General features: G+C 40.3%; 3 protein-coding genes and 1 pseudogene across 5 annotated transcripts in view; 3 read left to right on the top strand and 1 right to left on the bottom strand.

The window, feature by feature from the left end:
• BCO2 (beta-carotene oxygenase 2) overlaps positions 1-15,827 on the top strand; it is a 48,923-nt gene extending 33,096 nt beyond the window's left edge. For 2 of the 3 annotated variants that reach the window (XM_024754272.1, XM_024754273.1), the window contains exons 7-12: positions 1,111-1,271; positions 2,411-2,578; positions 11,962-12,099; positions 12,695-12,877; positions 13,359-13,469; positions 14,970-15,827. In XM_024754272.1, coding sequence (XP_024610040.1) covers positions 1,111-1,271; positions 2,411-2,578; positions 11,962-12,099; positions 12,695-12,877; positions 13,359-13,469; positions 14,970-15,083 — 875 coding nt within the window. In that variant the 3' untranslated portion in view covers positions 15,084-15,827. The remainder of the gene's footprint in view (positions 1-1,110; positions 1,272-2,410; positions 2,579-11,961; positions 12,100-12,694; positions 12,878-13,358; positions 13,470-14,969) is intronic. The other variant, XM_024754271.1, reaches the window with a different exon arrangement.
• A 3,501-nt stretch (positions 15,828-19,328) lies between these two features.
• PTS (6-pyruvoyltetrahydropterin synthase) lies at positions 19,329-26,728 on the top strand. The gene is made up of 6 exons (XM_024754217.1): positions 19,329-19,465; positions 20,893-20,972; positions 22,152-22,174; positions 22,555-22,611; positions 25,460-25,530; positions 25,720-26,728. The coding sequence occupies exons 1-6, from the start codon at positions 19,383-19,385 to the stop codon at positions 25,841-25,843; spliced, it is 438 nt and encodes a 145-aa protein (XP_024609985.1). The 5' UTR covers positions 19,329-19,382; the 3' UTR covers positions 25,844-26,728.
• Positions 26,729-44,001: 17,273 nt separating this feature from the next.
• Positions 44,002-54,365, bottom strand: PLET1 (placenta expressed transcript 1). Its single transcript, XM_024754268.1, has 4 exons — positions 53,971-54,365; positions 50,026-50,227; positions 46,531-46,592; positions 44,002-44,534 (listed from the first exon to the last, which is right to left on the bottom strand). Exons 1-4 carry the CDS (start codon positions 54,152-54,154, stop codon positions 44,002-44,004), a joined length of 981 nt encoding a protein of 326 aa, XP_024610036.1. The 5' UTR covers positions 54,155-54,365.
• Positions 54,366-67,922: 13,557 nt separating this feature from the next.
• LOC112405746 (protein PRRC2C pseudogene) overlaps positions 67,923-71,512 on the top strand; it is a 4,867-nt pseudogene continuing 1,277 nt past the window's right edge.

Below are 71,512 nucleotides of genomic sequence, written 5' to 3' on the forward strand. Positions count from 1 at the left end.
TCACGTACTTCTTATCCTAGCCAACTGACTGATTGAAAAGATATTTTAATACAAGCAATTACTAAAAATTTAATTGGAAACACCAATTAATTTTAAAGTTTTTAATTAATTGACTGCTCTAGGAAATAGTTGTCAGTTTAAGAAATCATTGGTCCCTTCCCAGCGCATTGAGTCAAGCTGAGATTTAGTCACCCAGCGCTAACTCCACTTCAGTTCTCTATGGAGAACAGCCTCTCCCTTCAGCCCCCTGCTCCAGGATTACACAATGAGTAACCCCTAGTCATAGAAATCAGTCTCTTTGGTTTGTTTTGTATTATGTTGTATGTCATTGAATATCTAAATACAAAGGAAAGAAATACATTTATATATGTTTCCACAACAGAGACTATGGACTTTGGGTGATCGTGATGTGTCAGTGTAGGTTCATCAGTTGTAACAAATGGACCACTCTGGTGGAGGAAATTGATAATGTGGAGGCTGTGCGTGTTTGGGGACAGGTGGTATATGGGGAATCTCTGTACCTTCCCCTGCTCCAAAATATAAAGTCTTAATTAAAAAAATATGACCATAAAAAATTGACAGAATTCAATATTTTAGGTAACTTTAAAGACCACAAATAATAATCATACAGGAAAGACTTTGATTATATTTTGGGGGAGGCAATTCATATTCCATGTAGATTGCTTCAGCTTTTTCTCAGAATATTTATCTTCTGCATCCTAAACCTTTATAGCCAATCTGCTCCTGGATTTTTACCTCCAGTGTAAATAGCAAAAGGATTAAGGAATACAGGTCCAGACCATAAATGACACTTTAATATAATGCTTCTTTGTTCCTAAACCAAAACAATTTGAAAAGAAAGAAAGAAAGAAAAAGACAAAAAGCAAGTTGGGGGCATTCAACCCAAGCTATTCTAAGCAGTTCCTGTTTTTATGTAGGAACAGAAAATAAAGATAGCAAAGCTGGGAAATGATGAAGAATTATTTCTGACTGGCATTTGTTTAGGTCAGCAGTAATGTGTCCAAGCCTTCAGACAAGTCCCCAAACTGTCACATTTCAGACAACTCTAGTTTGCCAAATAACATTTTATTGTTTGCTTGAACCTTTTAGGAATGACAAGGAACTACATTGTCTTCATTGAACAGCCTCTAAAGATGAATCTGTGGAAAATCATCACTTCTAAAATTCGGGGAAAGGCATTTTCAGATGGAATAAGCTGGGAACCCCAGTATGATGCACGGTTTCATGTGGTGGATAAGCACACTGGTCAGGTGGAGAATTTTGAGTGTACTTACTGTGAAAATGATTGGACATGAAGGCAAATTTTCATGTGATTGACTTTTGCCTTCACTGGGCATTACTTACATAAGACACTCAATCAAGGATATTACCTTCTTCCATAAGTAGGGCTAGTTATTTATTAGTTAGTACAGTGGATTTTGCATATTAGAAAATTGTAGGAAATGGTTTTATCCTTTAAATTATCTGATTCAATTAAAATGACATCTAGGAAATCCTTTTAGCATTTTAGCATGGATTTTTCCATATAATATTTGCTAAAGAGGATATTGTTCATGCAGAGGTCTTCTGTAACTTTTGCAGTGATATTTTTATTAGCTGCTTCTATGATTTCTTGATATGTAAATATGATAGTCCTACCGAAGTCTAAAGCATATTAGTTAAATATCTTTCTATATACTCCTGATTAATAGCACTATTGTATTTGTCTACTTTTAAACCTCTCTAAAGAAATAGTATCCTAAATTTACTGTACCCTAATTTCATTACCAAAAAATCCCATTTTAGTAATGAATGCATTTTTCAAAGGATTAGTCACTTAATTTATCATAAATTCTTTTTTTTTTTTTTTTTTTTTTTTGCGGTACGCGGGCCTCTCACTGTTGTGGCCTCTCCCGTTGCGGAGCACAGGCTCCGGACGTGCAGGCCCAGCAGCCATGGCTCATGGGCCTAGCTGCTCCGCGGCATGTGGGATCTTCCCAGACGGGCACGAACCCGTGTCCCCTGCATCGGCAGGCAGACTCTCAACCACTGCGCCACCAGGGAAGCCCAATCATAAATTCTTAATAGAAGTATTTTCTATTTAACCATGTAGTTAAGAGCCTAAGATTTATTTATCCTTTAAAATATTGGACCATATTTCGTGAGAACTTTAAAGTTAGTTGAAACAGTTGATTGGTCTATATCAAATAGCCCCAGTTCATTGATTAATATGAGATGAGATTTTAAATCAAAGCATATTTGCTTCCACATTCCAAATCCTGGTTTTTATACCTACCAAGCCTGTCACTTAAAGAGGGGGAAGTCTTCTTAATTTGAGCTTTGTGGATCTGTACCCTAAAGGAAATAAAATAAAATATCTATTTTTCACTGTTTGTGTTTTCCTCTGCAGCTTCTTCCAGGGATGTACTACAGTAAACCTTTTGTTACTTTTCACCAAATCAATGCCTTTGAGGACCAGGGCTGTGTCATAATTGATTTGTGCTGTCAGGATGATGGAAGAAGCCTAGAAGTTTACCAACTACAGAATCTTAGGAAAACTGGGAAAGAGCTTGATCAGGTAAAATTCTTTGCTTTGTCATGAGTTGTCAAAATATTTTTGATCTAGCCAAGTTCTGGCTTTGGGTTTGGAATTAGCTGTTTCTCTTGCCTCTTTTGTAAATAAGGAGGGAGAATGGTTTTAAAGCATTGAAGATACAGCTTTGTAATTTATTTATTTAATATTTCAAAATAATTTGAAGTATGTATTTACATAATACCTAATAAATAAAAAGTATGTTAAAGAAAGCCGAGAAATATGTTTTGAAGCACTTGTGATTAGTTCCTTATTACACTTGGGCACTAAACATACTTACATTTCCTGGAAGGAATAGTAAAATGGACTATAATATTAATTCTTTGATTAAAAAAAGTGTATCAGTTCATCTAGCTTGAAGGGATTTACTTTTTCCTGATAACCAGTTCAAGGCAGAATTTTTCCTTGGATTATGTAATGTAAATTGTTTTCTGCTATAGTTTTATTTTAATTAATTAATTAATTTTTGGCTGCGTTGGGTCTTTGTTGCTGCGTGCGGGCTTTCTCTAGTTGCGGTGAGCAGGGGCTACTCTTCGTTATGGTGCGCGGGCTTCTCATTGCGGTAGCTTCTCTTGTTGTGGAGCATGGGCTCTAGGTGCGCGGACTTCAATAGTTGTGGCTTGCGGGCTTAGTTGCTCCGTGGCATGTGGGCTCTTCCCAGACCAGGGATCGAACCCATGTCCCCTGCTTTGGCAGACAGATTCTTAACCACTGTGCCACCAGAGAAGTCCAGAGTTGCAATTTTCTGATTCTGTTTATGACCTTACTCAAAGTTTTGTGTTCTTCCGCCTTTTTGTTTCAGGTAGAAGAGCTCCTTTCAACCTTTCTTGAAAGGCAGGTTTAGTGGTGCTGAATTCTCTTAGCTTTTGTTTGTCTGGGAATGCCTTTGTTTCTCCTTCATATCTGAAGGATAACTTTGCTGGATAGAATATTCTTGGGTGACAGTTCTTAATCTTTCAATATCTTGAGTAAGTCATTCTATTCTCTTTTGACCTGTAGAGTTTCTGCTGAGAAATCTGCCAGTAACCTAATGAGGGTTCCTTTGTAGGTTACTATCTTTTTTTCCCCTGGCTGTCTTTAAAATTTTTTCTTTGTCATTGACTTTTGACAGTTTTAACATAATGTATCTTGGAGAAGGTCTTTTTGCATTCAGATAATTAGCTGTTATCTTTGCTTCAGAGACTTGGATATCCAGTTGTCCAGGTTTGGGAAGTTCTCAGCTATTATTTCTTTAAATAAACTCTCTGCTCCTTTCTCCCACTCTTCTTCTGGGATACCCATTATCCTTATGTTACCCTTCCTAATGGAGTTGGATAATTCTTGTAGAAATCTTTCATTTGTTTAGATCTTAGTTCCCTCTCCTCTTCTGTCTAATTTCTAGCTTTCTATCTTCAAGCTTGTTAGTTCTCTCTTCCATATGGTCTGCTCTATTTCCAGTGCTTTCTAACGTGTTCATCTCATTTACTGAATTCTTCAGCTCCAGAATTTCTGGTTGGTTATTTTTCATAGTTTCAATCTCTTTGGTAAGGTATTTCTTCTGTTCATTTGTTTTATTTCTGAGCTCATTGAACTGCCTTTCTGAGTTTTCTTGTAGCTCATCAAGTTTCTTCAGGACAGCTATTTTGAATTCTCTACTGGTTAGATTGCAATATTCCATGACTTTAGGTTTGATTTCTGGAGATTTGTCTTTTTCTTTTTGTGATACTGTGTTACCATGTTTTTTTTTATGGTGCTTAATGAGTTGATGTAGCCAGCACGTTTGAAGTAGCAAACACCTTTCTTCTTTAGGTAAAGCGTTTTGTTTTTTCTTTTAATAGATGCTAGCATTTCAACAGGTTAGTTATTAGAGGCCTTTCTTTTGTTCATAAGCAGGTGGCACAAGTTTTTGGTTTCTCGTACTTGAGCTGCCTGTGGCTATATTTGAAAATCAGCACTTTCCACCCTCTACCACCTCTGTGAGAGGTGTTGCCTGGTGCCCTCCCTCTCATACCTTATGCCTCCAGGGTCACTGGTGCTTTGCTGCTGCCAGTGTCACTGCTGCTGCTGGTGTTGCTGCCTCGGGCATCGGGGTGATGGGTACGTCTGTCATGTTGGGGTTGCCTGTGTTGCAGGCACTGCTGCTGTTGGGGTAGGGTGGTAGTGGGGGTAGCCAGGGTGGCTGGGGCCTCTGCTGTGTCTGGAGTTGTTGGGTTCCCAGGCCCCACAGCTGTGGATAGGGGCCTGGGTCGTGGCCACCTCCATGGCTGGAGGGGTCACAGGCCCCGCTGCCACTGTTGCTTGATTCCCTGCGGCTGTGGGTGCTGCTGCAGCCAGGAGGCCGGAGTCATGTGTGCTGCCTCCCCTGCTCTTACTGGGTTCTCTGGGGCTGCAGGCTCAGCTACTGTAGCTGGGAGTCGGGATGATAAGCACCACCTCTGCTTTCCTCTCAGTTCTGCCTCTTCAGTGTGCTCCAATGTGTGGAACTTTAGATGTACAAATGTGTGGAACTCTCTAGCCTTCCAATGTGTTGAGCAGATGAACCTTTCTTGAGTTAACATTATGTTATTGGTTGTAGACTGAAGGGGAGAGACAAAGGGAGCGTATCATGCACTATGACGCCGATGTGTACAGCATGACGCTGATGTGCTTATTTACTAATAATTTTTCTCATGAATGGATGTTGCATTTTATCAAATTTTTTTTGCACCGTTGAGATAATGACATGACTTATCCTTTCTTCTACAAATGTGGTGAGATACACTGATTGATTTTAAAACGTTTATAATAGCCATTGATTGATTTTTGAATGTTAAACTAACCTTCTATTCCTGAAGTAAATCCCAGTTGGTTGTACTGTATTTTTAATATATTTCTGGATTTGCTTTGCTAGTATCTTATTTAACATTTTTTGGCATCAATTTCATGATTAAGATTGGCCTGTAATTTTTCTTTCTTATAATGTCCTTGTTAGTTTTTTAAAATAGATTTAATTAATTAATTAATTTTAATTTTTGGCTGTGTTGGGTCTTGGTTGCTGCGCATGGGCTTTCTCCAGTTGCAGCTAGCGGGGGCTACTCTTCGTTGCAGTGCGCGGGCTTCTCATTGCAGGGGCTTCTCTTGTTGTGGAGCACAGGCTCCAGGAACGCGGGCTTCAGTAGTTGTGGCGCGTGGGCTTCATTAGTTGTGGTTCGCAGGCTCTAGAGCGCAGGCTCAGTAATTGTGGTGCACAGGCTTAGTTGCTCTGCGGCGTGTGGGATCCTCTTGGACCAGGGCTCAAACCCATGTCCCCTGCATTGGCAGGCGGATTCTTAACCACTGCGCCTCAGGGAAGCCCCCTTGTTAGGTTTTGTTCTTAAGGTTTCGCTGATCTCATACAGTGAGTAGGAAATTGTTCTCTTTTCTACTCTCTGCATGAAAAGTATAAGATTGGCATTATTTCTTAAATGTTTGGAATAATTCAACAGTAAGGTCATCTGGGCCTGTAAGTTTCTTTATAGGTAGATCTTAAATTATAAATTACATTTCTTTAATAGTATAGGGTTATTCTGATTCTCTATTTCTTATTGTGTCAGATTTGGTAAATAGTCTTTTTCTAACAAATTTATTAATGCCATCTAAAATTTCAAATTTGTTGACCAAATGTTATTCATGATATTCTATGTTTTAAAAAAATGTATGTAGGGTTAATTGATAGCCCCTGTTTTTATCCCTTATATGGTTATTTGTGCTGTCTTTTTTGTTCCTTTAGGCTTGCTAGGTTCTCATCAATTTAATGAGGCTTTTCAAAAGACCAACGTTTTGGCTTAGTTGATCTTCTTTAATGTGTGTTTATTTTCAGTTTCATCAATTTATGCTATTCTTTTCATTTCCTTTTCTACTTTCTTTGTACTTAATGTGTTCCTTTTCTAACTAAGGATATAAAACCTTAGTTTGTTATTTTTCTACCTTTCCCTCCTCAACATATATACCTTTGGGATGATAAATTTCTGTCTAGCAGAGCATCCCACAAGTTTTGATATGTTTTATTACTTTTCAGTTAAAGTATTTTCTAACTTTCACTGAGATTTCTTCTTTGAAAATTATTTTTAAACTTTCAGACAAATGGAAATCTTTCTAGTTATTTTCCCCATTGATTTCTAGCTTAATTTTACTGTATGATTTGAAGTTTATGAAATTTATTGAGATTTGCTTATGGCCCAGAAAAGATTATTTTAAAAAAATGTTTTATGTGCATTTAAAATAATAAATTTTGGATGTAGTGTTTTATATATGTTGATTAGGTCATATTTTAAAATAATATTATTCAAATCTTCTTTATTCTTATTGATCTCTATCTATCAGTTATCATATAACATGAAATGTATATTAAAATCTTTTGCTTGGAGTATAGATTTTTCTGTTTCTCGTCATAGTTATGCTAATTTTAAATTTACATATGTTGGTGCTCTGTGTGCATACAAATTTAGAATTGTTTTACCTTCCCGGTTTATTGAATATTTATCTCTAAGTAATGCTTTTTGCCATGATGTTTGCATGCTGTAACTTTCCCATCCTTTTACTTTTAACCTTTCTAAATATGTACCATGTAAGCAGCATACATTTACAAAATCCATTGTGCTAATTCTTTCTTTTTTTTTGCGGTACGCGGGCCTCTCACTGTTGTGGCCTCTCCCGTTGCGGAGCACAGGCTCCAGACGCGCAGGCTCAGCGGCCATGGCTCACGGGCCCAGCCGCTCCGCGGCATGTGGGATCCTCCCAGACCGGGGCATGAACCCATGTCCCCTTCATCGGCAGGCGGACTCTCAACCACTGCGCCACCAGGGAAGCCCCATTGTGCTAATTCTTGACTTTTGATTGGCACATTTAGTTAAACCAGTCATTAATATTTTGAGGTTTAAATATGCCATCTGACTATTTGCTTCCTATTTGTCTCACTAGTTCTTGCTTTCTCTCCTTTTTTGCCTTCTCTACATTAGTTGAGCATATTTTATTATTTCATTTCCACCTCCCCTCCCCCAAACATCACTCCACCCTCTGACCATTAGCTTGGTAGTTATACATTCTTTTAGTGGTTATTTGAGAAATCACAATATGCATCCTTGATTTAACACAGTATATTATAAATCAGTTCTTTTAATTCCTTCCAGACAATGCAAGGACTCTGGAACACTTTAACTTCATTTACTCTACACCTGATTTATATGCTACTGTTCTTATATATTTTAATTCTCTCTCTATATTAACCCTTATAAGGCATTATTATTAATGTTGTTTTATGTAGTCATAATTACCCATACTACCCATTTACCCACATCTGTACCTTCTCTTGCTCTTAATTCCTTCTAGCCTCTCTGAGCATCCATGTGGAATCATTTTCTTTCTGACTGAAGAACACCTTTTAGTATTTTCTTTAGTTCAGATATGCTGGTGATGAAATCTCTGTTTTTGCTTGTCAGAAAAATGTCTTTATTTTACCTTCTTTCTTGAAGGATGTTTCCACTGGATAAAGAATCTAGGTTGTTATTTTCTTTTGACAATTTAAAGATATCATTTCATTGTCTTCTGATTTCTGTTAAGAAATCAGCTGTCAGTCTAAAGCTTTGCTCCTTTGAAGTTGAACTACCACCCCCGCCGCAAAGATTTTCTCTTTGGTTTTCTGTAGTTAGTACTATGATATTTTTTAGTATGAGTTTCTTTTGATTTATTTTTACTATTTTTTTCCTTAAGGATTCTTTTTTTTTTTTTTTTTTTTTTTTTTTTTTTTTTCGTATGCGGGCCTCTCACTACTGTGGCGTCTCCTATTGCGGAGCACAGGCTCCGGACGTGCAGGCTTAGCGGCCATGGCTCATGGGCCCAGCTGCTCCGTGGCATGTGGTATCTTCCCGGACCGGGTCATGAACCCGTCCCCTGCATCGGCAGGCGGACTCTCAACCACTGCCCCAACAGGGAAGCCCCAAACATTCTTCTTCAGCTGTGTATATTCTGCTGTTAAACCTAGGCACTATGTTCCTAAACTCATTGCATTTTTCAGTTCTAGAATTTTGATTCCCTTCTCTTTTTTAATTTTAGTTCTCTGCTACAATCCCAATTTAAAATAATTTCCTCCAATGTATTCAGAATAGTTAAAGTCTGATAACTCTATTCTCTGGATCACTTGTGGTTCTGTTTCTATCATTTGTTGTTTATCTTCTTGTTGTTTTTTAAATCATGCTCTCTTGTAATCTCATGTGCTGACTAATTTTTATTCTATACAGAATACTGTGTTTGAAAAATTGTAGGAGGGATATTTTGAGACTCTGTTATCTTCCTCTAGGGAAGATTTTCATTTGCTTCTGGCAGATGGCTAGGGTACATTATCAATTGAAGATATTCTTAATCTAGTTATAGGGGTTGAGAAAATTTGAAACATGATACAGTTACTGCAAGAGCTGGACTATTTTTGTTTATTTTTACTTCTAGGGTACAGCCTAAGGGATCCTGACCCAAAGAGCTAGAGGTTTATCAAGGCTTCCCCTTCTTGGAGACTTTGAACTACAACTTTTATTTTTCTGGCTCCTCAAAACTATCAAAATCTCTTCTCAGTAGGGCCAAGTGATGGGGGACTTGGTATGGCAATATCCTTATAAAAGGGTAACATGAAGGAGCCTTGTGGTGATGGAACTGTTCTGTGTACCTTGAGTATGGTGGTGATCATATGAATTTACATGTGATAAAATTGCATAAAACTAAACACACATACACACACACACATACAAACACAAATGAGTGTGTGTAAAATTGGTGAAATCTGAATAATGTTGGTGGATTATATCCCTGTAAGTTTCCCTGTTGTAGTGTTGTTATGTAAGAGGTCATCATTGGTGAGACTGGATGAAGGATACATGGGATCTCTCTGCATTGTTTGTTTTTTTTTAATGTGGTAAAATATACATAACACAAAAGTTACTATTTTAACTATTTTTAGGTGTATAATTCAGTGACATTAAATACATTAATGATGTTGTGCAACCAACATCACTATTCATTTCCAGAACTTTTTCATCATCCCAGACAGAAACTCTGTACCCATTAAATAACAGCTCCCTATCTCCTCCCTCTCCCTAGGTCTTGGTAGCCCTTATTCTACTTTCTGTTTCTATGAATTTGCCTATTCTAGGTACCTCATATAAATGGAATCATACAAGATTTTTTCTTTTGTGTCTGGCTTATTTCATTTAGCATAATCTTTTCATGGGTTATCCATGTTGTAACATGTATCAGAATCTCATTCCTTTTAAAGGTTTAATAATATTCCTTGTATGTATATACTACCTTTTGTTTTTTCATCTGTTGGGGGACATTTGGGTTGTTTTCAGCTTTTGGCTATTATGAATAATGCTGTTATGAACACTGGTGTACAAGTATCTGTTTGAGTCCTTGTTTTCAATTCATTTTGGCATATACCTAGAAGTGGAACTGCTGGATCATATGATAATTCTATTATATCTAACTGTTTGAGGAGCTGCCAAATTGTTTTTAACAGGAGATGCACCATTTTACATTCCCACCAGCAATGCACAAGGGTTCCACTTTCTTCACATTCTCACAAACACTTGTTTTCTGGATTTTTTTGTTTGTTTTGTTGTTTTGTTTTGTTTTTTGGTTTATAATAGCCATCCTAATGAGTGTGAAGTATTATCTTATTGTCGTTTTGATTTTCATTTCCCTAATGACTAATAATGTTGAGCATCTTTTCATGTACTTATTGGCTATTTGTATATCTTGGTGAAATGTCTAGTCTAGTCCTTTGCCCATTTTAAAATCAGTTGTTTGCTTTTCTGTATTATTTCTTACAGCTGCTTGTAGGTCTGCAATATATATCTCAAAATTAAAAAGTTTAATAAAAAATTCTTTTATATTTTCTCAGCCTTTCAGCTGCCTGTTCTTAAAAGCAACTGATGTCCTTAGTGGAAAATTTGCCCCCAATATGTAGTTTCTGTGGGTTTCCTTCTTCCAAATCTATGCCCCGTTGTTCTTCATTACCTTTTTCAAGCTCACCAGCGCCTTCAAACAGCTGTTTTAAACATTTTTGTCCAGTTTTTCTATCTGTTCTCAGGGAAACAGTTGATCCATATTGCCTAACTCACCATTATTGGCACTCTCTTTTTGTTCATCTGTGGGTTTGCAAAAGACAAAAATGTTTACATAAATTTAAAAGTGAATTTTTAAAAGCTAATTGTTTATGAAGCTTAAAAATAGCACTAAGTCTTTACTTAGTAAAAACATTTCTGCATGTTATGGAGATGATATGGGTTAGGTATACGGGGGAAAATGGCATAGTTTGTTGCCCATCTTACAATATTTCAAGAGAGGAAGATGTGCTTAAGCCATTCTTACTGTCATAAAAAGTACACTTATTTTATTAGGGTCTCCTGCTTAAGCATCATCTCTGCAGAGATGCTGTGTTGGGGGTCCCCCAAACCACTCTTTGTTTTGATGATTCACTAGGAGGGCTCATGGGTCCCAGAATAATCAGAAAAAAAGAAAGGTACATGGGATGAAGTCTGGAGGAAACCAGGTGCATGCTTTCAAGAGCCCTCTCCCAGGATATACTTGATTCCTCCAGCAACTCGTTGTGACAACACGTGTGAAATGTTGCCTGCCAGGGGAGCCCACCCAAGCTGGCAGTCCAGGGTGTTTGTTGGGGATCAACACATAACATATATGGCCCCTACATGAGTAACCTCAATTACTGAAGTTCTAGAGCCCCATAGAGAAGGCAGGTGTTCATTATGAATCACGTTGTTGGCATAAACTATAAGAACAAATTAGTACCGCGCGCCTCAAGGCCTCAGGCATGCGAACGTACTCTTATCAGACTGAACATTCAAAGAGCTCCGTTCCCAGGTGCTGGCCAAGGACCAGCCATGAAAACAGGGCTTTCCTGAGAATGTGCAGGGTTTGAGCAACCCAGGCCTGCTAAGTTAGCCCATTTCCACACAGAGTTCTTCCTGGACCAAACCTGAGGAAGGAAGCATCCATTTTACTCTCTAGTCCCTCACCCTTCAGTGTGTTTCTTATTGGCACTTATCACTATCTGACTTTGAGCTATATAATCATTTATTTATTTGACACTACTTAAGTAACATATATGTCTTATCTATTATCATTCTTTCTCCACTAAGGCCAGAGACTGTTTTGTTCGCTGTTGTGTTCTCAGTGCCTGAAACAGAGCTTGGCCTATTGTAGGTACTCAACTGATATTTGCTGAGTAAATGAATGAATGAAAATGATCAATTATGCAATTACTTAGAAATGCCAATAATACTGACTGGATCTCAGTTATTGGGACATGCTGTTATTCTATGAATGACAATTTTCTCAACAGTTTATTTCTCTCTCCTGAACAGGTCTATAATTCAGTAGCCAGATCTTTCCCTCGAAGGTTTGTTTTGCCCTTACATGTCAGTTTGAATGCCCCTGAAGGAAAGAACCTCAGCCCCTTGACCTATTCTTCAGCCAGTGCTGTGAAACAGGCTGACGGAAAGGTATGCTATGAATGGACATTAGACTAAGACTTTGATCCTCTGTAGTGTTTCTTCATTCACTAGTAAAGTAGTGTGGCTATGTAGTGTGGCTGTTCTCCACAATGTTTGGTGCCCAGTAAGTTTTATAACATTCAGCTGAGCAGGGTAAGGTCATAGAGCATGGCTTGCAAAAGAGCCACAGAATTCTGGGTGGGAGTGAGCAGTGTATTTACCTATCCCTTTTGTGTTTTGAAACAAATATATGAAACTTTCTAATGGTTGTGGAATGTCTAAGTATTTGAGATAGGAATTGACCATCCCACCTTTTAGATAATTTGCACTTACATATCATTGTGTAGCTAACAATGTCTCAGCTTTAGTAGAATAAAAGCCCACTTCTACCTCCTATGCCATTTGATAACTTAGTCACAAAACCAGATAATCTTTTATATGTTCATACACATGATGAAAAGAGGAACAATATTAAAAAATGACATAGAACCTCAGTTTTCAAGCCCTGTCACAAACTCTTATAGGGTGTTAGCCCCACGCTGACCTGCACTGAAAAAAGTAAGAATTAAGCAATCACTACAAATCCTTTTGTGCCCTCATTTAGATTTTGTGCTCTTATGAAAACCTATATCCTGAGGACCTAGAAGAGGAAGGAGGTGTTGAATTTCCCCAGATCAACTATGGCCAATTCAGTGGCAAAAAGTATCAGTTCTTCTATGGCTGTGGCTTTCGGCATTTGGTGGGCGATTCTCTGATCAAGGTTGACGTGGTGAACAAGACACTGACAGTAATGAAATTCTCTTTCCTTTTCTGAACTCTTAAAAAACCTATTCTGCCCTTTGAATTAATTTCTGGTTTTTTTTAAAGGTAGGTCTTGAGATTTTTTAATATTTAAGCAGCTCAGCCACTTACTTTTATTAAATCTGAGAACCATGGAATCACATAGATTAGGGGTATGTTCTCTCTAGGGAATCTAAATGAACCACAAGCCCAGAGAAACAATTCTATGCTTGATATATTTTGAGAGAAATCATGGGACACCTCTATTTCAAGTTGATGGGAAACTATAATTACACCAGTTGTGTTTGATGATAATGGAATCTGCAGCTGCAAAAGCTCCCTCTCCTATATTTAACTCAGTAAGCCTGATTCTTCTACTGTTGGACCATTGCACTGACAGTCAAGTTCATGCTGGGACTGACAATAACTATAGAAAGCTTCCAGTTCATAACCAGTCTTTTATCAAATACTTTTTTGGGGACTTACAGGTTTGGAGAGAAGACGGCTTTTATCCCTCAGAACCTGTTTTTGTTCCAGTACCAGGAACCAATGAAGAAGATGGTGGGGTTATTCTTTCTGTGGTGATCACTCCCAACCAGGTAAATGTATTTCCGTCATCGTCAGAAAGAGAAAGAGCACTGGGCCTTCTGAGGGTTAGATTTAGTGATACTGTTGATGGTTTATTTTGATTCCACTTCGGCACCTTCTCCCTTTTCTTCCTCTCCTTATTATTTGGGTACCCTTTTATCATAATCAGTACTTTATTACTGTTTTAAAGTTCTATTTTAGAACCATAATAATAATTAACATTTGCATAGGAATTTATTTACAAACCTCTTTCATACATATTATCTTATTTAGTCATCAAAACAACTTTGTGGGGTACCATTTTACACGTAGAATTTGTAACTTAAGGAAGTTGAAAGAGACTTGCATCAGATCTCATAGTGGTAAAGCCAGTATTTAAATCCCAAACTTCTGAATTCTAGTCTAATATTTCATACCACCATCTGTGCTGCCAATTTAAATTGAGTGACCCAAGGGACTTCCCTCATGGTCCAGCGGGTAAGACTCTGTGCTCCCAATGCAGGGGACCCGGGTTCCATCCCTGGTCGGGGAACTAGATCCCGCATGCATGCCGCGACTAAAGAGTCTGCATGCCTCAGCGAAGACCCAGTGCAGGCAAAATAAATAAATATTAAAAAAAACCCTAAAAACTAAAATAAAATAAATAGAGTGACCCAAAAATCTAATGTGATAGGCCCTGACCTAGTGTCTCAAAAATGTTGATATCTTTTTAAAAAAAAATATTTATTTATTTATTTGGCTGCACTGGGTCTTAGTTGCAGCACATGGGATCTTTAGTTGCGGCATCCGGGCTCCTAGTTCCCTGACCAGGGATCGAACCTGGGCCCCCTGCACTGGGAGCATGGAGTCTTAAGCACTGGACCACCAGGGAAGTCCCAATAATGTTGATATATAACTTCTTGTCTAGGGCAGTCTTGTGGCAGTAGGTTCACTTTGAGTACCAGCTTTGATCAATTATTACTGGCTACCTGGGGTGTTGGATTCTGAGGCTTTTTAAGGTTTAGATGTGGAAAGTGCTGTGATCAATTAATAATGCCTGCCATGGGCTTAGGAGGACTTGGTCCTCATGCCAGGTACTTGCCACTCCTGTAATTAGACCAGGGCAAATCTCAGTCTGCCTTGCAATGCTACCTTTTGAACAGCTCCGAAGTAACACAAAATGGAGGCATTTCATTTTAGAAGAATTTTTATGTCTCTTAGGAGATTGAAAGGGGCAGGTAAAAAGATCCTTAAACCCAAAGAGATCCTGTGAAGGTGATTGATATAGAGAACTTATTCTTTGCTCTAGATATGTACTTCTTCAGGTGTAATTTCCTTTTCTGTTCAGTTCAGCATTCTGCAAACATTTAGTGAATGAATAGGCAAGGCACTGTGCTAGATGCTGGGGGTGGACATGAAGATGAGTAATATGTAGTCTCTTAGGAATTTTACAGCCCACTGGAGGAAACAGACAGATTTTTTTGTAGAAAAAAAATAAGAGGGAATATTCAGTATTGGCTTTCCTTTTCTAGAATGAAAGAAATTTTCTCCTAGTCTTGGATGCCAAGAACTTTGAAGAACTGGGCCGAGCAGAGGTGCCTGTGCAAATGCCTTACGGGTTCCATGGCACCTTCGTGACCATCTGATGGAACATCTACAAGGTTTGGGAACTAGGTTTTAAATGAATGTGCTCTGTACAAAAGAGAGAGCAAAGTTGCACCTTACCTTTCAAACTACAGACACCTGGTTTTAAAATTTCTATTAAAAATGGAATTCATGAGATAATTATGGTTTTATATTTTCTTAGGGATCTTCCTTGAAAACATTAAGCAAGTGTTGATACAGCCTTTTGAAGAGAGTTTTAAATTTATATTTACTGGATATATCTTATAGGTAATAAGAATACATGAAAGAAAAACTAGACCTGATTATCACCACCAGATAAGTGGGTGACAGAGGTTCCCACACTTGGGAGAAGAAATACAGATAACCATAGCTAGTAGAATATGAATATAGGTCTGAAAAGCCCCTTGTTTTTTCCATTACAGCCTGCCTGTTGCTACTGGTCCTAAGGTACTCACAGAGGATGTCACGCTTGGAGGCTCCTTCTAAACTGGCTATTTCTCTGCTGTCCAGAGCAGATGCCACTGCAGTTGAACCACCAAGTTCCACCTCCTACCCTGCCCCCAGCTCAGCCTTGGGAGGCTGTTGTTTTGAGGGATGTTGTTAAAATCAGGCATTTTCCCCTAATCTCCAGGTGTCTAGTTCTTCAGAGAACCATGAAAAGTTGGTAGTTCTGACCATACGACCCAGCAATTCCACTACTGGGCATATACCCTGAGAAAACCATAATTCAAAAAGAGTTGTGGGGCTTCCCTGGTGGTGCAGTGGTTGAGAGTCCTCCTGCCGATGCAGGGGACACGGGTTCGTGCCCCGGTCTGGGAAGATCCCACATGCCGCGGAGCGGCTGGGCCCGTGAGCCATGGCCGCTGAGCCTGCGCGTCCGGAGCCTGTGCTCCGCAATGGGAGAGGCCACAGCAGTGAGAGGCCCGCGAACCACACACACACAAAAGAAGAGTTGTGTACCAAAATGTTCATTGCAGCTCTATTTACAATAGCCAGGACATGGAGGCAACCTAAGTGTCCATCGACAGATGAATGGATAAAGAAGATGTGGCACACATATACAATGGAATGTTACTCAGCCATAAAAAGAAATGAAATTGAGTTATTTGTAGTGAGGTGGATGGACCTAGAGTCTGTCATACAGAGTGAAGTAAGTCAGAAAGAGAAAAACAAATACTGTATGCCTATATATATATATATATATGGAATCTAAGAAAAAAAAAAGGTCATGAAGAACCTAGGGGTAAGACGGGAATAAAGACACAGACCTACTAGAGAATGGACTTGAGGATATGGGGAGGCAGAAGGGTAAGCTGTGACAAAGTGAGAGTGGCATGGACATACACACACTACCAAACGTAAAATAGATAACTAGTGGGAAGCAGCCGCATAGTACAGGGAGATCAGCTTAGTGCTTTGTGACCACCTAGAGGGGTGGGATAGGGAGGGTGGGAGGGAGGGAGATATGGGAACATATGTATATGTATAACTGATTCACTTTGTTATAAAGCAGAAACTAACACACCATTGTAAAGCAATTATACTCCAATAAAGATGTTAAAAAAAAAAAAGTTGGTAGTTCTTCATTTAGTTGGGCAACAGGTGGCACTAGAGACCATATAATCTTTGCATGTCTAAACCCCGTTAGGTTTTCGTTTTTGTTTTTTGTTTTTTGTTTTTTGCGGTACGCGGGCCTCTCACTGTTGTGGCCTCTCGCGCTGCGGAGCACAGGCTCCGGACGCGCAGGCTCAGCGGCCACGGCTCACGGGCCTAGCCGCTCCGCGGCATATGGGATCCTCCCGGACCGAGGCACGAACCCGCGCCCCCTGCATCAGCAGGTGGACTCTCAACCACCGCGCCACCAGGGAAGCCCAACCCCGTTAGTTTTTACCAACAGCCCAAATCAGCCTAGATCTGTCATTTAAACCTCACATCAAAATACCATGTTCCCTTTTCCTTCAGTTATACTCCAAGCCCAGGCCAGTTAAACTGTGCATGTTCCATGTGCATGTTGAATGGTGCTGGAGAAGCCCCCCAAACATGTAGTTTGGGGCAGTGTGAACTCATTAGGCTCACGGCACAGTCCTGGACCAACATAGTCAGTTTCTCTTCAGTTTTCCTTGAGAGTTATTATAAACATCACAAACCCTATTCACCTTAGCAAAGGGTTCCATACATACAAATGCCACATGTCAGGGTTTGCATTGTGGCAATAAAATAAAGGTTCTAAGTTTTGTGTCTGTGTCGGTGAGATACAGAGGAATAGCAATAGGTACGGAATAGAAGATGCCTAAACAGAGCTAATATAGCAGACGTGGGAGCTTAGAGGCTGAGATAACCATAAGAACATAAATCCCTTGGTGTTTCACCGAAGTCTTCAGAAAGGCATTGTACTCCCCCAGATCAGACATGGAAATTTGATCCAGATCTTATTTGGATCTGAAAGGTGAAGAAGACTCCAGTGGACATCTGGGAGGTACATAGGTCTCTCTGATCATGTCTTTCTTCTGTTTATAAACCTTTACTCCATCCTACCACACAGAGAGTAAAGCTCAAACATTTTAGCAGTATAAAAATAAGATTTTGACCGAAGCATACCTGAATTCTGCCTTGGCCCTGCCATCTATATGGTTCTTGAAGGAGAAGACAAAAAAGGATCAACAACATTTTATAATCTAGGTGTATATGCCTGGTAATCCAATGCAGAAAGTTCTGGAAATTGAATGAGCATATGACTGAGGCTCAGAGCTTAGGCAGGGCCTGTTCCTTTCCCTAAGTCCAACTCATCACTGGACAGTGTCCAGAGACTCAAGGAAAGGAACTATGTGGTGCACGAGGGGAAAAGGGATTAGGGTGCATCCTAGTGACCTTATCTTAGTTACATCTGGAAAGTTACTATTTCCAAATAAAGCCATATTCTGAGGTACTGGGGGTTGGGACTTCAACACATTTAACTTTGGAGGGGACACATTTCAATGCATAACAGGATGACTGAGGGTGAATTTGGTGAGTACCTTTACATAGAATTAGCTTTAATAAAAGAGCAAGAACTCTGCAAATGCAGTGACATATTTTACTAAAGCAAATAACTAAAGCAATTTCTCAGAAATTCTTTCTACCTTTTACCTTTTATTTTATTTTGATTCTTTCAACTGAATTGGGAACAAGGGAAGTGTTTGTGTAACCATTGATGGTTATAGTATTTATCTCTGATGCAGTCAATGCCTGGGAAACATTGTTTATAAGTGATCCTGGGTAAATAATTCACTTATCTGGGTCTGTGTTTTCTTATCTGTAAAGTGAGAGGACTGAACTAGATTTTGAGTTTCCATCTCAAAAATCTCTGGTTTATAATTATTTAAAGTTCATTACAGCCCAGTGGGGGAAAGGAGAAAAATATTTGAAAACGTGTGAGGAAGTTTGCTACACATTAATAATTTAATGCACAACAAACAGCATATATAGCTGGAGACAGGAGACATCTGGGAGAAACCATCATGGGGGCTTATATTTCCACCACGCCCATGATTTTATCCCTCCTTTCCAGTGCCTGGAACAGTGCCAGCCACAGTAGGTATTCAGTAATTAATGAAAGAATGAATGTAGGCGAGAAATGCACTGGTGCATACTGGGAACTATAAGTAGTTTGGCCACCACTTATGAGTAGATGGCGAGGAAACAAGATCCTTTCACTCTGGAGGTGTCTACATTGGACAGAGAATAGCTAACGTGTGTGTTCATGGGTGCATGTGTTTATACTGCAGCAACCCAGAGTGATAAACGGCTCCATGCATGCATATGGATGATAAGGACAGCTCGAGAGTTTCCCTTTGTAAGAATCTTTACAAATAGTCCAAAGGTAGTATCATTTCTTAAAGCCACGTGGTCCCACACGTGCACTCAAATTTCTGCTCCCTTTAAGCTATGAGTAGGCTGGCCCTGGGACTCGTCGCAGAGTAAGCAGCGACTGGAGGTTTCTACAACCCAGGGCTTTCTAGAAGGGAGTGAGAGGGACCTCATTGAGCAGACGTAAAAATGAAGTACACTAAGACCCCACCCACCTTATTAGACCGCTCTAAGGCGGACCCAGTTCTCTGAGCGCTTGCTCTCCCAAGAGATTGAGATAGCAAGAAACGCCTGTTACGGCCTCCAGGCCGGCAGAGGGAGCCCAGTCGCAGGGTGAAACAGAGAGCACTTCTGCCGGGCGCCGTCCGCACTGCGCAGCCGCGGAGGGAGGGGCCCCCCCCTCCCCCCACTTTCTCAGCCTGGCGGCGGGCCTAGGGCGTGAGGCGCTGGAGGGGACGCGGGCTTGCAAAACCATGAGCACGGCGGCTTCGGACCCTGGCCGGCGGGCGCGAGTGTCCCGCCTGGTCTCCTTCAGCGCGACCCATCGGCTCCACAGGTGGGGTGTGCCTGCAGTACCAGTGGTGGGGGCAGCACCTTCGAGCTCCGGAACTGGGTCCCGGGTGCGGGAGGGGCACGGGTGACCGCTGATGAGTGGGCGGGGGGCGCGGTGCACTCCTGCGGCCACCAGGCTTCGTTGATGACGTCAAACACCCGCGACCGGCGTCGACCAGCCTTCTGGGGATCGATGTGACGTTGAAAGGTGTTGAACTCGCTCAGGTTGCACAGTGCCAGGCATATCGTAAACACTCAGTACATGTTAGCTACCCATAGCTAATATAGTTACAGCAAGGCGAGTTTTGTCCACTTTATACCGAAGAGAAAATGAACCCAGATGTTCACTTTCCTGAGAGCAAGCAGCGCAGTTGGGATTTGAGCCCAGAGTATTCATACTGCTTCATCGCGCTGAAGAGTTGATTTTGAGCAGGGTTTTGCCACTCATTAGCAAGCTCCACTCTCTGAGCGTCTGTTTCCTCTTCTGCAAAATGAGGATAATAATTTCTACCTAACAGTATTCACCTATCCATTTATTCCCTGGACAGGTATTTGTTGTCAGGTCTTGTGCTAGGTAACAGGGATGCAGCAGTGATCAAGACCTGTCACAGTTTTCTATCTGCAGTGTACAAACTGGCCAATTTTGTGGAGAGTACAGTGAGATAATTTTGTGCAAAAGCTTTGTGAACTGTAGTACTCTAAACGTAAGAAGTAGATGAGCAGGAGAAAGGAAAGTAATAAAGAGAGTCTCAAAAAGAAAGGGGTTATTTAATAGGAAGCTCAAACATATGAGAGTGGTAAGGCCTCATTGAAGATGCACAGTTGATTGGACAGGTATATGTATAAAAATCCATTAAGAAAACGGATTTCTGCCTGCAACAACGGCCGAGTATTGTAATTTTAAAATTTAACCTGCTTTGAATACCCCTGAATGGATTGAAGTTATCGGTAGGCAATAGTTGAGGGATAATGAAGCAAGATTTTAAAGAGAAGATGTACTAGGTCATGTAACAATTTTTCAGGGGGAATGAGATTTTAAGCCACTTGAGGATAAGCGTCTTTTTCTTTTTTAATCACCATGTGCCCTTGCTTCATTTAGCCTGTGCCTAGTATGTAGTAGGTACTCAGTAAATGTTAAATTGAAAAATGGAAGGGCCTTGAGTAGATCAGTTGTTGAAGTCTTGCTGTGGAACAAGGATGTTGAATTTACTTAAGCTAATTTGTATGGTATAGTAGTCTAATTAGGGGGCATACACTGGTTCCTGGCATAAAATTGAATAATGAAATCAAATTGATTTATGACTCTCCGTTTGATGAGCTAAAGAATAGTAAGTTGTGAAGTTTTTCAAAGGCTAGAGCAAACAATAAGCGTAGGGAACAGAGAAGGTATCTGAACATGTATCATGTTGACTTTTTTTTTTTTTTGGTCAGCAAATCTCTGAGTAATGAGGAAAACTTGAAACTGTTTGGGAAATGCAACAACCCAAATGGCCATGGGCACAATTATAAAGGTGAGAGAAAAACTGGTGAAATTTTAGCCCTTTCGGTAATGATGAAAGAGTGTTCAGCATATACAGTCTAAATGAGTATAAGAAACCTTATGGACAGAACATGAATGCTTTGAGCCTTGAATGAGAAATTAAATGGAAGTTCAAAATGAAAAGATCTGTTGCCTTAGTTGGATGTATCTTAAGTTTTACTATGCAATTGTCTGCTGTTATAGATCAAAACAATGAATGGCTTAAATACTTTTTTCCTTGGCCTTAAGAGTACATGACATTCTTTTGGCACCATGTTTCCTTCTAATTAGGTATTGCTGAGGCCAATGTTAAAATTAGATTGTATTCATTGAGTAAATAATGAGTGACAAAGGGAGCATATTGGCTCAAGATATGCGGCATGGCAGGAAAATAGGTTGGGTCTAAAACTTTTGACAGTGGTGTTCCAAGAAAGTAATTAATTTATGTAAGGACAAGGGACTTGATTATTTGAGATACAGGTGATATCTCACAAAACAGCTATGTAAGCCATAGAGCATCACAGCATATGGTATGATGGAGTAAAAAGACCAGAAAAGATGTCAGAAGTTTGGGATTTCTGGTTTAGTTATTGCCTAACTTACTTGACCTATGATATCTCTCATTCTCAGTTTGCTCACTTATCACGTAATACCTAATGGTGTTTGTATGGAGCTGAAAAAAATATGTAAAAGTCATTAATTTGTAGAGCACTCTGATCATCAAGATTTTTCAGAAGTTTCATACAAGTACTTGTTAATTTACAGAGCATTACTATAAACTGTGTTTACATTCACATGAGAAAGGAATAAGAATTTTAGGCCCGGTAGTAGTTTTGCTTGCTCAGAAAGGTACTTGGACCAGCTCAGTGTGTAGCTCAATTTCTTCCTGTATATTTTCTTTTACAGGCAGTGATCAAGCAGCATCTTGATCTTACCTAGTAGAGATTACTTCCAAGTGCACCATAAACAGAATTTATAACCTTTTTGGCCTTGGCTAAGCACCTCTAAGTTCCTCTGCCTTGGTTGATAAAAAGATCTTAACTAAAAGATGTTCTGGGGGAAAATATAGCTTTGTGGGGTGAGATCTAATAATTTATGTTAGTAACTTGTGTTTGGATGTCACTCTGTTGAAAGTCATGTTTTTTTTGGTATTTTGTTTTCTTCCCCATAGTTGTGGTGACAGTACACGGAGAGGTACGTGCTGAAAATGTCTCTGTGGTTTGTGAATGTTGCTGGGCCCTCTTTCAGCCAACGTGATGGATTCTGTGTTGAAAAATTCTGTTCAAATCAGTATCGCTTCATTGTTGGTCTTTGTGTATGGTGAGCTGCTGCCATTTCAGGCCTTTCCTCTCCCAAAATGTCCTCTTTAATGTGCTGTATGTGGACAGATAGAAGAGCAGAACAGTGAAAAGGAAGCCTAGAGTGCTTGGGGTTTCCATGCTGAGATGGATCGTCTCGTGGATGAAGGCCAATGTGGGGACAACTTCTGCACATTGTACAGCCTTTAATAATTCACCAGAGGTTTAAATATGAAGAGCATGTTATAGTAATATTCACCTTTGTTTACTTTTTAGATTGATCCTGTTACAGGAATGGTCATGAATTTGACTGACCTCAAAGAGTGTATGGAGGTAACGGCATGTTGGATGCTTATTTGTGCTGTCTTCTGAATATAATATTTGATGGCCCCCTTTTCACTTCCCCAACCAAGTATCATCAGAGGTCCTATGACCTGGCAAGTGGAATTGGGTGAGGGAGTGGGGTAGTAGTTGGAGGAACTTCTCTCAATGTTCTCCTAAAGGTGTTTGGATGACTTAATGGAAATTAGTCATGGTTGTCGTACAATGATAGGAATAAATGTAGCGTGCTCATCTTGTATTTTTTGTTGGTGTATCCTGATTTTCTCTGTTTAGCAAATTCTGCCCTTCTTTCAAGACACAGCTTTCTTCTTGAAACTTTCTACTTCTTCTGTGAATTTTCCTTACACCTTTGATCACAGATTTTAGTACTACCCTGTTTTATTCACTTTAGCTTTATTATAAACTCACTGGGGCAGTTCATCATAGGGATAACAAAAAAGAGGTTGTTCGGTAAAAGACTTACTGATTATATCATTACAGAATCCTTGGATTGTAAGAGACCTCAGAGGTTATCTAAGCCAACTTCTTCATTCCATAGGTTGAGATTGAGAGATGCTGAACAGTTAACCAACTGACTTGCCCTAGGTCATGTAGTTAGTCCTTTACAAAGTTGAGATTAGATTTTCTTCCATTCACCTTAGTTTTTAAAATGCCTTCATTTCACCTGTTTACTTTGCTTCAGTTTTGCTCCTTATTTTGTTCTAAAATTTGACATTTGTTTCATAAAAATGCTGTTATTAATAATCATTACTTCTTTCACGTTACTTATCTCCCATATATTCAATAAGTATGCCTGCTTTGCGTCAGTCTTTGAGCTGAGTACTAGGAATCCAGTGACGAATGAGACACAGCTGTTAGCCACAGAGTGCTCACATGACTTTTTAAACTTTCTTATTTTTAAAAATTAATTAATTAATTTATGGCTGTGTTGGGTCTTCGTTGCTGCGTGCAGGCTTTCTCTAGTTGCGGCAAGCGGGTGCTACTCTTTGTTGTGGTGTGAGAGCTTCTCACTGCGGTGGCTTCTCTTTGTTGTGGAGCACGGGCTCTGGGCGTGTGGGCTTCAGTAGTTGTGGCATGCGGGCTTTAGAGCACAGGCTCAGTAGCTGTGGTGCATGGGCTTAGTTGCTCCGCGGCATGTGGGATCTTCCCGGACCAGGGCTCGAACCCGTGTCCCCTGCATTGACAGGCGGATTCTTAGCCACTGCGCCATCAGGGAAGCTCTCATGTGACTTTTTATAGCAGGTAAAGAATAGTAAGTGCTCAATAAGTGTTGCTTGAATAAATGGATAGGAGAATGAGTGAATGAACAAACAGTACTGTGCTCAAAGTACTGTAGGAAAGCTGTAAAGCCGGAGTGCTTGCATTTACTGGTGACATAAAAAGTATATATATACACACACACACACGCGCGCGCACACACACGGGCACGTGCATGTGCGCACACACAAATACAAGACGACAGCTTGAGAAATATAAAAGACACCCCAAGCAGGCATACAGTTAAATACTAAAGGAGAGGTTCTCTACACTTTTTCCCCGTATTTGCATACCTGAAGGATACCACACACCACACACTTTAGTACTTTTACATGAGTAAAAGTGGCTGATCATGGCATACAGAGTCAAATTAGAAGGAGCCTTGTAGAAGAGGCTTCAATGGAAAAGTTGAGATCTGAACTGGAATTTTCAATTAAAACAAAGATTAAACAAAGGTTTATTTTCTTGATATCCATATGGATATCATTTGAGTTATTTTAAAAGTTGTTTGGTTTAGGACTTAACTTTTTTTTATATGATTCTGATTTTGTTCAGAAAATGATTGCTATTGTTGTCATTAATGTACCTTTCTTGGAACCATACCATATGGAAACTTAGATTGTTTCACAAGTGCTTTTTTTATTGAAATAAAGTTGATGAGCAATATTATATAATTTACAGGTGTACAGTATAGTGATTGACAATTTTTAAAGGTTATAACTCCTTTCATAGTTATTATAAAATATTGGCTATATTCCCCATGTTGTACAATATATTCTTATAGCTTATTTTATACATAATAGTTTGTACCCCTTAATCCCCTACCCGTTTACTGCCCCTCCTCCCTTCCCCCTCCCCACTGGTAACACCTGGTTCTCTTCTTCTGAGAGTCTGTTTCTTTCTTGTTATATTCACTAATTTATTGTATTTTTTAGATTGCTTAGATGTTTTACGATAGCTAAAAGTAAAAATTTACAAAGAATAAGGCAATTACAATTCTTGCCATTGACAAAGAAAAACATTATGTTTAATATTCCTAATTCAAGTATTAGGAAGCAATAGTCTTTACATGTTTTTATTTTTTCTTCTAAGAGCCCAAGAGCATTCTTAAATTACACCTTACAGCAGAAATTTAGAACTCCTTACATAATTTTAGTCTCAATCTGCTTTATAAATGTAGTACTCATTGAATGTTTGTCCTAATTAAATTGTGGCATTGTGCTGAAGGTGAGACTGTTAGGGAGAAGTATTTCTAGTAACATTTTGGACAGAATTCAAGAAGTATTAAACTAAATTCTGAATCACAATGGCTTGTTATGAGAAAGCTCCAGTGAATTCTCTATTTTTTGGTTTCTTACCTCTTTGCATTCAGTAATGAGGATATCCAGTCATTGTGGAGAGCTAGGCCTTCCTTTATTTTACAACTTTAAACTTTCTGAGATTGTTTTATAAGACACCAAGTACTTGCGAGTATCGAGTTAGTGACTAAATGATAAGGTAAGGTTTAGAGGCAAAGGTAGGACACTTTGGAATATGAGTCATAAATGGAATTAGTGACGTTTTTCCTTTGTTTTGTCTATAGGAGGCAATTATAAAGCCCCTTGATCATAAGAATCTGGATCTGGATGTGCCGTATTTTGCAGATGTTGTAAGGTGAGTGACTATTTCACTTTATGTAAATAGTAAGAAAGAAGAATCGATTTTAGCATTTTACTTGATTATTGTGTGATTTCTAAAGTTTTAGTGTAATATCTTTTAAAACTAGAATTTCTATTCTCTGTAAGTATTAAACATGAAGTTTTGTTTATTTGTCTTTTGATCTTCTTTCCTTTTCTTCTACAGCACGACAGAAAATGTAGCTGTATATATCTGGGAAAACCTCCAGAAATTTCTTCCTGTAGGAGTTCTTTATAAAGTAAAAGTATATGAAACTGATAATAATATTGTAGTCTATAAAGGAGAATAACTCTTAGAAGTTAATACTATAGAATGATTTAATTTTTTTCCACATTTGAAGAAGATCTTTATCCCTTGGACAATTAAGAAGTCATCACATAATTGTTGCATCTCCATATTGAGTTCTGGAGCACTTGATTTATTAGAATCATTGTGAATAAGACCTGTTTTAGACTCAAATCTATTTTAAAATCAAATTTGTAATGTATTCTGAGTACCATTTGAAGAGTCTTTCATCTATAGATTAAAATCATTTCAGCAAAATGTTTGGTGTAGAATTATATGAAAGCAAAAGAAATCTGTTTTTGTTTTTCCATTATCTCATTTTTAGTATTCATTTTTTTTCTTGGTATAATATAAATGGCAAAAATGTTTATAAGACTTACAGTAGGTATAAAAAATAAAATACAGGTGATCACCAAGTCTAGAAACATAGACAACATTCTATTTCTTAGTAGATTGAGCTCCCTTGATCACTTCTAGAATATGCTAAAGGTGCAAGTTTATTCAGTGAAAATTAGTCACAAATCATCTGAGGCAATGCATTGTAAATAGATGTACAAGGACTGGTGGGAATGTTGCTTTAATGCACATTGTTCATTGCACATGTGCACAGCTTACTGAACTGTGAACTGCTAGTGAGGAATAGCACATTGAACATAATCATGGAAGATCAGTAAACTGCTTATGTATATTTGTCTGTGTTTCCAGACCTTGTGGCTACCTGAACAATTTAAACTCAGAAGGCTGAAGAATAATCACATGTATTAAACCCTGTTAAAATAATCAACATGAAAAGGATATATTACTCTGTAAAGGATCGCTTATATACAGTTTTTCCTAATTAATTCCATTTTGTTCTGATCACTAAATTTATCTGCTTAGTTGAACTATATTTTTCATCCCTGGTATCTTTTTCTGATGCCTAAATCCACAAGAACGTGTTTGCTTTCTTTGCAAAAAGAACTGTTCTCACTTGTGTTCTCATTTGTATTCTGAACTTCTTACATATAGGGTTTCATTTTTCTCTCCACATAGCAACTAGTACGCAATGGACTCTTAGAACGTTGCTGCCTGAAAATAGTAAAAGGACATGTGTGGTGATTACTATACTAAAAAAATTTTCAAAGGAGTACACTTTTATTTTGGAGAGTTATTAACTACAGGAATTTTATGGTAAATTTTGACAATAATACAATGCCCACTTGATTAAATTTAAATGTGTTTTAGTTATCAACACAATTTTTATGTTACTTATTCATGTATATTTTGTATTGATTACTTGAAAGGCAGGATAGCTCTAATTTGCTAAGGCACTTTATGTTTTAATTCCCACAGCTCCCATGCAAGGTATTATTCCCACTTTACAGATGAGAAAATTAAAATTGAACTGAGTTTAAGCTACTTGCCTAAGCTCACTCAGCAAATTAATAGCAAACTGAGTGTTTGATACTCAGTCTGACTCCCAAGCACACACTTTTTTTTTAAGGAATTCTAATAATTTACTTGGCTCTCGTCTAAAATTGTTAATAAATTCCCTTTGATACACCCCAGTAACACTTCCTATATCTCTTTTTCTCTCTTTTTCAATTTTCTGTAAACCCACATTACTCTGGAGCCTCTTATTTACAAACCACACTCCAGTACAGTTCCCCTTTTCTCAACTGGTTTGCATTTCCGTCCATGCCTCTTTGTCACTTATTTATTTATTTACTTTTTGGGCTGTATTGGGTCTTTGTTGCTGCGCGTGGTTTTCTCTAGTTGTGGCAAGTGGGGGCTACTCTTTGTTGTGGTGTGTGGGCTTCTCATTGTGGTGGCTTCTCTTGTTGAGGAGCACGGGCTCTAGGTGTGTGGGCTTCAGTAGTTGTGGCATGAGGGCTCTAGAGCGCAGGCTCAGCAGTTGTGACTCACGGACTTAGTTGCTCCGCAGCATGTGGGATCTTCCCCACCAGGGCTCTAATCAGTGTCCCCTGTATTGGCAGGCGGATTCCCAGTCACTGCGCCAACAGGGAAGTCCCTGTCACTTATTTTTAAATTACCCTACATCAATTAGCTTTTCTCTTCTTCCCACCTCTTCCTAATCTTGAACTGTGCATCTCAAGAGTCCATCAGTCCATCCTGGTAGAGTGACCTTTTCTCTGGAGGAAAAGATGGGGGGCTCATTTTTTCTCTTTCCCCAGAAGAACAGCTATCCTGAAGTTGAAATGTATATTCTTCTTCTTTTTTTTTTTTTTTAAATAGATCATTATTGGAGTATAATTGCTTCACAATACTGTGTTAGTTTCTGTTGCACAACAAAGCAAATCAGCCACATGCATACACATGTCGCCATATCCCCTCCCTCTTGAGCCTCCCTCCCAGCATCCTCCCTATCCCACCCCTCTAGGTCATCGCAAAGCACTGAGCCAATCTCCCTGTGCTATGCAGCTGCTTGCCACCAGCCAACTATTTTACATTCGGTAGTGTATATATGTCAATGCTACTCTCTCACTGTGCCTCAGCTTCTCCCTCCCACCCCATGTCCTCAAGTCCATTCTCTATGTCTACCTCTTTATTCCTGCCCTGCAACTAGGTTCATCAGTACCATTTCTTCTTTTTTTTTTTAGATTCCATATATAGGCGTTAGCAGATGGTAGGGGTGTGTCTCTTGCGGACGGAGGTTACTCGGTATGACAGATTCTAGGTCCATCCACCTCACTACAGATAACTCAATTTTGTTTCTTTTTATGGCTGAGTAATATTCCATTGTATATATGTGCCACATCTTCTTTATCCATTCATCTCTCAATGGACATTTAGATTGGTTTCATGACCTGGCTATTGTAAATAGTGCTGCAGTGAACATTGTGGTACATGTGTCTTTTTCAATTATGGTTTTCTCAGGGTATATGCCCAGTAGTGGGATTGCTGGGTCATATGGTAGTTCTGTTTTTAGTTTTTTAAGGAACCTCTGTACTGTTTTCCATAGTAGTTGTATCTGCAACTCATTGTAGTTTTGATTTGCATCTCTCTAATAATTAGTGATGTTGAGCATCTTTTCACGTGCCTCTTGGCCATCTGCATGTCTTCCTTGGTGAAATGTCTATTTAGGTCTTCCACCCATTTTTTTTTCTTTTTTAGGATTTAAAAAATATTTTATATAATGTTTTTATATACGTCTAGTTAATGTATAAACACAGCCTGAATAAGTACTTTACATTAAATTTAACATTTTCTTTAAATAGACAAAATTTTATATAATACAAAGCCATAAACCTTTTTAAAAAGCATTCAGGTATACAGAATTGTATTATGCATAATCCTTGGTTTATGACACACTCTTGCCACTGATCCATTCAGAACCTCTTTTCAGTCTGTTAGCTGGTTATATTTAATAAGGTAATAAGCATCTATAAAGCCACAACCCAGTACAAAAACTGAGATCTTGACAACTGACATCTAGTCATATGTACTCCGTCCATCCTCCTTTTCCCTCAGCTAGAAGTAACCATCATCCAAAATCTGGGTTCATTATTCCTTTGATTTGCATATATGTATGTATATGTATACATGTATACAATTTATAGGGAATATATATACACATACATATATATTCCTTAAAACTATATATCTTTATATAACATATTTTTTAACTTTTTCACTTTGTAAATAGAACATTGTACCCTGTAATGTTCTAGACTTAATTACTTAAATATTTTATTTGATATTAATATTATTATTATTATTATTATTATTATTATTATTATTTGGGCCACACGGCGCAGCATGTGGGATCTTAGTTCCCCAACCAGGGATTGAACCCATGCCCCTGCAGTGGAAGTGTGGAGTCTTAACCATTGGACTGCCAGGGAAGTCCCTATTTGATATTATTAAGCTATGGTTCATTCTTATTGTTGAGTGTAGCTTCCACCCATTTTTTAATTGGATTGTTTGATTTTTTGATATTGAGCTCCATGAGCTGTTTGTACATTTTGGAGACTAATTCTTTGTCTCTTGTTTCATTTGCAGATATTTTCTCCCATTCTGAGGGTTGTCTTTTTGTCTTGTTTATGGTTTCCTTTGCTGTGCAAAAGCTTTTAAGTTCAATGAAGTCCCATTTGTTTATTTTTTTGTTTTTATTTCCGTTACTCCAGGAGGTGGGTCAAAAAAGATCTTGCTGTGGTTTATGTCAGAGTGTTTTTCCTATGTTTTCCTCTTAAGAGTTTTATAGCGTCTGGCCTTACATTTAAGTCTTTAATCCATTTGAAGTTTATTTTTGCATATGGTGTTAGGGAGTGTTCTAATGTCATTCTCTTACACGTAGCTGTCCAGTTTTCCCAGCACCACTTATTTGAAGAGGCTGTCTTTTCTCCCTTGTATGTTCTTGCCTCCTTTGTCGTAAATTAGGTGCCCATATGTGCGTGGGTTTAGCTCTGGGCATTCTGTCCTGTACCATTGATCTATATTTCTATTTTTGTGCCAGTACCATACTGTCTTGATTACTGTGGCCTTGTGGTATAGTTTGAAGTTGGGGAGCCTGATTCCTCCAACTCCATTTTTCTTTCCTAATATTGCTTTGGCTATTCAGGGTCTTTTGTGTTTCCATACGAATCGTAAAATTTTTTGTGCTAATTCAATGAAAAATGCCATTGGTAGTTTGATAGGGATTGCATTGAATCTGTAGATTGCTTTGGGTAGTATAGTCATTTTCACAATACTGATTCTTCCAGTTCAAGAGCATGGTATATTTCTCCATCTGTTTATGTGATCTTTGATTTCTTTCATCAGTGTTTTATAGTTTTCTGAGTACAAGTCTTTCACCTCCTTAGGCAGGTTTATTCCTAGGTATTTTATTCTTTTTGTTGCAGTGGTAAATAGGAGTGTTTCCTTAATTTCTCTTTCTGATTTTTCATTGTTGGTGTGTAGGAATGCCAGAGATTTCTGTGCATTAATTTTGTACCCTGCAACCTTACCATATTTATTGATTAGTTCTAGTAGTTTTCTGGTGGCATTTTTAGGATTTTCTACGTATAGTATCTTGTTATCAGCAAACAGTGACAGTTTTACTTCTTCTTTTCCAATTTGTATTCCTTTTATTTCTTTTTCTTCTCTGATTGCTGTGGCTAGGACTTCCAAAACTATGTTGAATAAGAGTGGCGAGAGTGGACATCCTTGTCTTGTTGCTGATCTTAGTGGAAATGCTTTCAGTTTTTCACCATTGAGTATGATGCCTGCTGTGGGTTTGTCATATATGGCTTTTATTATGTTGAGGTAGGTTCCCTCTATGCCCATTTCCTGGAGAGTTTTTATCATAAATGGGTGTTGAATTTGTCAAAAGCTTTTTCTGCATCTATTTAGATGATCACATGGTTTTTATTCCTTAATTTGTTAATGTGGTGTATCACATTGATTGATTTGCGTATATTGAAGAATCCTTGCATCCCTGGGATAAATCCCACTTGATCATGGTGTATGATCCTTTTAATGTGCTGTTGGATTCTGTTTGCTAGTATTTTGTTTAGGATTTTTGTATCTATGTTCATCAGTGATGTTGGTCTGTAATTTTCTTTTTTTGTGATATCTTTTTCTGGTTTTGGTATCAGGGTGATGATGGCTTCATAGAATGAATTTGGGAGCGTTTTTCCCTCTGCAATGTTTTGGAAGAGTTTGAAAAGGATCAGTGTTAACTCTTCTCTAAATATTTGACAGAATTCACCTGTGAAGCCATCTGGTCCTGGACTTTTGTTTGTTGGAGGGTATTAATTACGGTTTCATTTTCATTACTTGTGATAGGTCTGTTTATATTTTCTAATTCTTCCTGGTTCAGTCTTGGATAATTGTACCTTTCTAAGAATTTGTCCATTTTTTTGTGGTTGTCCATTTTATGGGCATATAGTTGTTTGTAGTAGTCTCTTATAATCCTTTGTATTTCTGTGGTGTCAGTTGTGATTTCTACTTTTTAAAATTATTATTAGTTTATTTATTTTTGGCTGCATTGGGTCTTCTTTGCTGTGCGTAGGCTTTCTCTAGTTGCGGAGAGCGGGGGCTACTCTTTGTTGTGGTGCGCGGGCTCCTCATTGTGGTGACTTCTCTTTGTGGAGCATGGGCTCTAGGCTTGTGGGCATCAGTAGTTGTGGCATGCGGCCTCAGTAGTTGTGGCTTGTGGGCTCAGTAGTTGTGGCTCACAGGCTCTAGAGCACAGGCTCAGTAGTTGTAGCGCGTGGGCTTAGTTGGTCCACAGCACGTGGGATCTTCCCAGACCAGGGCTCGAGCCCGTGTCCTCTGCATTGGCAGGCGGATTCTTAAGCGCTGCGCCACCAGGGAAGTCCCGATTTCTCCTTCTTCATTTCTAATTTTATTGATTTGTGTCCTCTCCCTTTTTTTCTTGATGAGTCTTGCTAAGGGTTTATCAATTTTGTTTATCTTCTCAAAGAAACAGCTTGTAGTTTTATTGATCTTTGCTATTGTTTTCTTCATTTCTATTTCATTTATTTCTTCTCTGTTCTTTTTGATTTCTTTCCTTCTCCTGACTTCGGGTTTTCTTTGTTCTTCTTTCTGTAATTGTTTCAAGTGTAGGGTTATATGGTTTATTTTTCCTGTTTCTTGAAGTGAGATTGTATTGCTATAAACTTCCCTCTTAAAACTGCTTTTGCTGCATCCCATAGGTTTTGGCTTGTTGTGTTTTCATTGTCATTTGTTTCTATGCAGTTTTTGATTTCATCTTTGATTTCTTCAGTGATCTCTTGGTTATTTAGTAGCGCACTGTTTAGCCTCCATGTATTTGTGTTTTTTACAGTTTTTTTCCTGTAATTGATTTCCGGTCTCATAGCATTGTGGTCAGAAAAGATGCTTGATACGATTTCAATTTTCTTAAATTTTCTGAGGCTTGATTTGTGACCCAAGATGTGATCTATCCTGGAGAATGTTCCATGTGCACTTCAGAAGAAAGTGTATTCTGCCACTTTTGGGTGGAATGTTATATAAATATCAATTAAATCTATCTGGTCTGTTGTGTCATTTAAAGCTTGTGTTTCCTTATTTATTTTCTGTTTGGATGATCTGTCCATTGGTGTAAGTGAGGTGTTAAAGTCCCTTCTATTATTGTGTTACTGTTGATTTCTCCTTTCATGGTTGTAGCATTTGCCTTATGTATTGAGGTGCTTCTATGTTAGGTGCATAAACATTTTTAATTGTTATATCTTCTTCTTAGATTGATCCTTTGATCATTATGTTGTATCCCTCCTTATCTCTTGTCACAGTCTTTAAAATAAAAAGTCTATTTTATCTGATACGAGTATTGCTGCTCCAGCTTTCTTTTGATTTCCATTTGTATGGAATATCTTTTTCCATCCCTTCACTTTCAGTCTGTATGTGTCCCTGGGTCTGAAGTGGGTCTCTTGTAGACAGCATATATATGGGTCTTGTTTTTGTATCTGTTCAGCCAGTCTATGTCTTTTGGTTGGGACATTTAATCCATTTACATTCAAGGTTATTATCTATATGTATGTTCTTATTACCATTTTCTTAATTGTTCTGGGTTTGTTTTTGTGGGTCTTTTTCTCCTCTGTGTTTCCTGCCTTGAGCAGTTTCTGTAGCATTTGTTGTAAAGCTGGTTTGGTGGTGCTGAATTCTCTTAGCTTTTGCTTGTCTGAAAAGCTTTTGACTTCTCCATCAAATATGAATGAGATCCTTGCTGAATAGAGTAATCTTGGTTGTAGGTTTTCTCTTTTATCACTTTAAGTATATCCTACCACTCCCTTCTGGGCTGCAGAGTTTCTGCTGAAAAATCAGCTGATAACCTTATGGGGATTCCTTTGTATGTTATTTTTTGTTTTTCCCTTGCTGCTTTTAATATTTTTTCTTTGAATTTAATTTTTGTTAGTTTGATTATATGTCTTGGTGTATTTTTCCTAGGGTTTATCCTGTATGGGACTCTCTGAGCTTCCTGAACTTGGGTGACTATTTCCTTCCCCATGTTAGGGACGTTTTTGACTATAATCTCTTCAAATATTTTCTCAGACCCTTTCTTTTTCTCTTCTTCTTCTGTGACCCCTATAATTCGAACGTTGGTGCATTTAGTGTTGTCCCAGAGGTCTCTGAGATTGTCTTCAATTCTTTTTATTCTTTTTCCTTTATTCTGCTCCTGAGCAGTTATTTCCACCATTTTGTCTTCCAACTCACTTATTCCTTCTTCTGCCTCAGTTATTCTGTTACTGATTCCTTCTAGTGTATTTTTCATTTTAGTTATTGTGCTGTTCATCTCTGTTTGTTCTTTAGTTCTTCTAGATCTTTGTTAAACATTTCTTGAATTTTCTCAATCCGTGTCTCCATTCTATTTCCAAGACTCTGGATCATCTTTACTATCATTACTCTGAATTCTTTTTTCAGGTAGACTGCCTATTTCCTCTTCATTTATTTGGTCTTGTAGGTTTTTACCTTGTTCCTTCATCTGTGACATATTTTTATGCTGTCTCATTTTTTTTTTTTTTTTTATGAGTGGGACTGTGTTCCTGTCTTACTGGTTGTTTGGTCCGAGGCTTCCAACACTGGAGTTTGTAGGCTATTGAGTAGAGCTGGGTCTTGGTGCTGAGATGAGGAACTCCGTGAGACCTCAGTCTGATGAATATTCCCTGGGGTCTGAGGTTCTCTGTTAATCCAGTGGTTTGGACTCGGAGCTCCCGCTGCAGGAGCTTCGGCCCGACACGTGGCTCGTGAACCAAGATCCTGCAAGCAGCATGGGGCAGCAGGAAAAAAAAAAAAAAGCTAACAATAACATAGGAAACTAACAGACACGTTAGAAAGAATATAAAAATAAAAATATAGATGAATCAGCAACTAGAAGGTACAACAGTACCACAATAGTAAAAGAAAAGGAGGAGGGAAGAAAAGGGACGGGGGAAGGACTTGGCTGTGGAGGGCAGGGCCTAAGCAAGAGTGAGGTTTGGGTGGTGGGTGGGGCCTATGCTTAGGACCCACAGGGCTGGAAAAGGCTGTGGGGGTGGGGCTTAGGCTTAATAGAACAGAAGGGGCCCAGGCATGCCCCAAACCCCTGGTGTCAGGGAATGGGGGACCTCACCTGGGAGCCCAGCAGGCTTCCTGGGCTCAAGTGGGCACGGCAAACGCCCTCCTCTCCTCTCCTGCTCTTCCAGTCTAGGAGGACCCCTCCCGCCTGCCTCTCTTTTTCTCCCCTAGGCTTCTTTCCTATGCCCCCAAGGACCCACATGACCTGGAGCAGGCTTTGCAGGGCAGGGGATTGGCCTGGGAGCTCAGCAGGACCCCTCCCGCCTTCCTCTCCTGGTCTCCCCGGCCTCCCTCCTATGACCTCAAGGACCCACGTGGCATGAAGGGGTCAAGCACAGGCTCTTAAAAAAAGGATAGTATATACATTTCAAGATTTTTAAATACCACATTATGCAGATCTGATATCATATTAGAAAAACATCATTTTTTTTATAGTAACAGGGACACTCCAGGTGTTTGCTGTTCATGAGTTGCTTCAAGAGAACATTTTTTTTCCTACTTGCTCTCCTTAGGAAAGTGAGAATTCTATCTGTGTACCTACTGTCTGTCTGTCTGTCTATTTAGTTAATGAGTGAGTGAGTAGATGAGTGAAGGACCAAAGATAGGATATAGGTGATTTCTTCTAAGTCTCCCTAGAACCTGCTATCAGAGACTTTAGTAAGCTTTATTTTATTATTGCTTTACCTTTTGGTTTTTTCACTACCCCGATACCTTGTGGGCAAAATTATTCTAAGCAGGGTATCTGGTAAATAGTACTCAATAATTTTCACTGATTAAATAAATGAATGGCATATTGGTAGAAACTGCTAAAATTTTACAGTGTCTTATACATAGTGGACATTTGGGAAATATTTTTAGAATTGAATAACATGAAAAATTTGAGGCTTGAGTTCTAGTCCAAGTGCCATTACTGCTCAGTTGTGTCACTTTCATCTCAGAGCCTTAGTTTTCCAAAATGAATGTTGGACAGATGTTTTCTGAAGTTGCTTCTGCCTGTTTTTAGATTTTGTATCTCGATGATTTTAAATACCAAATGAGTAAATATTAATTTAGAGAAGGGAAAAAATTGTAATGGGGTTGTAAGGTTTGGAAAAGCTTAGTGTGGACAAGATTAGTCCTGAATGGTGCTTAAAGTGATGGGACAGAGAGGGTGTTGGTTTAGAATTCAGGAGAAAAGGGGAGAAAATACTGAAAGGGTAAAATTTCGTAAGTGAGGTTACCATGGTGGGAGTGTACAAAGTATATTTGGGATATAATGAGTAGATTAATCTTAATAGAATGGTGATGCTGTGTGAGAGAGCCATGGGAAATTAGCTTGGAAATACAGGATGCAGACAGCCTAGAGAGCCTTAAATATTTGTTTGATTTTTATTCTTTAAGGGTGTTGATGAAAATAATCAATAAACAGTCTATAATAGGAATAGGAAAGAGGTTTATTTGAGCCAAACTGAGGACTATAGTCCAGAAGACAGTCTCTCAGATAACTCTGAGGAACTGCTCAAAGCACAGTTTTGTGTCTTGTCAGAACGAAGAATGTCAAACAAGTCGGGGATACATTCCTTCAACGTTTGAAAAAAACCAGATCAGCATGTACATAACGAGTCAGTATGGCCTTGGCACCTGAGAAGGGAGTCTTATTGAAGGAGTACCAGCATTGGCGTCCCAGGAAGGGAGGCATTTAATCTTTATTTTTAATGTGGCTGTTCTTTACACTTCTGGTCACCGTGCCCTTTTCCTTTAATAATTAAAGCAGATGTACAGTGCAGGTTTGGTAAGCCACAAACAGTCTATTTTAGTTAGCAATAACATTTGAATTAACTCATGTATAAGCCAGAATGACTTCCCCATACCTCAGTATGTGAATTTTTTTTTTTTTTTTTTACCCAGGGGTAAGGAGCTGTTGAAGTTTTATTTGCTTGCTTTTTAAGGAAGATAGCCAGCTGCACAAAGGGAAGCAAAGAAACTAGTTGTGAAGTCATTACAGGAATCTAGACAGGAGGTGACGGTGTCATGCGTGTGGTGGCGGCAGTGAAGATAGAGTGATGGGAAGGGAAATGGAGCTAATGTCGTGCGGCCCTTGCTGTGGTGTCAGGCATTTTGCTAATACTTTTTATGTTACATCACTTTATCCTTATAACCACTCTGCGGGGTGAGCATACTACTTACCTACTGCTGCATGACACATTATTCCAAACATAGGGGCTTAAAACAGCATTTATTAAACATTTATTACATGGATGTTTACATTTATTACATATATTAAACATTTATTACTTCACATTTTTAATGTGCCAGAAATCTGGATGTGGCGTAGCTAGGACCTCTGGCTTAGAGTCGCTCACAAGGCCGCAGGCATCTCAAGGCTTGAGTGGGAAAGATGAGCCTCCTTGCTCACTCGTGTGGTTGATAGCAGGATTCAGTTCCTCACTGGTTGTTGGACTTAGGCCTTCATTCCTGCCTTCCTTTCTTGCCATGTAGGCCTTTTCATAGAGCAGCTTGCTTCATCAGAGTGAGCAAAGGAGAGTGCCAGTGAGAGTGAGAGGAGGGGGGCGAGGAGGGAGGGAGAAAAGTGGGGTGTGTGTGAGTGAGAACATGAGCGTTAGCAGGATGGAAGCCACAGTCTGGTAACCTATTCACTTTTCTGTTTGTTGTTCCTTAGAAGCAAGTCACCAGATCCGTCCCACACTCAAGGGGAGGGGATTAAACATATTCTAGTGTGTAAAGTGATATGGAGAATAGCAGGAGATGAGGCTGGAGAGGTAGGCAGCGAGTGTGTAGCATGCCCTTTTTGACCCCAGGGGAGTAAAGCACATCTCATTTTGCAAGAGTGAAAAAGATCTATGATAAGTGTCCGTTTTGTTTTTTAAACTGCAAACTTTTACATTCCTCCTGGAAATGGAATTCTCTTAAAGACGGGAAACAGATTGTGCTCATTTTGCTTTTGTTATGTCTGGGATATTTCTAGCCTCCCTTGCACAAAGAAAAATCATTGTTAGTTTCACGCAATTTAACTTTATAACAAGATTCTGTTGCAAGACAGACATTTTGGAAAATGCCCCAGATAAACGCTATCTCTGCATAGCTACTGAGAGAACTGCTATCACCATAAAAGAAAAGTAGGGGAAAGTGATTCTTGTACTGGAAGATTTTCAAAGCAGCAGTTATGCTTTCATCAGTTAGTTTGCTTCCTTCAAAATCCACCCACCCACTCCTACCAGTATTCTGTCACCATCTAGACAGAAGTATTAATCATTAAAAAAGAGAATTAGAATTCCTTTCCCTTTTCTTTCCTGGTTGTTGGCTAAAGAAGTGACATCTCAGGCATGTATTCTTAAAGATGCCCAAGAAACAAGTCATCGGTACTTAAGCCCAAGTTCACCCTCATACAACTAGTTTACTAGTCAATGAAAATTCCCAATTTAGTATGATAAGAAGTATGAACTAAGTTTAAAAACCCTTTTTTACTTTTCACAAATATCTTAATAAATGTGAGTGCTATGGCTGGGGACAACCTGAAGAAAAAGAACTAGTGTTGGCCTTTACCTTTTAAAGTTTTTATTTGCACAGATAGAACTGCATATGGGTGGTTGGGCGTCTTGTGGACATCTCAAACTTAACACTTCCAAAACTGAATTTCTGATTTCTCCTTCAGAATCTTCTTTTACTAGTTCCCTAAAAATACTCATGGGAATGAGTATGGACCACCATCCATTCATTTTTTTCAAGCCAGAAATCTGGGAGTTGTCCTTGATTCCCACTCCCCCTTTTCACCTCTTACCTCCAATCTATCAGAAAGTTCTACCTCTAAACAGACAATGATTTTTGCCTCTCTCTCTCCATTTCCAATGTCACCACCGCAGTCCAGATTGCCACCATTTGTTTGCCTGGATTACTGACATGGCCTCTTAACTGGTGTCCTGCTCCACTTTGGTTCTCTTCCACACTGTCATCCCCCTCATCCCCGATCCTTGAAAGCTTCCTCTTGTTTTTAAAATACAATCCAAACTCCTGACGTTGGCCTGCCAAGCCCCTTATGATCCAGTCACTGCCTACTTCCCCAGCCTTAAAATGATCACTGTGTTTTGGTCGTATTGGCCTTTGCGCATCCTAATGAACACTCACTTCATTCGTGCCTCAGGATCTTTTCTTTTTTGTAAGCGAGAGAAAAACTTATTAATTGCAGCAAGTAGGGAGAACACCGGGGATCTTTCCCAAAGCAGTGTCTCTCAGGATCTTTGTGTTTACTTCCCTTCTGCCTAGAATGCTGCCCCAACCCTTGCCCCTGGCCCATTCCTCATTCCTTTCATAAAACCTAATCGTTCTTCAGATCCCACCCTAAATATCACCCTCTTGAAGGCTTCCTTGATCACCCTGTATAGGTAGAAACCCTCTGTTATTTTCTATTGTAATACCTATACAGTGCCCTTTCTTGTAGTTTTAAAATTACATATATGTTTCCTTTTGTCTTATTTATTTGCTTGTTAGTTTATTGTCTGTACTCACCTCGAGGATGTCAACTTCATGAGGGCCAGAGCCCTGTCTTATTCATTGTTTCCCCAGGACCTAGCCTAGTGCCTCCTACAGAGCAGGTGCTGAATAATTATTGCATGTATGAAAGTGCCCGAAAGTAAAGAACTGGTTGAAACTGGTTTGGTAAAAATTTTGAGATTTAACACCAAAACGTCTTTTTTTAATTGAAGTGTAGTTGATTTACAACGTTTAACACCAGACTTTAAAGTATACTTCAGATAGGTGTTATTTTTTACATGCTTCAGCTTAGAGAACAACCACTGCAATATGAAATAAAATCCCATCTTCCTCCAAACTTGTTTGTCTGGCTAACTTTATCTTCGTGGGGATTTTCCATTTCCATTTGTGGGTAAAATTTGTCTTAGTCCTCAACTACTAATTTAAGCACAGATAAGCTAGAATTCTGAATCACGGGTCTTTTAGCAAATTGCTGTCCTTATGACCACACCATCATTTGTTAGCAGCGCTCACTCAGGGGCTCCCTTTATGGCAGGACAGACAGTGAAGATTGGTGGGTAGTCCCTGTCCCAGCTTGTGGAGAGTGGATTTACCCCAGGCAGAGAGGCCTCAGCTGGTCTTGCAAAGAATGCCTTTTATCGTTCCATCTGTTTAGCCCCTAGGAGCAGGGTTCCTTGTAGAGTGTAGATCTAACAGATCACTGAGGCAATATGTGTTTTTCAGCAAACTAGGGCTCAATTTGTTGCCATAATAACTTTCAGTAATTCCCAAAGAACTAGGGGGAACGTCAAGATTCCTTTCTTGAAGGAGAAAACTGTTTAGAAAAGAAAAAATTCAGCCTAACCAGGTGTGGGGTGTGACATCTTCCACCTTCATTTGAAGTTGTGTTGATGTATGTGTAGTTAACTAACAGGTTTTTGGCGTTTATTGGCTTGTTGTAAATTAGCATTATGTCAGTCAGAATGTGTCCAGTATCTCAGTCATCAGGCCCTTTAAGGTAGGAGTCAGCTCCAGTTTACTAAAAGGAATCTGGGGTTTCAGTAGATTGAGAGCTGGGATTTGAACCTAGGTTTGTGTGGCTTAAAAAAAAAAAGAAAAAAGAAAAAAAACCCGACTCAACAATTATAATAACTATTTCAAAAAATATCCCAAGCTCTTTAAATATGCTTTGTCTACACATTTTATTTTCGCCAGTCTTTTTGAGTTTGTTGGACTCAAGCATCTGAGTCTGAAGTTATTTTTACGTATAGGTTATATATGTATGCATCGATAAATATGCAGATATTTTTGCATATGTTACATTATTTCCTGGTTATATTAGGTATATACATTTAACTTTATCTATATATGGATATAACTTACATAAAAGCAGGGTGGGATGGTACATATGTCCTGGTTTCACTGCTGTGCCACATTCAGAGAAATACAGTCCAGCAATCAGAATTAAAATAATTCTGATATTCACTTGTATCTCTTGAACGACATTGCCAGAACTGGTTTGTCACCAAGAGTAGTGCTTGGGAAACCCCTCGCCTCTCCTTTCAGTCCACAGAGGCTCCAAAGCTTCTTTCTATCTCAGCCCACGCAATACTCAACCCAAACTTTGCCTTTGCTTCCTCTTCTCCCACCCTCTCCCTTGTCCCAGCTCTCTATTATGTAGAATAATTTAACCCCTTTACTCATTATTTAGATTCTTTACGAGAGAGCCTAGGAGCTGACCCAGAAGCCAGAAGACATTCTACTTAGAATCCTGAGGGGTGGAGGTGAAGGTGGGGCTGGAGGGAGAAAGACGGTGAAAAGTCAGACATTAGCCGTTTCTTACAACAGTTACAAATGAGAAATTTTAGTCCTTGTTAGGGCACCATTTTATTTGTATATATTTATATTGTTATTTATATTATATATATATAGTATCGAAATGCTTGGCTTACTTGTACATCAGTGTATTGTTCGTGGTGCCTTTTTAAGGCATTAAGTAATTATATAGTGTTTAACTTTGTGCCAGGTGCTGTTCCGGGTGCTTTATATATATTAACTGATTTAATTTCTACAACAGCCAATAGGTAGCTACTATTTTTCTCCCTATTTTACAGATGAAGAAACCAAGGTACACAGAAGTTAAGTAACTTATACGAGGTCTTATACCTTATAAGGTAACTTATAAGGGGTAAAATAAAATGAAATTGAACCCTGCAGTCTGGCTTCAGAATTTATCCTTTAAGACAATTGCCAAAACTACCTCTCATGAAATAATAAAGTTTACTGAAAGTTTTCAACACTTACTTTAAAAAATAACTTGGGGGTTGATAGACAATAAGATACTGTCTACATTTTCTCCCTGTTCTGAGTCTTTTTCTTGCTCTGAATGGTCGGTATTGTAGTTGGACTACACTACCAGGTATTGTGTTGACCAGGTCTGGAACCTTTCTGGTGTGTGAAAAATCTTTGAGGTAACAGGATTTGGAAGACATTAATTTTCTTTCCTACTTTCTCAGAAAGAATTATCACTTCCCTTACAATGGGTAGGCAGTTGCTGTTTGACACAGAATAGGAACGCATTGAATTTACAAAACACGAAGCTGCAAACAAGAAAACCCACAAGTGGAAGAACAAGATTGGGCAAGGGAGTATGGGAGCGATAAATAGTCTGTCTCTTGTCTGTGCATGAGGTGCATGCAGCCTGTGGGCTTCCTTGCCATTGCTTGTGTGCCTTTTTTTTTTTGTTTTGGTCTATCACTTCCCATTAGTCAAGATCAGGATTAGCTGTCCCTGAGACTGTGAAGGTACATACTTCTTTAGCCCTTTACTCTTCTTCTGCTACTCACTGCGCTTGCCACTTACTGGATTCACTTAAGGAGTGACCAAGGATGGCAAATACTTGGAGCCTGTTCTGCTTCAACTCCTGCCTCCTGAGCCCAAAGAAGATATCACTAATTGAATATGAAGTATTTTTGAACCTGTATTTTGCTTCGGAATCCTTCTCAACAGTGCCCTTAGGGTGTCCTGGTTAAAGTGCAGGCTCTAAAGTGGTACAGACCACTCTTCAAAACCCACTAGCTTCACTGTGTAGTCACTGATTGACTTTGGGCAAATTATGTCTCTCTCTCTGCCTGAGTGTCGTCCTCTGTAAAATGGCTATATCTCATAGGGTTGTTGTGAGGATTAAGTGAGATGACGCATATAAAGTGCTGAGTATAGCGCCTGGCAGATACCTGTAGTGGCTACCAAGTGACATCACAGAAAATTGCGGAGTCAGGAATGCCAAGAATTGGTCCCTCCACTGAAGCAGCCATTAAACTGGCAAAATCTGTCAGGGTCAACTTGTTCCGAACTCCAGACTCTAATAAAAAAAAACCTTGTAGTTGTTAGGGGAATGCTTAATGAGGGAAGAGGCTGCTAAATTTTGACATTCATGAAAATCTGTCAGGTCACTGGCTGACCACCGAGAGAACAGAACAGTGACCACATTCAACGAGGAACGCAGTCGTTGCAAAACTAGTTTAGAAAAGTTACTGGACAAATGGATGATTGCAGCCCTCAACAAGCAACAACAGCGTACCCTGATGAGAAGGGAGAATGTGATTTCCAGAGTCACCATTATAATATTGAAAATGTTAAGTTTTCAACAAAAATTAGACATACAAAATAGGAAAGTATGGCCTATTCACGGGGAGAAAAAAGAAATTGACAGGAACTGTCCCTGAGGAAGGCCAGCTGGAAGTTGGCATCCAGTCACTGAATGTTGGCGTACTGGAATTTAGCATAACTATTAAAACGCAGTTGCTTATTACGGGAAATACCATACTTACTTTTGGTTTTATATTGTATTATGAGTATTATAAACATTTTGCCCATTTCTCTTAGTGGAAGTTACCATTAGGGGAAAAATGACCAGTTTGCACCTGAGAAAAATTAAAATTGAGAAAATTTTACTTTTATATCGGGCCTTAAAAATATACACACTCTCACCATCCCATTGATTTTTTTTTTTTTTTTTTTTTTTTTTTATTTTACATATACATATATCCACTCTTTTTTAGATTCTTTTCCCATATAGGCCATTACAGAGCATTGAGTAGTGTTCCCTGTGCTATACAGTAGGTCCTTATTAGTTTCCTATTTTATATCCTTTGATTTTTAAATGCTCACGTAAATGAATAAAATTAGATGACATTTTCTGTATTTTAAGTTAATCACTCATTGAAGACATATTTGAATTTAACACATTCATTATTCTTGCTTGAAGCATAGCATATTTGGTATGACAGAAAATAATGCCTTTATACCATAATCTTTACCTATCCTTGGCTACTCAGACATGGTACATTCTTATTTTCTTTCCCTTCAAATACTACTGGTGTTTCATCTAAATAAAAGTTTAAACTGACTGTGGAATTGGCTGTCGACATGTTAAATGAAGAGCCAGAATTCCAAGTTACACCCAGACCAGGTTACAAAAAGCCTAATTTGTGTCCTGAGAGATCCAGTTGAACAGCAGTGAGCGGACTGGCTACCCTCCACTAAGTGACCCTCCGGTCTCCGTTTGGGTCTGAAGCAGTGGCAGTAGAGTTGTACCTCTGAGAACGCAGAGTCTTCATTCACACAGATCAGAGCCCTGTCTTGGGACTGAACATAGAAGGATGCAGTGGAGGCAGAAGCAATTGTTCCCCCAGCTTCCTTCTAGAAGAGGAGTTTGCTGGTGAGAAAGACGAGCAGGATCTGAATGGCATCGCTCATGGGGCTGAGGAAGGCTCTGTTGGCTGAGCTTTTGGCTGTGGTTCGGGTTGTGGTTAACTTGTGGGTTGTGGTTATTTTGTGGATTGTGGTTAGTTCCTGGGTCGGGGTTGTGGTTAGTTTGTGGGTCGGGGTTATGGTTAGTTTGTGGGTCAGGGTTGTGGCTAGTTTGTGGGTTGGGGTTGTGGTTAGTTTGTGGGTTGGGCTTGTGGTTAGTTTGTGGGTCGGGGTTGTGGTTAGTTCGTGGGTCGGGGTTGTGGCTAGTTTGTGGGTCGGGGGTAGCTTGTGGATCGGGCTTGTGGTTAGTTTGTGGGTCGGGGTTGTGGTTAGTTTGTGGGTCAGGCTTGTGTTTAGTTTGTGGATCGGGCTTGTGGTTAGTTTGTGGGTCGGGGTTGTGGTTAGCTTGTGGGTTGGGATTGGGGTTTTGGCTGTGGTTGGCTTGATTGTGGAGATCTTGGTGGTCAAGTCTGAGGTTGTCCCTGGGAAAAAAAAATGGCATCAGGACCTCTTTTGGGTGGCGAGTGGGCACTAGAGAAACGAGGCTAATGTGATGGAATGCTGGAGCCAGAGTTCATGGGCAGAATTCAGTGAACACTTCGCAAGGGCCAAGTGTATTTAGAGGAGGGGAAACTAGGGGTACAGAATGTTAAGGAACAAAAAATAAGAAACACTCTGACCTTAAGACCTATGGAAGAAGGAATTTATACTGAACTTACATAACTATTGAATTTGCCGTTGGGAAGGTAGTCTGCCTTCAAATGTCCTCATGTCCCTAATATTATATTCGATCAATCAGTGCAAATGTGATCCAGAGTGGTACAATTTTATTTTATTTTATTTTTTTGCTAATTTCAAAGTTTCCATGTAAAGGTTATAAGAACTAGACACCATCCAGACTTGAGGATGGCTGACTCGGCTTTAAAGGAAGTGGAAGGAGGCCCTGTCCAAATGCTTGAATCCCTTTTTGTGGTGTCTGAGGCATTGATCATTTTCACAGGCATTGATCTGACCACACGTTGGTTCTCTGAGGTTGCTTTGCAGAGAAGCAGAGAAAGCCAGGCCTACATCCCTGGGGGGTTGTCTGATCCTGAAAAACTGGACCTTGGCAATGATACTTCCAAGGGTCTGAGTGAACCACAGAGGGGACTATAAGGACGAAGAAGGGAAATGCAAAGCAATTTGCGCAGACCTGTACATTCTGCCCACTTGCAGGGTGCCTTCCAGCTCTGTGGCATTGTCTTATCTCATTTAGCATTTCCTCAGGGCAAATGTTTCTCTAGCACACCACTGAGCCCAAAGTCTGAACAGAACTGCTTTCTTCTCCTTTTTTAAAATCTGGATTTTATTAGCATGGAGCTAAGGAGTCCTGACTAGAGACAAACTTTTTTTTTTCTTTTCCTTTCCTAGCATCTATACGAGTGTTCATTTCAAAAATGTCCTGGAGAAAGAAAATAACATCCCAAACTTTTCACAGAGGGGAAACCACCAAGGAAACAGTTAGGGCTTTCATATAATAGTTTCATTAGGCATAATCACTTTAATATTTGTTGTTGAAGATAGATATGCCTTTGATCACATTTGCAATGCTTGACTGACAGGAAAATGGGCAGCGTACTAGATGCATTTCAGTGTTTGGGGGCTCACGAGGAAGACCTGTTATCTAGACACCGAGAAGGACTAATGTTACTTGTTCTTGGTTGAAGCTTGTATTTAAAAACTTCATTAAAAAAAAAGATTGTCTTTATAGTTTTAAAGTAAGTTTAAGAAAAGTCGAGAAAAGTATAAGATGTGGAATTTGAGTCCTCGTTTTGCCATTTACTTTCTGTGTGGCCTTGGGCAAATTACCTATCTTTTCTGAACCTCAGTTTCTTGAATTTGTTTTTGCTTGCAAGAGAGAGATAAGAGAGAATGAAGGGTGCAGAGAAGGGAGAAGGGCAGGGAGCCTCAGAATGGTTTGAAGTTGAGGACTACAGCCTGGGAAAGGCCAGTGGAAATTCCTGGTGGTTGTGCTGGAGGTCAGAGGCCACTCTGAGAACTAATGAAATTATTGGTTTTCTATGCTATCAACCCTGCTTTGTGCAAATCTCCCTTCTCATCCCTTAAACCCTTCAGTAAAGTCTGCTATACCAATGAAGGCTCTGTGTGAGGTGGTATTCTTGTGAAAATTGAGGAAGGAACCAACTTCCATATCCATGTCTGTGTGGTGTTGAATGGAAACAGCTCCTAAGGAAGCTGGCGTCTGGAGCCACAAGTGACCATGAGAATCGAAGGCCCCTTGGAATTGGCTTTTGTTTTCCACAGGGCACAGGATAAGGGGTTGAGCTAATCTTGTGTAGACCTCAGGGTGCTGGGAGACTTAACTGGTACCTGGGTAATGCATGATTAGAAGACTTTTTTCTAGGGCACCCACAAGATAATTTTCCAGGCCAATGGATTTCACTGCCAGATATGTAAATAGACTGCAGAGGAACTTACCATTTCTTTTCAGTATCTTAAAAGAAACTCTAGCCATGTTGTGGAAATCGACTGTGAAGACTCTGTGGAGGGAAAATTGAAGAGAGATAATGGTGGGGAATTCACAAGTTCAGCTCACATTACTGCCTTCCCAGGGGACCCCAACTTCTTAGTTCCTTTTGTGCTTAAATTCTTTACAGCACAAGTAGCAGATCATTCAGTACTGGTCTGCTGTATACTGTCTTGACCAAGATCTTCCACAGTTTTGCTCCAGACAAGATCATGTCCATCCCTCTCCCCCACCAACACCAGCACCCTGGATTCCCCACAGGCTGGTATACATGGCTGGTCTTTGTTCAGGCTAGTCTTTCTGCTTGTAATACCAGTCCCGGGCACATCTGCCCACAGACTCGACAGTAGCCTCTAAGAAATTGTTTCTCCTGGTTGTCATGGACCCAGACAGAGCTCCATCAGAGAGACATGCCCCTCTACTGCACTGCCTTGCTGTGAGCCTCTCCCCCGACTGGAGGGCCAGCTCTTCGAGGGCAAGTTCTTTTGTCAACAACGCCTGACATGTAGCGTCCTTAAATGACCTGTACAGCTTGGTCTGTTGTTCTGATATCATTGGGTCCATTATTATATCAGTCTCGTGTTCATACATTGAACAATTAACGAGAGTGCAGTACATGCCAGTCACTGTGCTTACTGCTGAGGGAACAGTGGTGAACACAGCAGGCGTGGTTCTTACCCTGGAGACTTTAACCGAATAGTCAACTGACAAGTAAGTGATTGCAACGAGGCAGTGGCAGTGATGAGAGTGAGTAAACAGGGAGCGGAACTTGATCTGGGGGTTCAGGGGGTGCTTTCTGAGGAAGTGCTGTGTAACCTCAGTAATTATTTCTGTATAGGCCCTGCCTCCCAACCCTCATCGTAAAGTTCGGTGGGCAGGAACCTCTTCATGTTGCCTTTTGTGCGCTACTCAGCGTAGTGGGCTTCCCCCATTGTATGTGCTGCTCCCCTCCCCTTGTCAGCCTCGCTGATCAAGGCTGCGTGTGTACATCGTAAACAAGCAAGAGAGGCCAGTGCATCACAGCAGGTGCGAGTGAAGAGGGGTCTGGAGACCGCACTGTTGGTGAGAATGTGCTGTTTCCATTGAAGATTGTCACCACCATTTGGTGTTTTATCTGTTGTTGCATGGAGTGTGGAGGCCTTAAGGAGGTGAGATGAAAGGAAAACCATTGCCCTCATTAGCCCTGGCCAGCTTCTAAGGGGCTGCTGTCATCGTGAGGCTGGGTTGTAGCACCTCCCTTTGGATTTTAGTCTTGCAGGTCGCTCTGTGGGCATAATAGCACCTCCTCCAGAGCCAGCTAGGTCCAACCAGGCCTGGGCATGGCTGGAGAGGCTGGAGTGACTTGGCAGCATCACCATCACTGCTGTCTACAGAGACTTAGTGGCAGTTCATAGTGGACATGGCCTGATGGTCAGACCTGCCCTTTCAGTACAAAATGGCAGTCTGAAAGCGTAAGGACCTCTCAACATTTGGTTCTTAAAGTGAACTTGAAAATAAATCCCTAGCTGGGACGGAAGTTTTTTGTTAGAGTCCCCAGGTGGCCTCACCTCAGAATCTGAGTGTGTCCATTTTGTGCAACAGGAGGAAGCCGGTTTTATTGTACAATCATCACACTTTCTGCCAGCAAGCCATTTCCAAAATGAATCTATGTTTTAAAAAATGCTTCTCTGTGTCATGGTGAAACCGAGTCTCCCTAAAACTGAGATCCCCTGCTGAGTTTATCATTAACCACTCTCAAAAACTTTATTCTCTTTCTTGTCCCACTCCCCACCCCCATTCCCCTTAGGATTGAAGAGTATCAAAGAAACGGGGGGACTGAAACCAAGCAGGACCCTGGGGGCCCGCCCTAGTACAAAAGCCACTCCGTGTCCCCCCATTTCTTGTTTGTAGAAAAAGGCTTTAGTCTCCTAGACCCTCCTCGAGTTCCAAAGAGCAGACTTAAGCAGTTACTAATTAGGGAAGTGAGGGAATGCAGAAACAAAGGAAAGCAGTCAAGAAATAATACTTCAGTGATAAAACAGAGTCCTAGTTCTCCTCAAGGGATACATATAACAATCTGACACATATCTTTGAGTTGTTATGCAGAAACTAAGACCCCTGCCCAAGTGGAGGATGGTGACTACATGGTGACCACAAGCACGTAGACCCCAGACTGATTGGAATCAGAAGGCTGATGATTCAGATCCCTGAAGCATCACCCTGTTACCTCACCACCACCAACCAATCAGAAGAAAGTCATGCCCCCTGAAAACTTCACCCCAAATGTGGCCTTTAAAAGACCTTCCCTGAAAGCCATTGCGGAGGCCAGGTCTTCTGAGCGTGAGCCACCTGTTCTCCTTGCTTGGTGCCTGCAATAAACGCTGCACTTTCCTTCACCACAGCCAGGAGTCAGTAAATTGGCTCTGCTGTTCGGCAGGCGAGTGGACCCAAGTTCGGTTTGGTAACAATGGGGACTGAGTACCCCTCCTCCAGGCTCTTGGCTACTGGCAGCTTCTCTGCACCCCCAGTTTAGCAAGGCCTCCTGGAGGACTGCCCTGGGGGTTGGCAGAGAGGGGAACGCTCAGGTGGCCAGATGGTTTCAAGAGGAGTGTCTTTATTTTTAACTGTTTGCTGCTGCTGCCCCCAACCCTGCCTGGCTCTGGAGTACTGTCTGCCCCAGACTAATAGGAATGAATTGGGTGGGAGTAGGAGGGAATATAGAGAATTTGAAGCAAACTGGGTGCCAGTGACAAGGATTCTTTGCTTGACCAAACTTTAGTCAGGCTCTGGAACCTTCTCCTAGGCCCATCTGTGTACTTCCTTATAAAATCCAGTTTTAGCCAGAATCCTCATAAGTCAGTTTAGCAAGAACCTTCCACCCTTGATATCTGATCACCTTTATTATCTGATTGAATTCCTCATCCTCTACTACCCCCCAGGTGATATCAGATCAGCTTGGCCTCCCTTAAGCAAGAATCCTGTTAGGTCAGTTTAGCCGGAGCCCCCTTACAGGTCTTGATGTTTCCTTTTAGTGATTTTCCACCCACTGAGCCCTCACCCTGTTCCTGGGCTGTAAATTCCCACTTGCCCATGTTGTATTCAGAGTTGAGACTTGTTCCATACAGAGGTCTCTTTTCTCTTATTGTGATAGTCCTGAATACAATCTGTTTTTGTTCATTCATTCATTAGTTTTGCCTTAACTACTATCCAGCTCTGGTTTTCTTTAACACCAACTCTTTATGTTGAGCATACCTGGTGTGTGTGTGTGTGTGTGTGTGTGTGATGTATAATGTTCTACAGATAAAGGTAGGACAAAGAACGGTGAGGCAGAAAAGGAGTACAGCTACTGAATTATCCACATCATATCTGGATTGCATTTTGAGTCCTCCAAAGTCAGTATAAAACTGTACAAACATAATATGAAATTGTAAAAGCCCAAAGCAAATCATATATGGATAGGTTCTTACTGTAGCTCGACTGTAGTTATGTTCCTGGAACTAGGAGATACCCATTTTGCCTCGAAGAGCTTGCTGTGTGGGCTCTTCATGTGGTACAAGACGCTGCTGCTGCAATACTTGTCAGCTTTTTGCCAGGAGCCAATGACTGAGTTGTGCTGGTCTATTGCTCGCAGGACCACAGAGCTAATACTGTTATTCACAGGAACTGACACTAGGAGGAAATGAGAAGGAAACAATCAGCCATCTGTGCAGTAAGACAAGAGATGGGGGTAATGAAATCAAAATTAAGTGTGAAAAAAGAAAGTTACAAGTAGTATGTAAATATAGTGTGGTCCCATTTTTGTGAAATAAGTTGAAGAAAGTCTGGAAGGAAATACATCAAGATTTTTTTTTTTTTTTTTGTGTTACGCGGGCCTCTCACTGCCGTGGCCTCTCCCGTTGCGGAGCACAGGCTCCCGACGCGCAGGCCCAGCGGCCATGGCTCACAGGCCCAGCCGCTCCGTGGCATGTGGGATCTTCCCAGACCGGGGCACGAACCCACGTCCTCTGCATCGGCAGGCGGACTCCCAACCACTGCGCCACCAGGGAAGCCCTACATCAAGATATTAACTATGAGGATTTCTTGGTTGTGGGGTTATAGATGGTTTTTATTTTCTTCCTAGTTCTTTGTGTTTTCCAAGTTTTCTACAGGAAAAGGTGAACAAAAGAAGAACTGTACTCTGGCCCTGGTTTTGCTACGTATCAGGGATGAGGTCCTGGCTGACTTTTAACCTCTTGAGCCCTGTTCCTATCTGCCAGATGAGAGTTCTGCCCTTCTCTCAGGAGGAATGCAGTGTGGGGAGAGAAGGGGTGGATGCATGTGAAAGGGTCAAGCGGACCTCCTGGGAAGTGCTTCTGCCAGTAAGGAACTGCTACTGCCAAGTCAAAGCAAAGCCTATTTCCTGGTTCCAGAAATGCTGATGTTCTTGGTCTTTGTTGTTGAGAGTGAGGGAAGGGGGGGCCTCTGAGACCCAGAGGCCCTAATCCAGGTACCTAGTCCAAGTACCTGCCAAAGCCCCAATCCAAGTACCTCTAAGTAAGCACTTAAGGTTCCCTGACCCCCTCCACTCAGGTGAGTCTCACCTGTTGACCTAGCCCAGCGTGTGCCCACAGGGACCCCACTGACACTTGTTAATTCCACCTGTTATTTTCAGCCTTCTGATGTGTAATAGGGAGGGAATTTCAAGAGACTGTTTCAGTTTGTCCATTTCCTCCCTTAGAAGATCCCTTCTGAACAAATTTCTCAATGCTAGGGTCCTCTCAGCCACCCCGACTTCTTTTAAAGGCTTCTCCTTTACAAAATAAAGAAAATTGATCTTGTAGCACAATAGGATTAGACAGTCCTGGATCTGAATCCTAGCCCTAACATTTAAGACCAAGTCACTTCACCTCCGATCCTTGGTTTCTTTCCTGTTCATCATTCACTCCACAAATTATTTACTGAATGCCCGCTTTGCACTAGGGTTGGTTCTAGGTCTGAGGATAATGACATTATCTCTCATTGTATGGAGATCATGGTACCTTATCTTGAAAGGTTCCTGGGAGACTGAAGAGAAGAATGTAAAGACTTTAATACTGGTGGGTGTTGGATAAGTTGCCATTGTTATTCTTAGCACGAAACATTTCTGTTCTGTTTGTTTTTGCCAGTCAAGGTTGCTGAGCCAGATCCCCCTGCCCTGAGTTGCTCAGCGAGAACCTGACATTTGTCCTAGATGTGTGTGCATGGTGCTGAGGTGGATGGTGATGAGCGACGGTGTCATCCAGTCATCAAGCCTGTCAGCTCTCCCCTGGGCTTGCCTTTGTCCTTTCTTCTGTTTTCCACCCCACTCTCTGGCTTACATCTGCCTTTCATCCCTCCTAGTTATCTGTATTATCCAGATTCCTGGCCTCCACAGTCCCCTCCCTCAGGCTTCAGACTGATCAGACTTCCACACTCAACACTTTCATCAGGACACACACCTGTCCAAAACCTTCAAAGTGCTCTTCTAGAGCCTCTAAACGTTTCTGGTTTTATATTTCTGCTTCTGTTGCTTGCAGGACCCAGCGCATGGCTCTTATGATCCTCACAAGAAGTACATGACACGTAGTAGGCATTCAGTGAGCCTTAGTTCCTCTTCTCCTTTCTCTCTGCTCTACCCAGTGCCTCTGTAAATGCTGTGTTGTCCCTCTCATCCAGCACGTTCCCTTTCAAGGGGTCTTATGGATCATCTTTTGATTCTTCTTTCTTCTGTCTTCCTACTTTCACATGGCTCCTCTGCCACCCCCACCTCCAACCCCGCACCCCTTGCATCTTCACAAGATAGGTTTCTTTTTCTTCCATTTCAACAGCAAAATTCTTCACCTCGTGATGTGTTACCTTAAGTCAGAGGTCTGAGACCTGACCATCCAGGTCCTGCTCTGTATACAAGGTCACACACATGCCCTCCTGGTCCTCATCTTGAAGCACAAGATTACCCTCCCTGCCCTGTTTAGGACAAGATCTGCTGCCTGAGGGAGTGGGACGTAGGGAGACCCACCACAGCTGAGGCACTTAGTGGCAGTCCCCAAGAAAAAATAGAAAAAAGGACTAGCCAGGATGAGTGTGTGAAGGCAGGCCATAGTCATTCTCCTGCTGAAGCCTGGAATCTGTAGAGCATGGGTATAGATATCACCCTGGTGTTCTCTGCAAAATTTGGTTAGAGTTTTAAGAGAGGCAGGATAACATGGTAGATGAGTCAGGCTCTGAAGCTGGATGGCCTGGCTAGACAAAGCAGGACAAATCTTGGCTATTATTTAGGTTCAAATGTTAGCTGTGCAACCTACTAGTGACCTTGGGTAAAACTTTAACTTTCCTGTGCTTCAGTTCTCATCTGTAAAATGGCGAAGATAATAGCGTTTACCCTTAGAACAGTACTCAGCACACAGTATGACGTCTTAGCTCTCATTACCTTAACTGAGAGGCGTATAGTCTAGTGGTTAAGAGCAGGGTCTCTGAAGTTAGAATGCTCGGGTTCACGTCCCAGGTCCATCATTTAAGCAGCTCTGTGACCTGAGCGAGTCACTAGCATCTCTACCTCTGTTTTCTCATTGACACACAGGAAATGACAACAGTATCTACCTAGTAGGTCATTGTGAGGACTAAATACATTAGTACATGTAAACAGCCATATTAAATTTGTTGTTATTATGAAAGTTATTCGAGAGCACTTGCCTTGACTTCTAGGTTTGACTGATCCCAAAAGGGATGTCTGTAAAATATTTCTAGGCGCCTCAAAGAAAAGCACTGGATTAGGAATGAAAAGACCAAGATTCAAGAGGCAGTTCTGCCACTTATTAGCTGTGAGACCCTGAGCAAGTCATTTAACTTCTCTCAGCTTCAGGCTTCTCATTTATCAGGTGGGATAGTAATACTTTCCCTGTCTAGCTCACTAGATTTTCCACCCACAGACTAAAAGTGAACAGCGTCTCCTGGAGTTGTGCCGTATACAATCATCCATGGTGGCATTGTTTCATCAAGTGGATAGGAAAAGACTACAAACTGTGGTGCAATTTCTATTCCTTAAAATAATAAAAATGTCCCCCCCCATACAGACTGTTTTAAGTAAAAAAAAAAAAAAAAAAAGCCCAAATTATTTAAGTGAGAGAACTTGCCGCAGTTGTGCTCTTGCTGGGACTCGGTTAACCTGAGTTTGGGATGTAATGACTCCCATGGCTCAGGTTCACACAGGGGACATGCAGAAATAGGAAATAGTCCCACCCAACCCATCCTCTCACATGTTCTCATTCTCCCTCTTTCTGCCTCTGTGTCCCAGACGGGTCAAAAACACATGTTTTGTTTGTGTCATTGAGAGCAGGGATGGAGGGATATGTTCTGCAATTCCAGTTTTATCTACCCTCAGAAAACAGAGGACAGCAGAGAGAATGGCTTCTACTTACCTGTGTAGACTGTATTGCTTTTATAGACATTTGGGTTGGCATGCATTCCTGAGTAAGTGGCGACAATGACCTTACTGAAGAGCATGCAGTTGTCATTGTGACTTATGCAGCTGGCAGGAGAACACAGCAGTCCAAGGCACAGAAACAGCCCCAGTGGCAGCAGCAGGGACCCAAGGATTGCCATGGTCTTGATCCGTTTGGAAACTACTGGGCCTGAAACTGGGTAAGAGCTTCAACTCACCTGTTTATATGCTCTGGGGCTGGAATTTCTGGGTGAGGTCATACATGCAAATCTCCTGCCCACTCCTCCCTAAGATGAACTGGCTTCTGGAATTTGGCCCAAGATATCACCAGGAATGAATCTCCTTGTATCTGTCACCATGACCCTTTGCCAATTCCAGTTTTGCTCATGAAGGGGAACGTACTGATCGTGGTTTTATTTTGCCTCTCATTCACCTCAGCATCTGACATTTGAAGGAAGCTGTGAGAAGGGGTCAATACCGGCAAAGTGAAATTCAGAGTTGAGTAATCATCACATACCTGTCCTGTTTAGGAACTACACTCTTCTCCCTACAGGAAACTCAGGCATTAAAGCACTTTTCTTCATGGAATATTACGTATCCTTTCCAAGTCTCCTTAATCGAACATGTCTCCTGTCCCAGTTCATTTTGCGAGTATCATAGAACTAGAAAGACTGTGCTTCTGGATTTATATTTGTTTCTTAGGAAAGAAACAGCTTTGGTTCACCTTGCTCCTGCCTGACACTTTCCTCTATACTACTGTAGCACAAGGAAACTACTGAAAAAAAATCAGAAAATACGTTTTTTTCATACTTCTTCTCTGATTTTAATTCACTCACTGAAGGAGAAAAGAGGAGAGATGTATTCTGTGTGAGTGGAAAGAAAACAAAAAATGTAGAATTGAATCAAAGAGATATTTATAAATGTTTTTTCAGGAGAAGCACTTACAGAATGCTGGAGTGAGGACCTCTGAAAAACCTACTCCTCCAGAAAAGCAATGAGCAAAAACAGTCTAAATCAACTTTTTCAGAACTCTAGAAATTAAGCAAAGACTTGCAACAATTCAAGGAGCATTTGTTTAAGAAAAATGGCTGAATCTCATTAAACATTGTGAGCATTGAGGCATTTTAACTTGCCCTGTTCCCATCCCTCTTACCCCACCTCTTCAAGTAGCCTTAGAAACCAACAGCCTTGCAACTGTGATAGCCATGAAGACCAGCAAACTAGCAGCCAATAGGGAGGGGACAGAATGGGCTTGGAGTGCTCCAAAAAGCTTCATTTCCAGAGAACTGTTCCTATATGACCTGTCTGCAAATTGCCATTAAAGCTGAATTCTCAGGGCTTTCAGAACTTTCTCTGCAAACGGCCTTATTGCTAGGGTATTGGTTGAAAATAATCAGTGGGAAGTTTTTAACATTGCAGCTGTCTGAAGCAGTGGTTGCAACTGGGACTAACAAGGAGCTGAGCACAAAATTTAAAAGAAAAAACTGGGACTGAGATGTTGGTTGGGGGCCTTGGAAAGCTTTGACAAATTCCTGGGAATCTAAAAGGTCATCTGCATGTACAGAGCTATGCACATGCCCAGAAAAGATCTGAGAAAGCCCTAATCTCTTATCTCTGGCTCACCTTGAGGGTCTATACAAGTAAGAAATGTAGGCAAAGGCTGAGTTGTAAGCTGCCTATTTGACCAGTGAAGGCATGCACACAGAGAGGAAGTTGGCAAAGATTGAGCGACTTATTGGTTCAAGACATTTAGGAAATCTCTGTCTATTCATTAGCTGACCACTAAGCTAACTAAGCAGAGACTTCAGTGGCCACACATAATAAAGAATACTGACTTTGCAGAATGAATTAATTCAGAAAAGTTGCTAAATAAACAGCAGCAACAACAAATAATAATGAATGCGAACTACAACAAACCCTGGGAAGGAGGGGAATCTGGTGTGTAGAATGGTCGATGGTCACATTATATTTTTTAAATGTTCAATTTTCAACAGAAAATTATAAGACATACAAAGGAACAAGAAAGTGTGTTCTGTATACAGAAAAAAAACCCCAGCCAATAGAAACTGTCCCTGAGGAAGTCCAAATGTTGGACTTACTAGACAAAAACATTAACTCAGTCATTATAAATATGTTCAAAGAACTAACAAAAGCCATGTTTAAAGAATAAAAGAAAAGTTTAAGAATGATGTCTCAACAAAAAAGAATGTTAATAAAGATATAGAAATGGTAAAAAGGACCATACAGAAAATTTGTTGTTGAAAAGTATAACTGAAATGCAAAATTCACTAGAAGGACTTAAGAACAGATTTGAACTGGCAGAAGAAAGTATCGATAAACTTGAAGATATTCAGTGAAGATACTGAATAAATTTAACAAACGAAGCGCAAGACTTGTATACTGAAAACTATAACAAAGAACTCATAATAGTCAAAATGATCTTGAAACAACAACAAAGTTGGAGGACTCACATTTACCAGTTTCAAAACCGCAAAGGTACTGTAATCAAGACAGTGTGGAAAGATGGTGGCGTAGAAGGACAATAAGCACACTTCCTCTCGTGGGCATACCAATAGTACAGCTATTTACAGAGCAGCTGTTGATGAGAGACACTGAAGTCTACCAGAAAGATCTTCTATAACTAAAGATATAAAGAAGGAACCACAAGGAGACAAGTAGGAGGTCAGGAGTTATCAAGACCCATACCCCTGAGAAAAAAATGACAATTGCAGAGGTTCTTTACAAGGAGTAAGAAAGCTGAGCCCCACATCAAGCTCACCATCCTGGAGGTCTTGCACTGGAAAAACAACCCCCCAGAATGTTTGGCTTTGAAGGCCAGCAGAGACCCACAGGGTTGGGGGAAATCGAGACTCTTCTCTTAAAGGGTGCACACAAAATTTCACAAGCTCCAGGACCCAGGGCAGAAGCAGTAATTTGAAAGGGACCTGGGTCAGACCCACCTGCTGATCTTGAAGAGTCTCCTGGAGAAGCAAGAGGCAATTGGGGCTCACCCTGGGGACATAGACACTGGCGGCAGCCATTTCTGGGAGCTCATTCTACCACAAGGACACTGGTGCTGTCAAGTGCCATTTTGGGATCCTCCCTCTAGCTAATTAATGCCAGGACCTTGCCCTACCCACCAGGCTTTTGGCACCAATACTGGGACACCTCAGGCCAAGCAACTACCTGTGGGGGCCACAGTCCCACCTACCAGCAGGCAGGCTACCTTAATACCCCCAGAGCCCACAGCCAGCCTGGTCAAGGGCCTCCACTAGAAGGCCCAGGACCTGGCCCCACACACTAGTGCACATGCACTAGACCTGGAATGCCCAGGGCCCTGCAGCCAGAGGTCCCAGGGCCCAAGACAGGATCCAAATCGATAAAATCAGAAACGAAAAAGGAGAAGTTACAACCAACATCACAGAAATATAAAGGAGCTTAAAGAGACTACTACAGATAAGTATATATTAATAAAAATGGACTACCTAGAAGAAATGGACAAATTCCTAGAAATGTACAATCTCCCAAGCCTGAACCAAGATGAAATAAAAAATATGAACAGACCACTTACAGATAGTGATATTGAATCAGTAATAAAGAAAAACTCCCAACAAACAAAAGTCCAGGACCAGATTCCTTCACAGGTGAATATTACCAAACATTTAGAGAAGACTTAATGCTTATCCTTCTTAAACTATTCCAAAAAATTGCAGAGGAACTTCACTGAACTCATTCTACAAGGCCAGCATCACCCTGATACTGAAACCTGACAAAGATATCACCAAAAAAGAAAATAATAGGCAAGTATCGTGGATGAACATAGATGCAAAAATCCTCAACAAAATATTAGGAAATCAAATCCAACAATACATTAAAAGGATCATACACCATGGCCAAGTGGGATTTATCCCAGGGATGCAAGGATGGTTCAATATCTGCAAATCAGTCAACGTAATACACCATATTAAAAAGCTGAAGAATAAAAATCATATAATCACCTCAATAGATACAGAAAAAGCTTTGACAAACTTCAACATCCATTTATGATAAAATCTCTCCAGAAAGTGGGCATAGAGAGAACATATCTCAATATAATAAAGGCCATATATGACAAACCCACAGCTAGCATCATGCTCAATGGTGAAAAACTGAAAGCATTTCCTCTAAGATCAGGAACAAGTCAGGGATGCCCACTCTTGTCACTTTTATTCAACATAGTTGTGGAAGTCCTAGCCACAGCAATCAGAGAAGAAAAAGAAATAATCCAAATTGGAAAGGAAGAAGTAAAACTCACTGTTTGCTGATGACATCATACTATACATAGAAAACACTAAAGGCACCACCAAAAAACTGCTAGAGCTCATCAATGAATTTGGTAAAGTTGCAGGATACAAAATTAATATACAGAAGTCTGTTACATTTCTATACACTAACAATGAACTATCAGAGAAAATTTAAGAAAGCAATCCCATTCACAATAGCATCAAAAAGAATAAAATACCTGCAAATAAAATAGCTAAGGAGGTAAAAGACCTGTACTCAGAAAAGTATAAGATACTGATGAAAGAAACTGAAGACAACACAAACAGATGGAAAGATTTACCATGTTCAGGGACTGGAAGAATGAATATTGTTAGAATGACCATACTACTTAAGGCAATTTACAGACTCAGTGGCATCCCTATTAAAATACCACTGACATTTATCAAAGAACAAGAAAAAATAATTCTAAAATTTGTATGGAAACACAAAAGACCCCAGATAGTCAAAATAATCTCAAAGAAAAACAGAGCTGGCAGCACCATGCTCCCAGCCTACAGAATGCTACAGTAAGCAAAACAGTATGATACTAGCCCAAAATCAGACACATAGATCAATGGAACAGAATAGAGAGAGCCAAGAAGTAAACACTGACACTTTTGGTCAATTAATCTGACAAAGTAGGCAAGAACATACGATAGGAAAAGACAGTCTCTTCGATAAATGGTGCTGGGAAAACTGAACAGCTACATGTAAAAGAATGAAACTAGAATATTTTCTCACTCTATATACAAAAGTAAACTCAAAATGGATTAAAGACCTCAATGTAAACCTGGAAACCATAAAACTAGAAGAAATCATAGGCAAACCCTCTTTGACATAAAGTGTAGCAATATTTTTTTGGATGTCTCTTAAGGACGAAGGAAACAAAACCAAAATAACCATATGGGACCTAATTAAACTTAAAAGCTTTTGCACAGCAAGGGAAACCCTTGACCAAAGAAAAAAACAAGCTACTGAGTGGGAGAAAATATTTGCAAATGATATGACTGATATCCTTCTCCAAAATATATAATATCCAAAACATCCAAATCCAAAACATATAAACAGCTCATATAACTCAACATCAAAGAAACCAACAATGCAACTAAAAAATGGGCAGAGGACCTGAATGGACATTTTCCTAAAGAAGACATACAGATGGCCAACAGGCACATGAAAAGATGCTCAGCATTGCTAATCATCAGAGAAATGCAAATCAAAACCACAATGAGATATCACCTCACACCTGTCAGAATAGCTATCATCAAAAAGACCACAAATAACAAATGTTGGTGAGGATGTGGAGAAAAGGGGACCCTAGTACACTGTTGGGGGGAATGTAAATTGGTGCAGCCACTATGGAAAATGGTATGGAGATTTCTCAAAAAACTAAAAATAGAATCTATCATATGATCCAGAAATCCAAACAAGATGAAAACATTAATTTGAAAAGATACATGCACCCCAGTGTTCATACTAGCATTATTTACAATTGCCAAGATATGGAAGCAACCTAAGTGTCCATCAACAGATGACTGGATAAAGAATCTGTTTTACATATATATATATATATATATATATATATATATATTTATTTATTTATTTGTTTATTTATATTTATATTCTATTGTGTGTATGTGCATCTATCTATCTACAATTACATATATATATGTAATAGAATAGAGTATTACTCAGCCGTAAAAAGGGATGAAATGTTGCCATTTTCAACAATGTGGATAGACCTGAAGGTTATTATGCTTAGTGAAATAAATCATACAGAAAAATACATACACTGTATGTTACCACTTATATATGGAATCTGAAATATAGAACAAATGAATGAATTTAACAAAACAGAAAAAGACTTATAGATTTAGAGAACAAACTAGTAGTTATCAGTGAGGAGAGGGAAGAGGGAGGGGCAAGATAGAGGTAGGGGATTAAGAGGTACAAAGTACCATGTATAAAATAAGTAAGATGCAAGGATATATTGTACAACACAGGGAATGTAGCCAATATTTTGTAATAACTTTAAATGGAATATAGTCTATAAAAATTGTGGATCACTGTGTTGTACACCTGAAACTAATGTAATATTGTAAATCAACTATACCTTAATTAAAAAAAGACAAGTGTGGTACTGGCATAAGAATAGACATATAGATCAATGAAACAGAGTTGCAAGTCCAGAAATAAACACATACATCTATGATCAACTGATTTTTTTGGTCATTTAAGATAAATTCTATTACATGAAGATTAAACTTCTGTTATGAGGAGATTCATACAGGATTAAATGCCTTTTCCCAATGAATCTGAATAAATGAATTTTACTGAATATATCTTCTAGAGTGCTTTTGATGCAGGTTGCTTCAAAAAAGAGTGAAATCATTCTGAATGTTAGAATTAAAACAATTTGCTAATTTATTGGTCCTATGACTCCTTTTATGTAATTAAGAATTCTTATGAAATAATATATTTATGTGCTTGGAAACACTCTCAAACTCCATTTTGTCTTGAACCTTATAACCTCTTCTACCCATCATACATTCTTTTTTTCAAAACTATTTTTAAAAATTGATGTGTAGTTGACTTACAATGTTACACTGGTTTCAAGTGTATAACATAGTGATTTGATATTTTTATACATTACAAAATGATCACCACATGATTAACTGATTTTTGACAAGGGTGCCAAGACAATTCGATGGGGGGAAATTAGTCTTTTCAACAAATGGTGCTGAGAAAACTGGGTATTCATATGCAAAAGAGTAAAATTGGACCCCTATGTCATACCATATAAAAAATTAACTCAAGGTGGATCAATGACCTAAATGCTATAAAACTCTTAGAAAAAAACAGAGATGTAAATCTTTAAGACCATGGATTAAACAACAGTTTAATAGATATAACTTAAAGGGGTGGGATAGGGAGGGTGGGAGGGAGGCTGAAGAGGGAGGGGATATGGGGATATATGTATACATATAGCCGATTCACTTTGTTATACAGCAGAAACTAACACAACACTGTAAAGCAATTATACTCCAATAAAGATGTAAAAAAAAAAAAGCAGTTTAATAGATATAATGCCTAAAGCAAAAGCAACCAAAGCAAAAATAGATAAGTTGGACTTCATCAAAACTAAAGTCTTTTGTTCTTCAAAGGACACTATCAAAGTGAAAAGACAACCCAAATAATGGGAGGAAATATTTGCAAATCATATATCTGATAAGGGCCCAGTATCTGGAATATATAAAGAGCACTAACAATTCAACAACTAAAAGACAAATATCCCAATTTAAAAATGGGCAAAGGATTTGAATACTTTCTCCAAAGAAGATGTATAAATAGCCAATAAGTACATGAAAAGATGCTCAACATTATTAGTCATTAGGAAAATGCAAATCAAAACTACAAAGTGATACCACTGTGAAGAGATACCACTTCACAGCCATTAAGATGGCTATAATCAAAATGACAGATGATTACATGTGTTGGCAAGGATATGGAGAAATCAGAATTCTCATGCATTGCTGATTGGAATGTAAACGGATGCTGCCATTTTGGGAAAGAGTTTGGCATTCCTTCAAAAAATTAAACATGGAGTTACTATTATATGACCTAGCAACTTCACTTCTAGGTATGTACTCAAGATAATTAAAAACATTGTCCACACAAAAACGTGTACATGGATGTTTATAGGAGCATGTTCTGTAATAGCCAACATGTGTGGAAACATCCAAATGTCCATCTACTCATGAATGAGTAAAAAAATGTGGCATATCCATACCGTGGAATATTATTCAACTGTAAAAAGAAATGAAGTACTGATAGATGCTACAGCATGGATAAACCTCGAAAACATTATGCTAAGTGAAAGAAGCCAGACACTAAAGGCATCTATCCTATGATTTCATTTATGTGAAATATCCATAATACCCAGATCCATAGAGAGAGAAAGTGATGGCCAGGGACCTGGGCGACAAGGAGAATGGAAAGTGACTGCTACTTGGTTTGGGTTTTCTCTTTGAGGTGACGGAAATGTTCTGGAATTAGATCATGGTGATAGTCTCAAAATCTTGTGAATATACTAAAAACCACTGAATTGAATTTTATGGTATGTGAATTATACCTCAGTAAATTCTTTTATTTATATACTATTCTGTGAAGGCAAGTTGGGGTAGTAGAAAGAATGAGACAGAACTTTAGTATTAGATCCTGTTTAGAAACCTGGCTTCAGGAGAGTTTTAATCTATCTGAGCTTTAGTCTCCACTGCTGAAAATTGAGGCATTAATACCAATCTTACATATTTTTATGTACATTCAATGAGAAATATATGTAAACTGTTTTGGGGGATGGGGTGGGTCTGACATATAGTAAGTGTATAACGCATGGTAATTTATTTCCTTCCTTCTTTCCTTCCTCTGTCCCTCCCTCCTTTCCTTCTTTCCTTCCTTCCTTCATACCAGATTAAGGCACTGGATCAGGAGAAAACAAAATATAGGAGTCCTGCTAGTATATGGAGACAATAGTCTAACCTTCCCTATGAATTGGGGCAGAAGACTGGGGGGATGGGGGACAACTCAGAGGGGAAAACTCTGATTTAAGCAGAAGTCTTCCATTCATTCATTGCAATGTGGAGCTCAGCCCAAGAGAGGGTCTGTAGGAAGTCATCAACTTTGCCTCTAGGAAGGAGGGAGCTATTAGCTATGGGGACAGCTGTTGACAAAACAAAGTTGTTCTTTGATTCCAGCCAGAAATGACTTGATTTTTCTTGAGGACAGGGACCACAAGAAAACTAGTTTTTAAAAAATGCACTCCTTTGGGCTTCCCTCTCCTCCACCCCTTTCTCTGAAATTTTGGACTCTATTTCCTGGAAATGCACACTTTGAAAAAACTCCATACGTGATTCTAGAACAGTGCTTTTTAAAACTTTAACGTGTATTCAAATCACCTGGTGCATTTTGCTAACACGCAGTTTCTGATTCGGTCGGTCTGGTGTGGGGCCTGAGGCCCCTCATTTCTAACAGTCTCCCAGGTAATGCCAAGGTGCTGCTGATCCATGGACCACACCTTGAATAGCAAAGGTTTAGCAGCTGATCTGCATAAAACAGATTGAAGCTGAATGTTAGACCAATTGTTAAAGTTGAAAAAGCTGGATTCTATGACTGTACCGTGCACCCCAAACTTTCCAGTCTGCCTAGAGCTTATCTGCTGAAACTCTTCATGCTGTAGAAAGTGTGGTGGGCACTTCCATACCTGGTTGCTTTCTCTGGGAAGGAGAGCTGTCAGAGAGGAGAGGGCAGCTGCTCTTCTAAGGCCAAAGTCTGAGAGGAGGTTCCCTGAAATTCACCAGAAGCAACCTCTGGCGACTGCAGGGATCATCAGCCCGAGGTGCTTCGGGGTTTTTGATCCAGTGTCCTGGGTATGTCAAAGGTGTTGGGGATGCAACATGGGCGTCATGGGGGAAAGAGCGCAGGCTTTAGAGTCAGAGAGGCCTCAGACCTCATCGTAACCTTGGATTGTACTTCACTTATGAATAAGAGAACTATCTGAGCCACAGTTCTCTTATTCATATAATGGAGAAAATAATACCAGCTTGACACAGCAGGACTGTGTCAAGCTTTAAGCGATAATGTGCCTGCCACAGTCAGTGCTCTGTAAGGAGTGGTTCTTAGCCACTGATGGCAGGTCACAGTGCAAATCTAAGAGGAAGGGCCACCAGGGAGAGGGTTGATCAACGTTCACTTGTCTTCATGGAATGAGAGAAATGAGAGTAAGATGGTGAGATTCTAAAAGAGAACACAGGCTTCCCTGGCGGTGCAGTGGTTGAGAGTCCGCCTGCCGATGCAGGGGACACGGGTTCGTGCCCTGGTCCGGGAAGATCTCACATGCTGCGGGGCGGCTGGGCCCGTGAGCCATGGCCGCTGAGCCTGTGCTCCGCAACAGGAGAGGCCACAACAGTGAGAGGCCCGCGTACCGCAAAAAAAAAAAAAAAAAAAAAAAGAGAGAACACAAAAATTTATTTAATTTATAGGTCTGCCTTTTATTCCAACATTACAGCGTTTTGACATTTTATTATTAAAATGGCATTTTTCTTAAATGAAAATACCGCCCTTGTAGATTGTAGATAGTAGGACCCCCTCCCACTCATCTGTTTATTTTTAAAATGTCCTTATTTGGCAAAGTAAGAAATAAGTTGGCTTTATTTGGAAAGATTGGCACCCTATCTAGATCCCTGAAATCCAAAGTCTGGAAACCAGGGTCTATGAAGACTTTGCCTCATATCTTCCCCAAATGCCTTGTGGTAAGAAGCTGGGATTGCTGGCTTTTAAGTAGGGACTGGAAAGCTGTCTCAGGGTGAGTGTCAAAGAACTCTTTCTCATTGAGTGCGAGGTTGAAGCTTTTAATGGATTCCAACATTAGAATCCACAGTCCCCCCAAATTGAAAATTGGTTTCGTTCATTTTTGAGGGCACTTCGTGGTCTGGTTTGGTGGGTGAAGAAGTGAAATGAGACAAGAAGAGAAGTCCAGGCTCAATGCTCCCCAACCCCCAGCAGAAGAGGGACTCAAAACAGCATCCCAGGCAGAGGGAGGAGGAAGGTTTGGACACCCTTTTCATGTGGCCGGCCAGCATGCATTTGAAACCATGCCCCACGGCGTTAACAGAAACTGGTGACTAACAGAAATATTTGAGCTTATCTTACAGAACAGCAGGTAAGGGACTAGCTTGTTAAAACCCCCCTCCGCTTATAGCCTGCCCTCTCTGAGCAAAGCGTAAGCGCAAGCTCGCCTTAATTATTTTGTTGCCGATTGCATACCCTTGAAGCTTCACGTAGCCTAGGAATTTGGAGTCAACTCTTGTCCAGTTCGAGTCAGCTAAGACTAGTTGGGACCACTGACCCTAAAACTGGACCTGGGTAGAACATAGATTACCTCACCTTTTCCCTACTTCCAGTCATCTTTCCTCATGCCTAAGACCACTCTGCTTCTTTATCCTGTAAACGTTTCAAGCCCCTCGCCTTTGGCGAGGCAGATCTGAGAGTCCTTCTCCCACCTCCTCACTTGGCTGCCTCGTGAATAAACCGTTTCTTTGTTACAAACTCAGCATCTCAGCTTTAGCTTGCTGCACATTGTGCACGTGCCCCTGGTTTGGTGACTGGTTTCTCCCTGGAGAGGCAAGAGCTCTGCCCGAGAGGAGGTGCATTGCAAGGTGCTTGGGGAGAGTTTAGCAAGCCTTGGTCAATAACCTCTGGAAACAATTGGCTCTCCCTTTAGTTCCTGTTAGCTAGACTTTGAAATTTCTTTGCAGGGTGAAGTATTTATCAAGAAATTCACATTCTTGTTCGTACTGTTTAACTGGACAGCTCAATAGTGAGAATATATGGTTTAATCAGTGGGGCGTGACTTAGGACTCCCTGGATGAGCCATGGATCTATGTGGTCGTCTGATGAGAAAGTGATGGAGACAGCCCTCCAGAGGTAAAGTCAAGGAAAGTTGCTACTTATGGGAATTCCCTTACATCCAATTCTTTAAAAGTGTATTGATTTTCTAAAATCCTACCTTATTCATATAGGATTTCAGGTAGCTAACAGAAATATAAGATTTAAAAAATAAGAAATTAAGGATCTAAGGGTAATAGGAGTAGAAAGAATAACACAGTAAGAGGAAGGTGGGGTTCGTTATTTTAGAGACGTTGGCTGACTGTTTCTCTGGGTTTGATACTGTTGTAGGCACTGAGGGAATGACAAACCCCTGTTCCAATGGAGTTTATGATGTGCCGATGTAATATACAACCCTATTGAAACACAGCCCTGTATCCAGCCCATACCTTTCCCTTTTCGATATCATTTCATTAGCTGAGTCACAGGAACATCCTTTAATTCATTTAATTCTGTTAGATGCTACTAACTTATGCCATTAATTGTGAACTCTGATTGTTTTCCTTTTGTACTGAATTGATACAATGTAGCAACATTTTAAATATTATTACTGTATACTATAGCTTCTTATCTTTCCTAAAAACAAAACAAATAACAGTATCTACTCTCCTGATAACAAATAGGCTCTATTTTTAGCCTGTGTACAAATGCAGTTTTGTCACTTATGTAATTTGTTATTGATACAATATTTGTAGCACAGTTTCCTGAAACTTTGAGAAACATTGACTTAAGAAATTAAAGTCTTATTCTAACATATCTTTCAGTTGAGAATTACCATTTCAAAGATGCTTTTTAACAAATAACATATAAGGGCTATTTAAAAAAAATTATTGGAGTGTAGTTGATTTACAACGTTGTGTTAGTTTCAGTTATACACATACATATATTCATTCTTTTTCAGATTCTTTTCCCATATAGGTTATTACAGAATATTGAATAGAATTCCCTGTGCTATACAGTAGTCCTTGTTAGTTATCTATTTTGCATGTCGTAGTATGTGTATGTTAATCCCAAGCTCCTAATTTATCCCTCCCCCCCAACTATAAGGGCTATTTTTAAATGATGATTGAAATTGAAACATATAATCTAAAAATTCTAATGGAACATGTGGATCCTAAGAATACAACAGATGCCATTTGGAGATATACTGATTTATTTAAATTATTTATAATGTATTGATTATTAATGATAATATAATATTGCCATATTTTAAGAACTGATACAAACATTATTATTTTATTATTTGGCATAAAGAAAATTGTGTGAAAGATTATGTATTCCTTTTATCATGAATAAAATTTTGAATGCTTACAATATATACTCTCAAGCCAAAGATTCTGATCTAGTTGGTATGCAGTGGGGCCCAGACATCAGCATTTTGAAAGCTCTGCAGATATTCTCAGGTGCAGCCAGAGTTGAGAACAGCTCTGTTGGATGGCATGGAGAAAGAAAAAATAAATCGGTATGTATCATGCTCTGAAGGGCCTGGTGACAAGTGAGGACAGGGAAAGGAGTGACTATTTTTAAGCCCTCCTGAGGCAGACCTTGCTTTGCATCTGTTTTATTTAATCTTCACAACAATCCCATGAGCTAGGAACCATCACTCCCATCTTACAGGAATTGAGACCCAGTGATATTAAGTGAATTGACCAGAAGCTAGTAAGTAAAGGAGCTGAGATTTAAAAACATTTATGTCCACTCCATCTTGTTACAAAAAAAAAAATGATTTGGGGCTACAAGCTGGGATTTGAAATCAGGCCTTTCCTTTTTGGCCGTGGGTTCCCACCGGCTTGACATCCCACTACACAAGATTCTAGCAGCAGAAAGTGATTTGGTTCAGGCATAACAAGAACATTATCTTGATCTTCTGAAATTGGTGCTCTGGGGCTTTTATTTAGTAAGTACTTCTCAGGATCTCTCATATTTATTAACTGAGTAATAAGAGTGCTGTTTTATTGTAGGTGGAAATAAGCTTTGTTGTGTTTTATGCTGAGAGAATAAGTGCTATTATCTTTATTTGTTTATTCTAGAGCAGTAGTTCCCACCTGGGGGTGATTTTGCCACCCACGGGGTATTTGGCAATGTCTGGAGGCATTTTTTGTTGCCACAACTGGTGGAGGGGGTGCTACTGGTGAGTAGTAGAGGCCAGGGGTGCTGCAAACATTCTACAATGCACAGGACAACATGACCAACAGTTATCCAGACCCAAGTGTCAGTAGTGCCGAGGTTGTGAAAACCTGCTCTAGAGGAAAGGACTTGCCTGGTATGTGAAATATTAGTGACTTTTAATAACAACCAATAAATACCATTTATTAAACATCCGTGGTGTTTTGAACCCTTCAGTTGATCAGTCAGCATTTGTGTTCTTGGTATCACGTCCAAAGTTCCATTAAAAATGGTTTTTGACCTCAGGAAGCGTACACTCCAATGGGAAACCAAGAAAGTTCTGAAAACTTGAGCAGCTGTCAGAAGCTATCAAAATCATAGTCCATACAATGAATGACAAGGAAGATGGTCCCTTCTATGTGAGTGGTTAAGAGCAGCATTTCTGAAGTCGGGAAGAAAGATCTTTGTTGCATTCCTGATTCACCTTTTGCTATCCATGTGACCTCAGACCAATACGTTGAACTGCTCTAATAATTCCTCCTCCCTAAAATGAGGATAATGGTAGCACCCATATCATAAGGTTGTTGGGAGATTTTAATGAGGTAATATTGATACATGTGGAGCTCAATGCCTGGCACAGAGAGGCATTCAATAAAATCTTGCTTTCCTTGTTGTTATCATTGTTGGAGAGAGTCCACTGAGGTGGGGGCTGGGAGCTGCCCACAATTCCTCCAGAGGATTCCTCCTTGAGCAATGACAGGCGAATCAGGGCTGTGGGTGCTTCACTTGGGCTCTAGGACGCAACCTGTCCAGCTGGTAATGAGCTGTTCACTGCAGCCGAACTGGGGTGGCGCTGGGCTTGATTGGCTGGGGGAGGTGGGAAAGAGGATAGATAGTGAGTTCTCTTTTCCTGTGAAAGTTTGTAAACTGAAAACATTCACTGCAGTCTGCAGAGCAGAAGCAGTGTGGGGAGAGGTGTGTGAATGTCTCCATCTGTGAATGAAACATGATTTAGAGCCAAGGCTGCTCCAGACTTCTTCCCCAGGCAGGACATGAGCTCTCTAGAACTCTCTAGGGGAGGTGATAGGCTGGCTTGCCCCCAGATGCTCAGGTGAGGACAAAGGGTGGGGTGTTCATGCCCTGGATACCTGCCAGCTTCTCTGCTAATGAGGTCATTCTGGCTCTTTGCCTTTGACATGGATTTTACCAGAGAAGGGCACCCCATCTTTATCCATTTTTGTCCACACCCTTACTGGCTTCCTGTGTTTTGTAAACATAGATACGTTTAGTTTTCTTTCACTGGTGTTATTCCAACCCCATGCCCTTGTACCTTCTTTGTCCAGAACAATCCTCCTCCAGGGCAGGGAGGGTCGTGTTTCGATGCATGCAGGTGTGGGCCCTTCAGCTACATCTAACGGTCCCCCTTGTTGCCTGCTGTCTCAGAATGTTCCCTTCATTCTGTGGGGTCCTGGACTTGAGCTTTCCTTGGCTTATTTCAGCCTCTGCCACTTGACTCCTTCTGGTGGCCGCCTTCTGTTTCAGGTCGTATGGGAAGGCTGCTGGAGGGTGGGTGGGAGAAGGATGGGAACCTCCCTCAAGAGAGGCTGAGGGACATGGCAGCTCTTGTTCACACAGGTCCACATTTATTTATCTTGTAATACCCTTTGGATATTCCCTGTCTTGATCTACACTAGGAACTTCCTGGAGGCTTGTGCCCAAGAGAGGGGTAAGCGCAGGACTCAGAAGATGGCTGTGAAGCACAGTCTTGAGTGTCTGTGGGGACACTGGCTGCCTCAGGCCTAGCATCTAGACTTACCTACTGGGCAGCTCAGGCCTGGCACTGCTGGCAGTTCATCTGCGTATTTTTGTTTGTCTCTGATTCATAGCCCTGCTGTGACAGTCAATTCAGTAATTGTTATTTGAGTGCCTAGTAGGTGTCAGGCACTCTGCTCAGCCCTGGGGGTGGTGGGGGCAGTGGGCAATCACCCAGCAAAGACCAGCACCCAGCACCCAATCCCTGATTCTGCATTTCGTTTAGTGTTGGGAGGTAGGTCCATGAGCAGGTAGCTTCAAAGTAATGGGTAAATGCTAAGACAGAGGTAAGCACAGGATGGTTTAGGAGTACAAATGAAGGGCAAGAATGAGTTTTGGAGTCAACAGTGGAGGAGTTGTTTTGAGGGATGGGGGGAGATGACCCAGACAAGTGGGGGAGGTTCTTCTGAATGAGAGAAGTGTGGAGGATGAAACAGCGTGCTGTGAGCAGAGAATTACTACAACATAATGTTCAGTACCAGGATTGATGGGGCTGACGCTGGAGACTGGATAGAGGCCAAGTAATGGGAGGCCTTGTAGGTCATGCCAGGAATTTACAACTCTATCCTATAGGCAATGGGTTTTAAAGCAGGAGAGTGACATGGCCAGATCTTGGTCTGGATCACACACTTCAGCAATTATGTGGGGAACGGATGTGAGAGTGAAAAATCTGGAATTAGGAGTCCAGTTAGGAGGCTGTCTCAATAGTCCAGGTGAGCGATGATGAATTACCACACAATTCATCAGCAGCAGGTGCAGGGCATAGAGGGGAGGGGATAGATTTTAAAAATCAAGGCAATAAAGAGAGCAGATCTTAGAGGCAGATTGCTGAGGAGAGGGTGGGGTTAAGGATGACCGGAAGGGTGGATGATGGTGCCGTTGACTAAGATGGGGAACACAGGAGGATCAGGTTTGGGGTAAGAGTGGAGAGGATGAGTTCAGCTCGAGACAGATCTAGTTTGAGGTGCCTGTGAAATGTCCTGGTGGAGATGCCTAGCACAGAGTTGTGTACACGAATCTGATGTTCAGGAAGGAAATCCAGGCTGGGATATAGACTTGTGAGTTACCTGAATATAGGTGATAGTGAAAACTTCAACACTGAATGCTATTGTCCAAGAGCACCGTGTGGAATGTGAAGAGTAGTAGTTTAAGGGCTGACTGAGAGGGAACCCCAATGACTGCGTGGTGGGTGGAGGGGGATTCCAAAGTGGAGACTCACACTTGTGTAGAAAGGATGGCGTTACAGTCGTGAGGGAGTAGACAGTTTTAAGAAAGAGAAAGTGAATAATAGATTCAAGTGCATCAATAAGAAAAGTATAGAAAACTCTCCACTGGATTTGGCAATAGGAAGGTATTGATGATTTTTGACTGAGGAGTGGTGACTAGGGGATCAGAGACTGCAGTGGATTGAATTGGGGAGGGAAGGAAGTGGGGAGAGCAGTATAGATTTTAATAAAGGAGGAAGAAGGGAGATAAGGTGGGGCTGGGAGACCCAAGTGAAAGGAGGTTTTTGTTTGTTTTTAAAATGTTGCAATACTTGAATGTATTTATAGGATAAGAGGCAGGAAAACACTAGAGGAGAGGTTGAAAGATGAGAAGTGAATACAACCACATCACACCCTCCTAATACTTGTAACGTGAAACCCCAGACAAGCAGCCTGCCTTCTGCAAGTTAAGCTGTATGCCTTCGCTCATCACCCAGCAGCAACAGAGTCCACGAGTCTACGTGTCTCAGTCTGCAGCAGCTCAAATCCCAGCTTTCTCTATGGACCCAAGTCATTATTCAACACTGAACATGCACGATTGGCTCCACCACCCTTGGCTCAGCAATGAGGCTTCCAACAAGGTCTTTCTCA

The sequence above is a fragment of the Neophocaena asiaeorientalis genome, unplaced genomic scaffold (assembly GCF_003031525.2).
Source record: "Neophocaena asiaeorientalis asiaeorientalis breed wild unplaced genomic scaffold, Neophocaena_asiaeorientalis_V1.1 scaffold21, whole genome shotgun sequence".
Taxonomy (NCBI): Eukaryota; Metazoa; Chordata; class Mammalia; order Artiodactyla; family Phocoenidae; genus Neophocaena; species Neophocaena asiaeorientalis.

Bases quoted from the DNA above. Each gene is read 5' to 3' on its own strand.
- PTS (XM_024754217.1), top strand. From the start codon at position 19,383: ATGAGCACGGCGGCTTCGGACCCTGGCCGGCGGGCGCGAGTGTCCCGC. The intron at 20,973-22,151 runs GTGAGAGAAAAA...TCTTCCCCATAG, and splicing joins CCATGGGCACAATTATAAAG to TTGTGGTGACAGTACACGGA. The intron at 25,531-25,719 runs GTGAGTGACTAT...TTTCTTCTACAG, and splicing joins TATTTTGCAGATGTTGTAAG to CACGACAGAAAATGTAGCTG.
- PLET1 (XM_024754268.1), bottom strand. From the start codon at position 54,154: ATGGCAATCCTTGGGTCCCTGCTGCTGCCACTGGGGCTGTTTCTGTGC. The intron at 50,228-53,970 runs GTAAGTAGAAGC...ATTTCCTCCTAG, and splicing joins AAGCAATACAGTCTACACAG to TGTCAGTTCCTGTGAATAAC. The intron at 44,535-46,530 runs GTAAGTTCCTCT...TTTTTTTCCCAG, and splicing joins TAAGATACTGAAAAGAAATG to GGACAACCTCAGACTTGACC.